The sequence below is a fragment of the Pinus tabuliformis genome, chromosome 4_2 (genome assembly GCF_031772625.1).
Source record: "Pinus tabuliformis cultivar Carrire ecotype Pingquan chromosome 4_2, CPIR1, whole genome shotgun sequence".
Classification (NCBI taxonomy): domain Eukaryota; kingdom Viridiplantae; phylum Streptophyta; class Pinopsida; order Pinales; family Pinaceae; genus Pinus; species Pinus tabuliformis.
The window spans coordinates 788,308,143-788,380,231 of NC_142304.1; the positions used below are offsets into that span (position 1 = coordinate 788,308,143).

Genomic DNA, 72,089 nt, shown 5'->3' on the forward strand with positions numbered 1-72,089 from the left:
TTCTGTACCAACACGATCGGGCTCCCACAGGGCGATGAACTCAGACGGATGTGACCTTTCTGCAGGAGCTCCTGAATCTGCCTCTTGATTTCATCGTTCTCCAAAATGGAGCGCCGATAAATTGGTCCATTGGGTAGCGGCACACCTGGGGTCAGATCGATGGAGTGCTTGACTTGACAGTGCAGAGGAACCCCTGCCGGGGAGGTGAAGATTTCCTCGTACTCCTCCACAATCTTGTCCATCTATAGTTGTCGTGCAGAGGGACCCCGTCTGGAGGCCGCGACCACTGTCTTCTTCTTTCCTTGAGGGCGTATCATCAGGAAAACAAATTTCCTGGTTTTGGAAATGATCTTACTGCATTGTTTTGCAGTAGTCAAAGAGATAGCGGCAGGTGGTGCTACCTATGGTATCCTGAACAGCACGGGGCCTTGATTCATACACAGCATGTCGCTTCCACAAGTATGGTTGTCCTAGTAATACATCACAAACTTCAAGGGGAGCAATGTCACACAATACCTCATCCGTGAAGAGCTTGATGTTGTATGGAAGGCGACACTGCTGGCTCACGCGAAGATCTCGACCTTGGTGAAGCCACCCAATGGTGTATGGTTGTGGATGTGCTGTGGTCGGTAAGCCCAACCGCTTCACGACCTCTACCGAAATGAGGTTCTTTTGACTCCCGCTATCAACAATGAACTGTATCGGGGAGCCCTTTACCCACATCTGGGAGTGGAAGAGACGCTCCTCCTCCTCTGGATCTTCGGGTTCATTTTTCTGGACCTTTGCGGTAGCCACAGTGGCGTTGGGATCTGCATCGATGATCTGCTTCCCTTTTTCATACCCCTTATCGGGTTCTGACTCAGAGTCGGAACATGCATCTGATTCTGAAACCTTTAGCTCAGCCACCAGTGACTGCTTGGCCCGACACTCACTTGTGTTGCGAGTGGAGCTTTTATGGAACTCGCACCATTTTCCAGTGTCCTTTGTCGGCTTCACGACACTGTTCTTTGCTTGCAGCTTCGGCTGGTTGTCTTGGGTTGTCCCGCCTTGGCTTTGTCCTTTGTTCTGTGGTTTGGGGGCACCTTTCCCCTACTTTGGATTCGCAGATCCAAAGTCTCGCTTCTTTTGTTTAAACTTCTATTCGACCTTGACGGCATATCGGTATGCTGCGCCGAGCGAAGGGATGTTCAGGAATTGTATTTCTTCCTGGATGTACTTGTGCAGGCAGCCACGGTATTTGAGTATCAAATGTTGCTCCGAATCCTTGATACCCAACTTTGTGCGAAGGGTATGGAAAAGATTGGTGAACTCGGCACGTCTTGGTCCCTTCCCTGCCGCAGCGTGGTCCACTTTATGTATTCATCCTCATAGCTTCCAACAGGATAGTGCTGCTCCTTGATGGCATCCCGGAATGAATCCCAGGTGGCTGCGGCTGAAAATAGTGAGCCAGTACTTTCATCCTTCTGCTCGCAGTAGGTTTCCCACCAGTCCTTGACGTGGGGGGCTGCTTTGAGAAGAGCAAAGACAATATTTTCCCGACTCGAAAATTCATGAACAGAAAAATAACCCTCTAGCAGATTTAACCATTTATCTACGGCATCTGCGTCTATCTGACCCTCGAATATGGGGATTTCAAAATTAACTTGTACCTTAAAGGGTGTGGCGTTTCCAGAGTAGCTGCTGGAAGCCGATGCGCCGCTTCTGGGTAGCCGCTGAAGGATCTGGGCAAAGCTGTCCATCATCGCATTCCGTTGTCGCTCGAGGGCTTCCTCGAGAAAGATTTTGATGGGATCTCCTGCCCCCTCGTCTTTCTTCTCGCCCGCCATGGGAGGCCGTCGGGATTTGCGAGGTTGGTCTTGCAAAGGTTCAACCAGTTCAAGCCCTAACTCCTTATATCCCGACCTTGTTGGGGACATGCAAACAAAAATAGAGAAAAAGTAGACCGCTCTGATACCACTGATCCGGATTTAAACAGGAATGCAACGATTTACAGAGATAACCATATACAAAAAGATGCAGCGGAAATAATGCTTCATTTCATTAATGGAAAATACTGAAATATGCTTACAACCAGAAATGGAAATAAACCAGCTAGGGCGATGGTAGCTTATCTCTGAGAAGAGATGTGATGGCTACATGCCTCTGAACTGTATTACAATGAGGCTCGAAGACCTATTTATTGTTGAGAAACAATGTAAAACCCTTAACATTCCAAAACCTAACCCTAGGAGATGAAACGCCAAACTGTGGGCCCCGTTTGGGGTAAATTGGTACATCAACTCCCCGGGGTCGTAACTTTGGCATATGATCTCCGTTTGATGCATACAATAACTCGTTAGAAAGATCTATCCGAGTACTATCATTGTTGGAACGGGCAATATCGGTGGACCCATGTTGCCCCCGGATTCCCCAAAAAACGTCGTTTAGGGCCTCAAAACGGCTCCGGAAGTTCAGGACCCGAAAAACTGCTAAAAATAGTAAGCTATGCTACAATTAAGGAAACTGAAAATGCTGAGAAAGACAATGGTGGGGGTCCAGGTGGACTTGGCAGGTGGCCACCAATATCCACCTGGATCATTATTTGTGTGACCAAACCAATCACATGTGTGAAGAATGAGTCAATATTATTTGACTCCTTCATGCATAGATTCTCAAAATCTCTCTTCAGCAACTGTAGTTTTGCTATCTTCACTTTCTCCATGCCTTGATAGGCTGTCTTGAGAGTTTTCCATGCTTCTTTGGATGTCTTGGCTGCTGCTATCCTTGGAAACACACTCTCATGCATTGCTTGATATAAGAAGAGGAGGGCTTTAGAATCCTTCTTCTTATTGCTCTTCAATAGATCTTTCCTGGCCTGAGTTAACCTATTAAACTCATTTTCATCTGCTGGTTCTTCAAAACCATCTTCAACAAATTCCCATAAATCTTGAGAAGCAAACAGGGCTCTCATGGTTATTGCCCAATAGTCATAGTTTTTCCTATTAAATTGTGGGATCTGGGTATTACAGATACCCATGCTAGTGCTGGTGTTGGAGCCAGCCATTATTGCACTCTAAAATATGCTTCAAAATACTTGAATGTGTATTTAAAAATCATTGACTGTCTTCAACAACAACACAAAAAACTAGCTTGTGAAATACGTTGGATTTTTTGACTGGGTCTTCACTTTGCTGGAGATGCTGCCGCAGCAAAAAAAAATCCTTCCTTCAGCTTCTTTGACACCTTCAAAGAGCCTGGACAAGCTCTGATACCATGTTGGAAATTTCCGGTAATTTCAAACAAAAACTGAACAGAGAATGATGCTCTGTTTTTACACAGGATCTTAACACAGGGAAGCTAAATTTGATTTCTGAAGAACAAAGTTTCACACACTCATAAAAACATTGTATTCATTAATAAAACAATCTGTTACAAAAGGATCTTCCTCTTATCAGAGGGATTCACCAAAAAATTCTAGTTCCATATAAAAAAAATTGGTCTGTCTCCTTGCAAAATTTACTCTGTCTCAGCAAAAAAAACTCAACACACTGTTGTGTAAAGATTACATATATTTATGCTGCATCTCCCATTACATTTTTTCAACAAAATAACATTACATTTGCTACTGCATTTTTACACTTTACATTCGCACTGTTGTGCGTAAGATTTTTCCTTTTGCACTGCTGCAAGTTTCACATTGCATTACAATGAACAACAAAAACTACATACACACTGCTACGTGCTTACTTACATTGCCATAAAAAAATACAAAATAGAAACATAATACTACATATGCTATGCTCCCGTGAACAATAATAAAGAACATTAAAATTAAAAGTCTTTTACCTATATTCTACGAACCGGAGTAAATACCATTAATTACTTCACTGAAACAAACGGCGGTCAAACCCAAAACTTCACGTCAACTCCATGGTGTTGCAGGCCTGTACGCAGCTTGGTTTCAATCGACGGACATCAACCAACCTTTCAATCGGACAACTGCAATCAATATCGCGCGGCCTCTTCACACTGAACTTTATGCTCCGATGAAAACCATTTTAACAAAACTGCCAGCCACGTGTCGGCTGGCGTACTGTATCCCTTCCCCTCCGGAGAATACCACTTGCTCAGCAAAAGCAGTGCGATAAAACTGGTGGTTTTGTGAATTAAATGTGCAGGTGAACTTATAATTTCAACAAAATTTTCTTAATTCATTATGGATTACAAAAACCCTGAATTCAGTGATTCTTGTTATTAATTCCATTAAGTTTGACCACCTTGAAGTTCTATTAAATCTAAAACAAATTATATGTTTATTTCTAACCTTTCAAACAACCTTACAACATTTATGAAAAATTATCCTCAAGAGTAAAATAATTTTGTATAGATTCTGTTAATTTTCTTTTAAATTTCAGCGAAACCAAAAAATTTCACCCATTATCGTACATCATTTAAAATAAATCTTACATACTCAAAACTGTGGGTTTAATACTTTGAAATTAGATGCTCCATACTTTTGGTTGTTGGATTTTAATAGTTTGAAACTAAGTACTCACTTTTGATTTGTATTTGACACGGGAAACATCCAAATTTTCTAGGGAGGAAGAATGGCAAAGCAAATCAGTGAATGAACGGTTAACAATGCACACTGACCACGTTGCATGTAAAGTTATTGACGTCATTGTTAGGATTATAAATGGCAAAAGGAGACAAAGAACAAATAATTCACACATAAAACACGAGTTGTTGCTCTTCTATTGATACACACAAAACATGATGCTTACAATGAACCCGGTGAAGGGTATTGAACCTTTTCCAATTAGCTGTTTGCCTAAAATATCTTGACATGCAATCACACTCAAATTCATCTATCACTTAACTCGACTTGACTCAACACTCAAACACTCAACCACTCAATCAATCAGTTAACTGGCTCTCTAGTTTAGCCAACTCCTCATGCAAGAGTAATTATCTTATTTTAAACACTCCCCCTTAATTACAACTGCTAAACTAAAACATGATTCATGACAACTCAAACATGCATGTTGGTCTATGTCTCAGCTAGGCTTACAACACCCAAGTTTCTTCTATGAACCTCAAACACATCTTGTGCTAATCACTTAGTAAATATATCAGCCAATTGATCAATAGATGTACAAGGCTTCAAGTGAACTTATCCATTGCTCACAAGTTCTCTAATAAAGTGATATCTATTAAACAAAGTCTTTCGGTAGAAATCACATGAGAGAATTTTTTGGCCGACGCATTTCGAACCAACAAGTGTGGTTCATCATCAAGACCAGATGAAGAGGCAGACCATGGCAAAAGCTCTCTATTTAAGCCTTTTCCATGGTCTGCCTCTTCATCTGGTCCTGATGATGATTTCTACCAAAAGACTTTGTTTAATTCATTATGGATCACAAAAGCTTGAATACAGAAAATGATATCTAGTATAAATATGCTTTCTCTTTTGATGAAACACCCTATGCTTGGATAGTGCAATCATTGAGGTGTTGTCACAGTATATTGTTGTTGATCCTTGTTGTTTCTGATTGAGTCCATCAAATACTCTTCTTAACCAGACTGCTTGACATGTTGCTAATGTTGCTGCTACATATTTTGCTTCTGCTGACAAAAGTGTCACAATGGGATGCTTCTTAGATGCCCATGAAATCACACCTGAACCAAGGTGGAACACATAACCAGAAGTGCTCTTCCTATCATCCAAACTGCTTGCAAAATCACTATCTGTGTATCCAATCAAATCTGTCTTTTCTGTTCTTGCATACATTATGCCACAATCTCTAGTTCTTGTTATGTATCTTAGAATTCTTTTTCCTGCACTCCAATGTGTGTCTTTTGGTGTCTCCATAAATCTCGAAATCAAACTCACTCCTTGCATGATATCCGGTTTGTAGCTGTGAAATACACGAGGTTTCCAACCAATATTTTGAATAGAGTTGGATTAACATTTGATCCTTCATCATCCTTGCTTAACTTTGTACTTGTTGCAACTAGTGTAGGGAAAGGTTTGCAATTTTCCATCCTGAATCTTTTCAACAAATCTTTGGCATATTTATTTTGACAAATAAAAATTCCTTTTTCAGATTTCTCAACTTCTATGCCAAGAAAATATTTCATGAGACCAAGATTTGTCATCTCAAATTCTTTCATCATTACTACTTTAAATTCATAATCTCAAAGAAATGGCAGAAGGAGACAAAGAACAAATAATTCACACATAAAACACAAGTTGCTGCTCTTCTATTGATCACACAACACATGATGCTTACAATGAACCCGGTGAAGGGTATTGAACCTTTTCCAACTAGATACTTGCCTAAAATATCTTGACATGTAACCACATGCAATCACACTCAAGGTCATCTACCACTTAACTCGACTTGAGTCAACACTCGAACAATCAACCACTCAATCACTCAGTTAACTGACTCTCTATGTTTAGCCAACTCTCATGCAAGAGTAATTATCTTATTTTAACACTCCCCCTTAATTATGGCTGCTAAACTAAAAAATGACTCATGACAACTCAAACATGCTTGCTGGTCTATCTCTCAACTAGGCTTACAACACCCAATTTTATTCTATGAAAGTCAAACACATGTTGTGCTAATCACTTAGTAAATATATTAGCCAATTGATCACTAGATTTACAAGGCTTCAAGTGAACTTATCAATTGCTCACAAGTTATCTAATAAAGTGATATCTAGTATAAATATGCTTGCTCTTTTGATGAAACACACTATGTTTGAATAGTGCAATCGTTGAGCTGTTGTCACAGTATATTTTTGTTGATCCTTGTTGTTTCTGCTTGAGTCCATCAAATACTCTTCTTAACCACACTGCTTGACATGTTGCTGATGTTGCTGCTACATATTCTGCTTCTGCTGATGAAAGTGTCACAATGGGATGCTTCTTAGATGCCCATGAAATCACACCTGAACCAAGGTGGAACACATAACCCGAAGTGCTCTTTCTATCATCCAAACTGCCTGCAAAATCACTGCCTATGTATACAATCAAATTTGTCTTTTCTGTGTTTGGATACATTATGCCACAATCTCTAGTTCCTGTTATGTATCTCAGAATTATTTTTCCTACACTCCAATGTGTGTCTTTTGATGTCTCCATAAATCTCAAAATCAAACTCACTCCTTGCATGATATCCAGTCTCGTAGATGTGAGATACATGAGGCTGCCAACCAATCTTTTGAATAGAGTTGGATTGATATCTGATCCTTCATCATCCTTGCTTAACTTTGTACTTGTTGCAACTAGTGTAGGGACAGATTTGCAATTTTCCATCCTGAATCTTTTCAACAAGTCTTTGGCATATTTATTTTGACAAATAAAAATTCCTTTTTCAGATTGCTCAACTTCTATGCCAAGAAAATATTTCATGAGACAAAGATCTGTCATCTCAAATTCTTTCATCATTGCTGCTTTAAATTCATCTATCTCAAAGAAATGGCAGAAGGAGATAAAGAACAAATAATTCACACATAAAACACGAGTTTTTTCTCTTCTATTGATCACACAAAACATGATGCTTACAATGAACCCGGTGAAGGGTATTGAACCTTTTCCAACTATATACTTGCCTAAAATATATTGACATGCAACCACATGCAATCACACTCAAAGTCATCTATCACTTAACTCGACTTGATTCAACACTCAAACACTCAACCACTCAATCACTCAGTTAACTGACTCTCCATGTTTAGCCAACTCCTCATGCAGGAATAATTTTCTTATTTTAACAATCCCCCTTAATTACGACTGCTAAAATAAAACATGACTCATGACAACTCAAGCATGCCTGTTGGTTTATGTCTCAGCTAGGCTTACAACACCCAAGTTTCTTCTATGAACCTCAAACACATCTTGTGTTAATCACTTAGTAAATATAGCAGTCAATTGATCACTAGATTTATAAGGTTTCATGTGAACTTCTCCATTGCTCACAAGTTCTCTAATAAAGTGATATCTAGTATCAATATGCTTGCTCTTTTGATGAAACACACTATTCTTGGATAGTGCAATCGCTGAGGTGTTGTCACAGTATATTGTTGTTGATCCTTGTTGTTTCTTCTTGAGTCCATCAAATACTCTTCTTAACCACACTGCTTGACATGTTGTTGATGTTGCTGTTACATATTCTGCTTCTGCTGACGAAGGTGTCACAATGGGCTGCTTGTTAGATGCCCATAAAACCACACCTGAACCAAGGTGGAAGACATAACCAGAAGTGCTCTTCCTATCATCCAAACTGCTTGCATAATCACTATCGGTGTATCTAATCAAATCTATATTTTCTGTGATTGCATACATTATGCCACAATCTCTAGTTCCTACTACGTATCTAAAAAAAAATTTCCTGCACTCCAATGTGTCTTTTGGTGTCTCCATAAATCTCGAAATCAAACTCACTCCTTGCATGATATGTGGTTTTGTAGTTGTGATATACATAAGGCTGCCAACCAATCTTTTGAATAGAGTTGGATTGACATCTGATCATTCATCATCCTTGCTTAACTTTGGACCTATTGAAACTGGTGTAGGGATAGGTTTGCAATTTTCCATCCTGAATATTTTCAACAAATCTTTGGCATATTTATTTTGACAAATAAAAATTCCTTTTTCAGATTGCTCAACTTCTATGCCAAGAAAATATTTCATGAGACCAAGATCTATCATGTCAAATTCTTTCATCATTGCTGCTTTAAATTCATCTATCTCAAAATCACCTATAAAAAACATGTCATCAACATATAAGAAAACAATCAAAATCTGTCCATGCTCATTTACCTTTGTGTACAAGGTAGGTTCAATGTTGCTTCTGCAAAATCCATTCTTAATCATGTAGCTGTCAATTCTGCTATGCCAAGCTCTAGGTGCTTGCTTCAGTCCATAGAGCCCTTTTTTCAACCTGTAAACTTTCTCTTCATTACTTTCAACTTCATATCCTAGAGGCTGCTGCACATAAATTTCTTCTTCTAGAATTCCATTCAAGAAGGTTGATTTCACATCCATCTGGTATACTTTCCACTTGTTCTGAGCTGTTGTGGCTAGAACTGCTCTTACAATATCCAATCTGGGTACAAGAGCAAACGTTTCTCCAAAGTCTATTCCCAGTTGCTGCGAGAATCCTTTTGCTACAAGTCTTGCATTAAATATATCAATTTCACCTTTCTCATTCAACTTCGTCTTGTACGCCCACTTCACACCAATGAGATTTTTGTCCTTTGGTAAATCAACCAAATCCCATGTATCATTCTTTTCAATAGCTTCAATTTCTTCATCCATGGCTTGCACCGAATTTTCATCTCTGATTGCTTCTTCAAACGAAGAAGGTTGGAATGACAACAATGCAAACTTTGAACTAACATCCAAATCATCATAAATATCTTTCAGACTTCTCACCTTTCTCTTACCATTGCTTGATTCATCACCTGATTGATTGCATTGAGAATCTTCATCTGTTGATCTGCTTGAATATCCATGATGCTCTGAAAATCTTGGAGTCCTTGTTGGTGTGTCTCTGTTTGGTGTCTTCACTTGTGATTCTTATTGCTCCTTTTCTACTATATCACCTCCTTCCATCAGTGGCACTTGTGCATCAAATGTTTTGTCTACAGTTCCATTCCATGACTCTTGTTCCTTGAACACAACATCTCTGCTAATTATGGTCTTCTTTGTGACAGGGTTATACAATTTGTAAGCTTTTGATTGCTCAATATAACCAGTGAATATGCATTTTTCACTTTTACCATCCAATTTGCCTCTTCGCTCCTTAGGAACATGTGCATAAGCTACACATCCAAATACTATGAGATGAGATACACTGCAAGACATACCTAACCATGCTTTTTCTGGTAATCTATTCATCACACTCTTTGTAGGAGATCTGTTGATCACATAAATATCACGTGCAACTCCTTCTACCCAATACTCATCAGACAAGTTTTTTCCTTTCAACATGCTTCTTACCATATTCATAATTGTCCTATTCTTTCTCTCTACTACACCATTCTGCTGTGGCGTGTACTTGGTTGTAAACTGTTTTCTGATTCCATGTTGTTTGCAGTAATCATGGAATGCCTTTGAATCATATTCTCCACCATGATCTGACCTCAATACCTTGATTTTTTGATCACTTTGTTTCTTTGCTAAGGCTTTGAATTCCTTGAACTTTGCAAAAGTTTCAGACTTTTGCTTCAAGAAGTAAACCCAAGTCTTTCTGCTGTAGTCATCAATGAAAGTGAGGAAGTAACAACTTCCACCAATCAACTGTGTCCTCATAGGTCCACACAAGTCAGTATGCACTAGCTCAAGAGGTTTCTTTGCTGTGTATGCAACTCCCTTTGGAAAAATTTCACGATGTTGCTTTCCCAAGATGCAACACTCACAAGTACTAGCAGGTTCTTTGATGGGAGGTAATCCTTTGACCATCTGTTTCTGCTGCAACAAGCTTAAACGAGAAAAGTGCAAGTGTCCAAATCGAAAGTGCCATAACCAATAATCATCAGAACATGTAACTATAAAAGAACTCACCTGACCATTGTAATTCAAAATTAGAGGAAAGAGTCTGTTCCTTGTCATTTGCACCTTTTCTATCAACTGCCTGCTTGGGGGCTTGTCATATATAACACATTCTTGACCTTGAAAGTTAACTTTGTATCCTTTCTATGTCAATTGACCAACACTTAACAAATTATGTTTAAGACTAGGAACATGATATATCTTTGAGATTGTCTTTGCCTCCCCCTGCTTTGTCAGAATGTTGACCACTCCTTTGTCATCTACTTCCATAGTCTTGTCAGTCCCCAACTTTACCTTTGTTTTCACAGATTGATCGAAATTTGTAACCAAATCCTTGTTGCCTGTCATGTGGTTACTGCAACCACTGTCTAACAACCACACACTAGTATAAGGTTCATGCATGGTATGGAAAGCTAAGAACATGGAGTTAGAACTCTCTGTAGTGACATTAGCTCTCTGGTTCCCTTGATCAACTATCTTCTTCCTACAATCACGAGCATAGTGACCAAATTTATTGCAATAATAACATCTCACCTTTGATTTGTCAACTCTTTGATTATAGTTGAAGCTTCTATAGTTGCTTCCACTTTCATGTTCATGCTCTTCTCTGCCATCTCTCTGACCACCATATCTTCCACTTCGTCCTCTGCCTCTCGGTCTACTTCTACCTCGACCTCTGTCTCTTGAAATAGAAACCTGACTTTTGAAAGTGCCTCTAAAGTGGAATCCTTATTTCTGTCTATCCTTGCCTCATGTGATAGAAGTGATCCCATCATCTCATTAACTGTTAATGACGCCAAATCCTTGGCTTCTTCTATGGCTGCTACCATAACATCAAATTTGGTAGACAAAGATCTGAGGACCTTCTCAACCATTTTTTGATCTTCAATGTCTTCACCATAAATCCTTAACTGATTTACGACTATTATGACCTGATTCATGAAAGAATCGATGTCCTCTATCTCCTTCATATGGAGACTTTCAAAATCTCTCCTAGTATTCTGCAACTTAACAATAATGACTTTGACTATACCTGTATAGTTTGTCGCCAAAGTATCCCATGATACTTTTGCTGAAGATGTGATCATAATCTTCTGGAACACTGGTCTGTCCACTACCTTTTGGATAGGTTGTAACGCTTGTGCATTGTTCTTCTTGTCTTTCTTCCATTGTTCCCTCTCTGTATTACTGAGGTTTTGTTCTTCTGCTACATTCTTAGGTCCTCAAAACCCAAACTCGACATAATCCCAAACATCATGTGCCTACAACATGGTCTCCATCTTAATGGCCCACACATCATAATCTTTCCCAGTAAACGGTGGGAACTAGGCTTGGAAATTTGAGAAAGCCATCTCTCTCTAAAAAAAAATTCTCTTCAAAAAAGCCTTAAATTTTCTCCTTTAATAAGCTTTGCAAAGCTTCTTTTTCAAAACAAAATATCTTCTCTTCAAAAATTTCCTTTTTAAAATAAAACCCTTTATTATTTTTTAATATAAAAAATATTTTATATAAAAAATATTTATATAAAAAAAATCTTTATAATCACTCTTTCAAAAAATCGTATGATAAAACCACGTGAGAAAATCGTACCCACTTTGCTTTATGCGTGTAGAAAAAATCACATGACTTTTAAAGCCTATGTTACTATGCCTTTCGACTTTCAAACACATTGACTCGGTATTGAGTTGCGGAAAACACTAATTGCTCTGCTAAATGGCCGCTTGCTGGTTGACTACTCAATTTCCTGATGGGTGCTCACGGCAGCTGCAACTGCTTCTTCAAGAAAACTGCTCTGCCAAACGCAGTGCCAACTCAAGATTACAGCTCAACGACGGTGAAAAAATACTTTCAACTTCCTCACACTGCTCTGCAAGCTGTGACTACAGGCTCTCTTACTCCTTCGACGTTAATTAACTGCCGCGTTATTCCTCTAACGCTTCCAATCACAGATGGAATCCGCGTGCATTGAAAACGACATAAGGTAATCATTGTGTTGACATGGCAAATGTTCGCTATGCCAACAGGGGGACTAACCCGATCGCAAGCCCCAATTAGACCTGCTTTCATTTGGAATCGCTAGCTCCGATGGGTTTTAAGGGACCGTGTATACCGTTTGAATATGTCAAAGGATTGCTTCCAGGAGGAAGACTTCAATTAAATCAACAAAATAAAACAACTAACCTCCATGCATTAAATCCTATCTATACTACTTCTAGCTATTCTAATCTAATCCTAGCTACTCTAATCTATCCTGCAGGAGCATGATACAGAGGTTTAAACATCAGACACATCTTCAACAAGAGCGTGACAAAGAAGGTTAAACATCATGTGTAGATTCAAGTCCAAATGAATCAATCACTGAATTCAACGCTGGACAAGACTGTATTAAAGCTAAATTGCAATCCAATCACTCATATGGGAATCCGCATTCTTCTATGGAATTAAAAATACAACTGATGTTTAATTTAGTTTCAAATTAGAGACCATCCACAAGTTAACCAAGAAACTTAATCACATTCAATTTAACAAGACTAATGGTGGACTGTAAGTCATCAATATACATAAATATAAATGACATTTACATTCATGCTAATAACAACACTCTGATCCAAAACAATACAATGAGTCTGAAACCAAAGGCTCCTTCTTCTCTTAAAAAATAGTCCTCCTCATTCACAATAAAGCAACACTGTTCTATTCGAAAATCCCTGGCCATCTCCTCTCTTCGGAGGTAATATTTATGCTAAAATCCCCTCGCTCTCAGCCTTCCCCGCCTCTTCGCCTTCGCTATGCCGATCAAAAGAAACAGGTGAGAACAGTCGATGTTATTGCTAACATGTAAAGGGTGTTTCTGGACATTAGGGCGCTTCATTTCCTGGGCACTGAATGGTTATTGATTAGAGGGGATGATTGTTTCGTCATCTCTTCGTGATGTGATCTGGAGCAGTTTTGCCTCTTGGGAATACATGGGCTACACCTGGCATATGAATGCCACGCCATAGAACCTGATCTTCAAATACACATATCCATGGGGAAAGCTCTTCGGATCGGCGCATGCATCTTTTATTTGGGGTCAGACTTGAAGCTTATGCATCCATCCTGAGGTTTCACTTGGCTTCTATCGGTCCTCACCTGTAGCGATGACCAACATCAGTTACACATGTATAGATATGCTGTAAAATGCTTAAAAAACATAAATTTCGCATCTATGAGATATTTATAACATAAAGAGTGACAATCACGAGAGAATCGGCCCCTAGTCGTAGCTTCATGCATGAACTAAGTCTCGCCAGCCAAACTCGGTTTACACTGAAAAACTGTCGCAAAACACAGTCGAAATCAAATTGTGTACTTGAAGATTTATAAGCTCAGCTTTGTAATCATCGGCGGGTCGGGGAAGTCATGGTGCGTTATATATGAAACCTTGGACCGGGCCAACTGCGATATGTGAAATGCTCTGGACCCGATATATATTATATGATGTGTTTAATGGGATCAGCGGGTCCAGCGCATCGCTGCGCACCTTATGTTCAAGCCATGGGATCCCGTCGATTGTGATATTCAATTCGTCTAGACCTGATACATATATCAGTTGTGTTTAATAAAGTGGTGGGTCCGCTATATCACATTGCGTATTGTATATGACCCCAAGCTCTGCCAATATGCGATATGCGATAGGTCCCAGACCCGAAATGAATATGTTTTGATTAATAACCCCATCAGGTCTGGAAGACGTAGAGTGCTTTATGTAAAGGCCTCATACCTAGGTCGATTGTGATATGCAATTATAGCTTAGGACCCATAAATATATGTATTGCGAAGGGTTTCCTTCGTAAAAAGCTTGTAACGTGACGATGATGGGATGAAGGGTTTTGTGTATTAAGTGCATAAACGCCCGTATAGGGGGTGGGGTGATTATGCGTACGAGCATAGAAGTACCACAAATACATATGGAGATTGAAAAGTCGGATGAAGGGAATGAATAAAAGGCCAAGCTTGGTCAGGAATGAAATATGCAACAGAGATTTATCAAAGGGGCCTTGACCATTTATAATTAAAGATTTGACTTGGCAATGATTTAAAGTCTTTGGGATAAAATGGATCATTCGGAGAGGTGGAAGATCAATCTTCTAGGGGGCACCCATGAGAAATTTCTATCAAGGCAAGTTTTAATAGGGTGGTAGTTGTGGCCACAAAAAATGGCGAACCGTTGGGTGAACCAGTTATCCCCATTTCCAAATAACCTTTGGATCAATAGAACATCAGGATGTTAAAATAAACTTGAAATGCAAACTATATAGATGGACAAGCATGGGTTCCACTTAAACATTACTGTTTCAGAAGGGATAGAGGCAAATAGCTTCTACTTACTGATATGATTTTGACAGGCATTCTCCAATGGCAGTATTATGAGGTTTATTGACCTTCCTCTACCTGTTTCCCACTTTCAAAAATCCCTTTGGGGCCGTCACTGGTCCGTCCATACCTGTTTAGGTTTGTACCTCAGCTCTTTATTGCTCATCAAGCTTGCTGTAGACATGTTTATCTCGCACTTTATATGAGAATTTAAATGCTATATTTTCATTGATTAAATGGGGCACAGTCATGGATCATGCCATATTTTTAAACCGCTTAAGCAAGGTTGGGGCTTGCTGTGTCAACCGATACTCTAAGCCCAGTAACAGTCTTTACTCTAACCAGCTTCCCAAACAACCTATCCTTCCAAATTGGCACAATGACTTGAGATTTCATTTCTTTTTAGATAAGTCCTTCTAGTTTCAAGCACAAGGACTAGAGCACAATTAGATTTTCCACAGGGTATGAGACAATGAGCTTAGCCCATGAAAGGAGGTTTACTTGTGAGTTACAGGTATTGGATCATTTAGTGAGGTGGATGGGACCAATGGAGAATGATTGTAAACCTTACAAGTGAGTATAGGCTAGGTCTGAGTGGGATTTATTTAAAATGCAGCGTTCCTCCATGCTAGTCCAGCTGTAGTTACACATTTTTTGTTTTATAAAGATGCCCCTACATGCTCCAGATATGTAAGTTATCAACAGATCTCACATAGTTCCCAACAGATGCCAATGAGAGGTTTTAGTTTGCATTCCACTGCTGATTTTCAAGTGCTCATTGGCTGATAGAAGGTTTGTTTGATTTGCAAGGAATGATGGGTTCAGGAATAACATAATGATTAGCAAGCTAATGAGGTAGGGAAAGGCCGGGAGTAGCGAATGAAGGCCAATATGAAAGGTAGAACGAGACCGGATGACTACAATCAACTGTCTGAATAGGAATGTGATTAAAAATAGCAAGAAAATATACATGGCAGAAAACAAAGGAAAGGACAAAAATACAACTAAACTAACAACAAAATGAAATTAACTCTAACCTACTCAGGAGGCAACCACCAATGTGGTGGCTACTGGAAGTATCTCTTCAAATGCTGGCCATTAATGGGGAGGTTTTCAGTCTCCCCCTATAATGTTTTCAACCTGTAAGTCCCTTGACCAATCTTCTCAACGACTTGGAATGGGCCCAGCCATAGGTGTTGGAATTTTGTGTGTTTACCCTTTGGTTCACTTAGCTTGTCCCATTTCATAACTAGTTCCCCCACTTGGAAATCTTTATCTCCCGCTAGATGATGATCAAACCATCTTTTTACAATCATTTGGTGATTTTGAATTTAATTCTGGCTCTATCCCTTAATTCCTCCAGCTTCATCAATTGATCAATCCTTTCTTGAAGCAGGGCTGAAAGGGTTCCTCTTGAAGCTTGGGAGAGCTGCAGAGATGGAAGGGCAACGTTTGGGGGCAAGATGGCTTCCTAGCCATAGACTAGGAAATATGGAGTTTCCCAAGGTCACTTTAGGCGTGACCTTGTCAGCCCAAAGGGCATTTGTCAAGGTGTTATGCTAGTTCCTCCGGTTATCAGTGACTGTCTTGCGGATTATGTGGATAAGGTTCTTATTGGAAGATTCTGCAACTACGTTTCCCTAGGGATAATAGTTTGCTGCATGATTTATGTGGATTGAATTATCAATGGAAAACTCAGTCAGTCTCAGAGATGAAAAATAAGAGGCATTATCAAAGATGAGAGCATCAGGGATGCCATACCTGTTGATAATGAATTTATCAATGAATGATATTACCTCATCCTTATTCACCTCCCAGAGCAGGATGACTTCAGTCCATCGGGTGAAGTAATCAGTCGCTGTGAGTATATACTTGTGCTGCTGTGAGGAGTGTGGAGTGATCTCTCCTATGATGTGTAGGCTCCATTTCTGGAATGGTCGATAAATCATGACAGGCTTGAGGGGAATAGCGGGCTTTCTTTCTCGTCCTGCAGCGGTTTGGCATGCCTTGCATTTGCGTGCATAGGCATGTGAGTCTCTAAACATCGTGGGCCAATAATATCCATCTCTCAATATTTTTTGGGCAGTAGTCTCTCCGTCATAATGACCACCTATTGGGCCGTTGTGCATTTCTTTCAATACATGGTTTGCATCATCTTTCTCTAAGCACCTTAGTCAGATTCCATCATGATTTTTTTTGTACACGATGTTGTCGGCCAAATAAAACATATTGGATTTTAATCTAATAGCTATCCTCTGCGATGCATGCATGTGTTCAGGACATGAGCCCCACATTAGATAGAAACGTATGTCATGGTACCATGACTCAGGGTCCATAAAGGTTTCGGATGCTTCCTGCTCATACATCAACGCTTTGTTACTCCATAACAACTCCTGCGTGAGTTCCCTTTGTGTATATTGCAAGCTCAACATTCCTGATTCTTCAAATGCCTCCTTTTGGTCTGCTAAGGCTTCTTCCTCTAACCTGCAAAGTCCTTGCCCTCGAACTATCAGCGCTGGCTTTATCTCCAAGTTGAACTCTTGAAGGGGTACCCAGTTCCCTCTTCGTTTGCCTATCTCTTTCTACACGAAGAGGGTTCTTACAGCAAGATGGGGCATGATGAATTTGCTCTTGGCATTTAGTAAGTAAGGGAAGAAATTTTTAACGACCTTGAAAACTGCATAGCCCTGTTTCTCCACATCTGGGTAATTCAGTTCTGCTCCTTAGAGATTCGAACTCATGTAGGAAATATGGACTTCATTGCCATCGTCATTTTTTTGAGTGAGAATTGTGGCATATGAAAGGTTGGAAGCAAAGGTGTATAAGAAGAATCCTCTGCTGAAATCAAGGCTAACCAGCATAGGGGATTTAGCAATGGCTTCTTTGATTCATTGGAACACTTCCTTGGCTTCATTATTCCATTTATACGCAATGTCTTTCTTCATCATCAGCTGCAAGGGGCGTGTTATTTCGGCAAAGCCTGAAACGAACTTTCTAACGAAATTAATCCTCTCGAAAAAGGATTGCATAGCTTTTTTGTTAGCAGGGGGCTGTATTCTCATGATGGTTTGTATTCTTTCAGGATCAATCACAATTCCGTCTTTAGAAAGAATGTGACCCAGTAGTTTCCCCTCTGTGGCTGGAAAGATGCTCTTCTTGGGATTCAAAGAGATTCCATACCTTCAACATCTTTTGAAAATCTGCCTCAGGTGATAAATGTGATCCTTCCTATGATATGAGTACACAGTGATGTCGTCCATATACACCACTACCGACCTGTTCATCAGCCCTCAGAAGGCTATGTCCATAGCTCTCTAGAATGTGGCACCGGCATTAATGAGCCCAAAAGGAATTTTCCAGTATGCGTAGGTGCCCCACTTGGTGTTGAAGGTTGTCTTAAGCTGATCCCCATGAGATACCAACACTTGATTATATCTTGAAAACCCATCTAATAGGGACAACATTTCACACCCAGAAACGCACTGAAGGATGTGTTCCATAGAAGGGACAGGATAGTTATCCTTTTGAGATGCTCTATTCAGGTTTCTGAAATCAATGCATAGCCTGATGTCCCCATTTTTCTTTCTCACTGGCATAAGATTGGCTACCCAGCGGGTGTGTCTGACCAGGAATATGATTTTAGCATCCATCATCTTGTTCAGTTCTTTCTTCACCGATGGTTCTAGGCTTGGATGCATCTTACACAAATTTTGTTGGTAGGGCTTGGCCTCCTTTTCCAAAGGAATCACATGCTGCATAACACTGGTGTCGAAGGTCTTTAAGTCTTCATATGTCCAAGCAAAGACATCCTTGTATTCTTTAAATAGTTTGACAAATACAGCCTTTTCTTGCAGAGAGCACCCTAGGCCTAGATTGACATTTTTTGGGTCTTTTTCGGTCCCAAGATTGACCATTTCATACTTCATGGATGAGCTGTGTGCTTCGCAGTTAGTAGGTTTCTTGAATTTATCACGCAAGTCATACAAGTGCTCCATCCTGACCACTGATTTTGGAATCACATTCGACTACTTCTTTTCCTCATCTTCCCTTTCATTCATAAGCTTGTCGTGCTCCCTTTCATCAATGACCACACTTTTGAATGTCTTTTTGCAGTGTAGGAACTCAAGGATTTTCTCATCATCTTCGAAAACCTGCCAATTTGAGATGTTATCAGGCACGAACAGTCTGAAAATCAGTTCGACAGAACATTTATTTTTCTTCAATCTAAAATGAGGCAAAAGTTTAGCAGCCATATTAGCCATCAGATCAACATCTTGGTTTTGGCCTCGAGGTATGTATGTAATATTAAAGGAATCAAACTTATCAATTAAATCCTATACCTCATGCTGGTACCTCACTAGGTGTGGAGAATTGCAATGTATCCTTTTCCTCACTTGATCGACGATTATCTGTGAGTCACCAAAAACCTTAATATTTTTCACATTCATACCAATGGCTTTCTTCAAGCCTTGCAGCAGGCCCTTGTATTCTGCTGTGTTTTTGGTGCATGCGAACTCCAACCGGCTGGCCATTAGATGTTGGTTCCCTTGCGGGTCAATGAGAATACTTCCAACACCTGCACCTTCAAGGCAGTTAGAACCATCAAAATAGAGTGTCCAGAATATTACATCTAATGTTACATCAACTAAACTACTATCTAAGAAATTGGTCCTATCATCTACTATAATAGAGGATAGCTCATCAGTTGGTTTATGGGAGGGAATTTCAAACTGTGCGTGTGTCAAATTTTCTTCAACGGTTTCTACATGAAACTCCCCAAAACAGGTTTTCGTAATAGAAACATTGAAACTGTGGTTCCCAAGGATGGAGTGGGAAAACATTACAGGTTCATTCGGACCATTTAGTTCCATTACCACATACTTCATATATCATTCACTATCGACTCTCAACATATCACCCTTTCCCTTCTGAGGTAACAAGAGGTGGGACCAATGAGTTGAGAAGTATCTGTTCAATTTTCCTGACCAGTCCCTGCTAAGCAGCATTCCATAGGCTTCAGGTATATCGACTACCACTATATCAATGACCTATGTATACTGTGGTTTAGCAGGCATCCGAATCAACACATCCTTCAATTCTCCAAGTACTGTCACATTAGTCCTATCTAATTGCATGATTCAAGTTCCATTTTTTTCAGGTATGGCCTGAAGTCTTTTGGCAACAACATAAGGCATGACAGTGGATGAGGCAATGGAATCTACCAGGCAATTGTGGACGTTCATGTTGAGAATTTCAAATGTAATGAGGAATGGTGGAGTCCTAAATTTGGATTTCCTCCCTATCATGGTTGCGCTGACATCTTGGGGTTTTCAGTTCAGTTTAGATAGTGTGGCCTCCATAGCTAATGACATTTAGGCTGCACTAGTGGTATTGACAGGTTTGGACATTGGCTTCTTAGTTTGGGAGCTTGAGGTGGTGGGGTTCTTGTAGTTCCGCTCACTCATAGCTTTCAACAGCAAATCTCTTTGCTGCATTAATTTCAACAAGTCAAACTATGTGATATTGGCCCTGGACTCCTTGAGATCATCGACAATATTGTAATCGATGTTATAAACAGGATAAGGGAAAGTAAACATACCTATTTTTCCATTTTTAAGTGGGAGTTTACCATGTTGAGTAGCCTTCATTGCAGTGGGAGGTGCGTTTTCTTTCTCTGGGTGACTTGCAATAGGGGTATTCTTGGATTGACCGCCAGGCCCACTTTTCTGAACAGGAACTCTAGGAGCGGATGTTTTCACAGGGTGAACATCTTGCTTTGTTTGGTCTGAGGGCTTTATCACACCTGGAAGTGGCCCTTTACTGCGCGTGTGGATTTCATTGGCGTTAATTTCTGCAGTGTCATCTCCCTTGTCATCATTCTCATCGCTATGGAAATCCCACAGCACATTAATTTGGTTTTCCTCATCTAAGTGTTCTTCTACTTGGTATTCCTATTCATCTCCTTGCTCTGGTTCGAGCTCTAGTATAGGTTATTCTTTGTTGAGTAGCGATCCAATCAGAGCCAATTCTTCTGTGTTTATATCCCCTTTGTTAGGTGGAGCGAGCAATGTAAGCTGACCATGAACACCTTCTATTTTCTTTTGGTAGAAAGGTTTGAAGGGTTTTCTGTTGCTTTGATATCCTCCCTTACCATTAGTACTCTCCCCATGATTCCTTCTCATATCGATAACTATGTTCGTAAGTTTCTTAATGATATGGTGCAACCCTTCCACATCCGTGGTGTCCTTGTCTTTAGTCTCAGCCCCTTTGTTATCATTTCCATTATTCTTCTTGGATGTGTGAGGGGCTTTCTTTTCTCCGGTTGTAGGGTGGCATGCTGTGAGGCTAATCATTTCATTTTCAACTTTCACCGCTTCATCTATAGCATCTTGTAAGGTCTGCACATTACTCCTTTTAACACACATCGTTGTAGGGACAGGGGGAGCAGAAACATAGAATTCCATGAGCACTTCCTCAGTAGGTCTAGCTATGGCTAGGATTTTGTTGAACAAGGTGTTGAATCGGATATTAAAATCCTTAACCTTCTCCTTGGTTTCCATTTTCAGATGGGATAGTTCTAAAACTAAGGCAGCAGGTGTTTTTTCATCACCAAATTTGTCTAAAAAGGCCTGGTGAAAAGCATCCCAAGAGGTGATTGACCTCATTCTCAAGCTGAAATACCACGTGGAGGCTACACCAGTCAAAGTAAAAGAGAATAGGCGGCACACTACATCTTCATCGGCGACCCCCAACCTACGCAAGGCTAGGAAGAAAGAGCGAATATGGTTATCAGCTGTATCTCCCCGCTCAACGTCGAAATTGGGTAACACTCTTTCTGTATTTTTGGGTAAGGCATGCTACTACCCGAGTACAACTACAACATCTTGTGCAAGCCAGGGAGGAAGTGCTCCTGGAGGAGGTTGAGGTTGATTCCCGCCCGGAGGAGGAGGTGGAGGTTGATTTCCACCTGGAGGAGGGACATTGGCCATATTATGGACAGGGAAGTTTTGGTTGGAGGCTTCTCCATTAGGATTCTCAAAATCAAGCGAGGAGTTACCTTTAGAAGGGGAATCCTCAAGAATTTCTTCCCAAGGGGTGTTAATACTGTGCAAGGATTCTAGCACAATATCTTCAAGAGAAGTAGTTGCAGATGTATCTTCGTTCAGGGTGAAAATCCTTGGCTTTCTCTTAGTTGTCGAAGGTAAAGAGTGAAATATGGGAAGCTGAGAGAGGGAGCGAGCGTAAGCCCGAGTAAGTGCTCTGACTGGTTGTTCCTGAGTGACAGGATACTCCCACAGTCTCTCTTCCTTGGGTGACCCGAGAATAGGACTTAGAGGGGTCTCTGTTTCTTCAGAATGAGGCTCTTTCAAATGTGTAGCAGGATCTCTCTGAACTTTATGATCCATACATTAATCCTTTTGAATCCATGCGTGGCAGTTATAGATGAAATCTTGAAAAGCTGGAGACGATTGTTCAGGCCCTCCTTCTAGCACCAATTTGTTGACATGGCAAATGTTTGCTATGCCAATAGGGGAAACTAACACAATCGCAAGCCCCAATTAGACCTTCTTTCATTTGGAATGGCTAGCTCTGACGGGTTTTAAGGGATCCCTTATACCATTTGAATATGTCAAAAGATTTCTTCCGGGAGGAAGACTTGAATTAAATCAACAAAATAAAACAACTAACCTCTATGCATTAAATCCTATCTATACTACTTATAGCTATTCTAATCTAATTCTAGCTACTCTAATCTATCCCGCAAGAGCATGATACAGAGGTTTAAACATCAGACACATGTTCAGTAGGAGCGTGATAGAGAAGGTTAAACATCATGTGTAGATTCAAGTCCAAATGAATCAATCACTGAATTCACAGCTGGACAAGACTGTATTAAAGCTAAATTGCAATCCAATCACTCATATGGGAATCCACATTCTTCTATGGAATTAAAACAACAACTGATGTTTAATTTAGTTTGAAATCAGAGACCATCCACAAGTTAACCAAGAAATCGAATCACACTTGATTTAACAAGACTGATGGTGGACTGTAAGTCATCAATATACATAAATATAAATCACATTTACATCATGCCAATAAAAACACTCTAATCCAAAAAAATACAATGACTCTGAAACCACAGGCTCCTTCTTCTCTTAAAAAACAGTCCTCCTCATTCACAATAAAGCAACACTGTTCTATTCGAAAATCCCTGGCCATCTCCTCTCTTCGGAGGTAATATTTATTCTAAGAGCCCCTCGCTCTTAGTCTTCCACACCTCTTTGCCTTCCTTATGCCGATCAAAATAAATAGGTGAGAACAGTCGGTGTTATTGCTGACACGTAAAGGGCGTTTCTGGACATTAGGGCGCTTCATTTCCTAGGCACTGAATGGTTATTGATTAAATGGGATGACTGTTTCGTCATCTCTTCATGATGTGAAATGGAGCAGTTTCGCCTCATGGGAATACATGGGCTACACCTGGCATATGAACGCCACACCATAGAACTTGATCTTCAAATACACATATCCATGGGGCAAGCTCTTCGAATCGGTGGATGCGTCTTTTATTTGGGGTCAGACTTGAAGCTTATGGATCCATCCTAAGGTTTCGCTTGCCTTCTATTGGTCCTCACCTGTAGTGACGACCAACATTAGTTACACATGTATAGATATGATGAAAAGTGCTTAAAAAACATAAATTTCGCATCTATTAGATATTTATAACATAAAGAGTGACAATCATGAGAGAATCGACCCCTAGTCTTAGCTTTATGCATGAACTAAGTCTCGCCAGCCAAACTCGGTTTACACTGAAAAACTGTCGCAAAACACAGTCAAAATCAAATTGCGGACATGAAGAATTATAATCTTAGCTTTGTAATCATCGGCGGGTCTGGGCCAATTGTGATATGTGAAATGCTCCGGACCCAATATTTATTATATGATGTGTTTAATTGGATCGGCGAGTCCGGCACATCGCTGCGCACCTTATGTTCAAGCCTTTGGAACCTGCTGATTGCGATATGAAATTTGTTCGGACCCGATACATATATCAGCTGTGTTTAATAAAGCGGCGGGTTTGCTATATCACATTGTGTTTTGTATATGACCCCAAGCTCTGCTGATATGCGATATGCGATATGTCTCGAACCCGAAATGAATATGTTTTGATTAATAACTCTGTCGGGTCCAGAGGATAGGAGAGTTCTTTATGTAAAGGCCTCATACCCAGGCCAATTGCGATATGCGATTATAGCTTAGGACCCGGAAATATATGTCTTGCGAAGGGTTTCCTTTGTAAAAAGCTTGTAACGTGACGATGATGCGATGAAGGGTTTTGTGTATTAAGTGCACAATCGCCCGTATTGCGGGTGGGGTGATTATGCATGCGAGCATAGAATTACCACAAATGTATATGGAGATTGAAAAGTTCGATGCAAGGAATGAATAAAAGGCTAAGTTGGGTCAAGAAAGAAATATGCAACAAAGATTTATCAAAGGGGCCTTGACCATTTATAATTAAAGATTTGACTTGGCAACGAGTAAAAGTCTCTGGGATAAAATGGATCATTCAGAGAGGTGGAAGATCAAACTTCTAGCGGGGACCCATGAGAAATTGCTATCAAAGCAAGCTTTAATAGGGTGGTAGTTGTGGCCACAACACATTGTTAACAAGAAAATATGAATTTATCTCCTCTCACACAGACTACTGCAAATCTGTTCTCGATATCTCTTTGTAACATCCCTCTCATACTAATTTGTTGGAAAGGCAGAGGAGACAAAGGACAAATAATTCACACATAAAACAGGAGATGCTACTCTTCTATTGATCACACAAAACATGATGCTTACAATGAACCCGGTGAAGGGTATTTAACCTTTTCCAACTAGCTACTTTCCTAAAATATCTTGACATCCAACCACATGCAATCACACTAAAAGTCGTCTATCACTTAACTCGACTTCACTCAACACTCAATCACTCAGTTAAATGAAACTCTATGTTTAGCCAACTCCTCATGCAGGAGTAATTATCTTATTTTAACAGAAATTAGATGCTCCATACTTTTTTTTGTTGGATTTTAATAGTTTGAAACTAATTAATGAGTTTTGATTTGTATTTGACATGGGAAACATATTTTCTAGGGAGGAAGAATGGCAAAGAAAATCAGTGAATGAACAGTTAACAATGCACACTGACCACATTGCACGAGAAGCTATTTGCATCATTTCACACCGACCACATTGTACATGAAGCTATTGACGTCATTGTTGAGGATTTGAAATGACAGAAGACTCACAGTAAGACTAAAGTGGACCAACATTGTCATTTTCTTTTTCTCTTTTGATTTTTGTGAAAACTATATATATATATATATATATTTTTTTATATTTGTTTATTGAGCTAGCGGAGAGGTTTATTTTAGCGATGTGTAAGTATGTTTGTTTCTCTTAAAATAAAAAATAAAATATTTTTTAAATATAAATGTAATATTGGCTATAATCACTACAACAAAACCAGCGATTAGCATCCCTTTTTACTTCTTTTTTTGCATCTAGAGCCCATTTTTGGTGCTATTTGCATCCATTTATCAAATATGGTGCAAAACTTGACACAAAATTTGCATCAAGTTTTGCACCAAATCTTACACCAAGTTTAGCACCAGGTATTGCAATAGGTTTTGCACCACGTTTTGCACCAAATTTTATGCCAAGTTTTGTGTCATCCTTTACACCAGGTTTTGTTCCAGGTTTTGCATCAAGTTTGGCACCTAATTTTGTTTGACATACTTTTGCATCCTCATTTGCATCTTTTTGCACCTACACTTGCATCAACTTTTGCATCGACTTTTGCATCCTTTTTTGCATCCTTTTTTAAATCATTCTTTGCATCCATTTTTTCATCCATTTGTGCATCCCTTTTGTGCCAAGTTTTACATCATGTTTTGTGTCTAGTTTTGCATAAAATTTTGCATCTACTTTTGTTGCATCCACTTTTCCCTCTTGTTTGGCATCCATATTTACATCCTCTTTTGCATCTATTATTGTACCCACTATTGCATCTAATATTTTTGTGCCACAATTAGCACCTAGTTTGGCACCTCCTTTTGCACCCACTGTTGATTATAATTTTGCATCCACGTTTGCATCCTCATTTGCGTCTAGGTTTTCATCAACTACTACATCTATTTTTGCATCCCTTTTTGTATCCAATTTTGGACCGGGATTTGCATCGGGTTTTGTGTCTCGTTTTGCATCTACTTTTGCATCGACTTCTATTGCATCCACTTTTGCACACAATTTTGCATCCACTGTTGCACCCATTTTAAATTTCACTTTTTGCATCCCTTTTTACATCTTCATTTACATCATACTTTGATTCTTTTTTTGCATCTATCATTACATCCACTTTTGTTATGCCACAATTTGCACCATGTTTTGCACTCACTGTTGTATCCACGTTTGCTTCCAATTTTGCATCCATGTTCACATCCTCTTTTGCATCAAATATTGCATCTATTTTTGCATCCACTTTTATGTCAGGTTTATGCATTGGGTTTTGCATCTCGTTTTGTATCTACTTTTGCATCTACTTACATTATATCCATTTTTTGCATCCAATTTTGTTTTGCCTGTTGCATCAATGTTTGCTTCCACTTTTACATCCATTTTTGCATCTTATTTTGCATATTTTTTGTCTATTGTTACATCCACTTTTGTTGCACCATATCTTGCGCCTACCATTGCAACCACATTTGCTTCCACGTTTGCATCCCCTATTGCATCCACTTTTGTTTCATCCATTTTTGCATATACTTTTGTTTCCGTTGTTGCATCCAAATTTGTTTCACCACAATTTGTGCCAAGTTTTACACCTACCATTGGACCCATGTTTGCTTCCACTTTTGCCTTCATGTTTGCATCCAAGTTTGCATTGACAACTGCATCTACTTTTGCATCCACTTTTGTGTCAGGTTTTTCATGTTGTTGTGCATCTACTTATGTTGTATCCACTGTTCATCCAATTTTACTTCTATTATTGCCCCCATTTCTATGTTTGCTTTTGCATCCCTTTTCCAACACTCATCATATTTTCTGCATTGATGATATTCCTTATGGCATTGACAATTATGAACAATTGATGACAATGTCAATAATATTGACAATGATGAAAATGAAGATGATGGCGATGACATGAATTGTGATTATGATGATAAACACGATAGTGGTTACAATGCCAATGATGATGATGGCAATGATTATGATGATGACGATGCTAATGACGTTGGCGAATCTTCCCAATTTTAGATGTTGTCATTGTCATAATCATAAGCATTATCTTTGGTGTCATGATCATCATTTTCATCTAGGTCATCATCAAAAACAATAATGGCATGAATGATGATGATGCATGATTACAACAATGTCGATAGAAATTACATTAATGATGATGATGGGGATGATAAAAATGACAATGACGATGATAATGGTGGTGATGATGATGATCATCGATCATCTGTCAAAAATAGAGTTGTTATTTCTCTTACGTATATCAATGTGTCCTAAACAACCCTTTTCTAGCACTGATCACATTTTTTGGGTTGATGATATTTCTTACAACATCTACAATTATGAACAATTGCAAACAATGTCCATAATGATGATGATGATGGCATGAATGGTGATTATGATGATAATGTAATGATGGCAATAACAATGACAAGGATGATGGTGATGATGATGACAATGATTATGATAATGAGAATGACCTTACAATCTTATGGATTCGTGAACAATTACTAGTTTCAATACCATCTTCTGGATAAGTATTACTATCATACTTTTTAAATTTTCTGTCTCTCTTGAGGTATCTTACTATAATGGTGTTGTCAACACTAGAAAGATATCTTGTTGTAATGGTGGTTCTAATGTTAGCACTAGCAAAGTTTAGTAGGGAGGATGCTACTACAAGAGGAATTCCTTCTAAGTGACTATGGCATTCAAAATGAGGCTTTATGGGCTGCTTGTTAACACATGTTCTCATGCTCATATAAAATTAATGTGAAAAGTTGCTTTAATTGGTTCCCATGCATAATTGATATTGATAATGGGGTGGTGTAAAATTGTAATGGGCATATCCGTTAGTTAGTTATGATGGGTCAACAACATTGAAACCATCCAAGTGACATTTCACCTTGGAACAATCGTCGCTCGTGCGAAAACACGAAGTTTATGTAATGAAAGTTGTGATTGTAGTGGAATTAAAACCATCGAGAAATATCAAAGAAGACGCTGCCTACCAGTTTTGAAAGACACCCAAGGCATTGAACAACTATTTGCGTTAGGATGTAGTGATGGAATCGAAGGAAATTTGGCAGCCCTAAGTTGCCATTACTATTGCCAATCACACATTCAATAGTAACCATAAAAGGTAGCCACATATAAACAGAACCTCGAGGTGTTGACAGTCAGAATCTATTGTAATAGCTTTGACGTATATATAGTTTTGTGTTTAGATGAGAATGAAGTGGGCTTCATCCAGGGTTCGGCTCAATCCTCGTCCATTCCATGCAGTGGTGTTTAATTCGCCAAGCAAGAGAATATTACGTGAGTGTTCAAAGTTAAATCAACAGAAATCAAGGACGTGCGATTGTCAAATTATTGCTCCTCCCTTATGATTGAGCGCTTGATGCGATGGTCATTATCCTTGGGTGATACTTTTATTCCCCATTTTCTATTGAAAAAGTAGCGTTTTTCTGTTCGATTATGATAGGATTGGATGAACGCCGGTTTGGGTGGATGTAGACCCATGTTTTTTTGTGGTGATCTTCAAATGTCTTGAGGATAAGAAAAAAATCCTTGACCAAGGTCCATGGTTTTGGGGATGAGTTGGTCTTCTAGTGAAGCCATGGTTTCCCAACTTCAATCCTCTCACTATGTTGCCGATGACTACTCTAGTATGGGTAAGATTCCCAGTTTTCCCATTCACTTTACCCATCTAGATCTCTTAGAAAAAGTGGGCAATTTCTTAACACAGGGTTCAAAATTATTACAACAATATACTCATTAATCACTAAATATGTCATTTGTAGGAATTGCAGTTAGGTGGGGAGGATAACACTCCTATCCATTTTTAAAGCTACACCCAATTAATAAGTTCTCCATGTGCCACAATAAATGCAATTTTTATGACTATAGTGACACATCCCTCGAGATTTCCTTCCACACCAACACTTTTATCCATGAACTAAAGAGTGACTATTTCATTATTATATTATACATACATGTTAATATAAGCATTAAAATTTGTATTCCTTTGTAAAAAATGCTAGTCCAAGAGATACATTTGATCACCTTGTCTTGTATCCAATATCCAATGTTGACCCCTATATCCTTAGATCTAGAGTGAAGGTTTCATTTCTAATGTTGTGTTTGAGCTTAAATTCTAATTAAATATTTGGGTTAGCCAAGGTCATTACTTAACTTAATGGCTTTGCAATATACAATGTATCATATTTTTTTTAAGTTCAATTGGTGAGATATGTCTGGGGGATTGAACTTTCGATCACTTGGATACACAAGGGCTTGCCAACATGCTTTTTTCCAATTGTGCTACTACCCTAAGAAAATATACAATGTATCATATTAACATCCACTTAAACCAAATTGACTTTTGGGACACATGTCTCTTTGATGATGAAGGGAATCCAATTATGTGATGTCAAACACATTCCCTCACAAACACTCACAAAGACCCTACACTTTTTAGGGTTCGAACCTAGGTTGTCTGTTATGAAACCAACTCACAAAAAGATAGAAAGGATAGATCAACAACTTAGAAATCAGCGTCTTCGAGGGGGCAACCTCCTTTACATTACACAAAAGAACAATTATTGGATGATACAAATGACAAAGCCTCATTTCTATATATAGGAGTCTAAGGGGTCACAATATAATCAAAGTCAACATAACAATAATAATATAAGGGCACAAAAATAACAATAGTGGGCTTCTATGGGGCACAATAATAACAATATGGGGACAATAAGGGCACAACAATAACAGTAAGGGCCACAATGACACTAGTAATGGGGGAATCACTAGTGTTATAGGGACCTAACATTGTCTATATGGAAACACTGTATAGTTTTGAATTTATTTATTGTAGATTTGTACATAGATGGATATTCCTTTCTTTGCATTTATCTTTTAGACTTCTTGCTTTCACCAATTGATTTAGAGCTTATGGAGTCTCAAGTAGCACCAATCCACTTGCTTCTATTGGATTGAATAACATGATTTCTCTTTTGAAATCCATAATATCTCATTCACATGCTTCCTATTTCTCCCATAAGACTTTAGCACAAACTCCATGATCATGTTTGTGTCCCTCTTAATAACGCACTCCTTGGAAGGGGCCATAAAACCTTTTATTAGGACTAAACTTGGATGTCTCTTCTTTCTTGCCCTTTGATTCTTCATTCAATCATACCACCCATCAACTTGTTATTTTTCCATTTTTCTTATAATGACCTTTGTTGTTGGGAAGGTGCCTTTCAAGTATTTTGTCTTTGCATATAGATACACATAAAGTATCATTATTTTAATCTAATGGACGTGGTTGTTAAAATCACCAATATTTAATTAAATATGCATTGTTATACCTTTGCTCAAGTCAACTTCAATTCAAATTCTAACACATGTGTGTATACCCTTCCTTGCTTAGTTTGTATATTGTTGTAAGTCCCCAATATATTTATGTTGGCTTTTGAAAGATCATCTCATCCCAAAATAAGTAGGGGGGATTCAATATTCAAATCCGGCAGAGTGGGGTTGAAGAAATGGATATTGAAGATGGATTCAATTATAGAAACTATCTTTTGATTGCCCCAAAAAGAAAGTCCCTCCTTTGAGACCTTGCCACAACTTCCATAGTTGTGAAATTTTACAATAATAGAACCTCTAGAGTAGAGGTTTACCATATGGCCGTCGATGACATCAGTACAACAGGTCAAAATATGTTGTTAAGGAACAAGTTGTACATAATGAGGAAATCAAAGGATTAGGATGTGGCATCCTTCCTCATGACAATCTCTCAACTAAGAGGCCATCTGTAAGGACTTGGGGAACCAATCATTGATTATGAAGTAGCCATCTGTATACTAAATGCATTGCCACCATAATGGAGCAACTTTGCAACAAGCATCTACTCCAAGAAGGATTCAACTCCCTTTGATAAGTTGTGGGTGCAATGCATATTGGAAGAATCAAGGATCAAGGTCAAGGATGATATTGGATCAGATGGGCAATCTCAAGCCTTTCTAGCCCGAGTTAAGAAGTTGAAGAAGGGAAAGTTTGGCAAGGCCAAGAAGAAAGACATATCCAAAGCGCAATGTTTTGGATGTAACGAATTTGGACACTCTAGGAGGGACTTTCCAAACTAGCATAACAATAAGATAAAGGAAAGGAATGAAGCTCATGTGGCCGAAGCAATGGGAGAACCTGAGAAGAAGGCAAAGAAGGAAGAAGTGAAGGATCTTTACTACTAAAGAAGGTTCACTGACTGTCCGGCTCTCTGTGAAGTTTAATATTTATTTTAGGATAATATGTTTTGTTTAACATCTTAGAAAGAAGCATATGATAGTAGCATGTATAGAATTTACATGATTAAGTTTCTTTGTAGAGATCATCTAGATAGATGGATAGATAAACCATTTTGCATATTGACCATCCAAGCATTATCTAACATTATATTAGAAGATATCATCCTGCTTAGTTGAATCATCATGATTCAGGAAAGACCATCGTTTTTTGAAGGTCTTTGGAAAAATCATCATGGCAAGGTTAAGTAGACATTCCATGTAATGTGGAACCAATACTAGTAAAGGGATGAAAGAATGCAATGGTCAGGATGTAGGCTCTTTGCGAGATATATGAATATCTAAATGATTGGATGAAAGCATAGGAATGCATGTTGGATCTAAAACTCTAGATAAGATTCTTGTGTATAGAATCTTGTGAAAGAAAGTTGGTCATAAAATATGCTTATGTATATGGATATATGATGCTTGAAAGGAATATGATTTGGCTTACTTAAGGATGTGTAAATAATTTAAGACTTTCTCTAAAATATATGTATAACGATGATTAACATCTAGTCTAGTCCCTAGAAGAAAAATTGTAACTTGGTAATAAAGTTCGATCCTTCGGCACTTTGATGCATGAAGGAAGATTCATATGGAGATGGATCATGAGGATGTTGATGGAATGAGAAGGTCATCATAACGAGGCAAGTCTAATTTTCATTATTGTTGGTTATTTGGTTAACATATTATTTTGCTACCTGGAAGAATGTCGCAGGAATATATGATGGCAGTTGAGGCAAGTGCAATTGTATGGATGAAGAATATTGAGGGAAGCTCAATATTTGGTACTGGAAAGCTGTAAGTTCAAGAAATGTTAATTTGGAAAGGGATGGTAGAAGTATGATAAGATAACCTGAAGGTTAAAGAATATCACATTTATAAGGAAGCCATGATCAAGCTTCAAGTTTGGGAAAGCTCAATGCAATGCCTTCATGTTGAATATGAAAGTGATAAGCAAGAAAGGTACCCTGAAACTTGTCACAAGATTGAAGAGAGAAGGTGGCTCCATGATATCTTGAAAGAAAGAAAGCTCGATGATGTAGAGGAAAGAGGGAGCCAGAAAACTATGAAGAACTGGTAGCTAATACTCTTATGAAGGCAAATTGTAAGGCTTGTGATGATGACTTCTCAAATAAAAGGGAAGTCTAGATCTCCTCTATTTTTTAGAGGGGGTTATTCTCAAGATTAAAGGAGAATAGGGATGTTGTCTTTGGTTGAGAGGGAGTGATGTGGGACATCACTTGTACATTATCCTCTTCAAGTGATGAAGAGAGAATGGCAGAGAATTGGATAAGAATTTGCGGTTTCCTTGATGATATTACATTCAAGAAAGGAAAGGGACCAACACTGTTTGAGGATGTGATAAGTATCCAAGTGAAAGTGGTCGAAGAGGACTGATATTCTTTGAGGACTCAAGATTCGAGATCCAAGATAAGAATAGTCCTAATAGGACATATCTTATAGACATCCAGATGGGGTATGTGCCTTGTAGAGGTAGTGCGGTATCACACATAAAGCCTCCCAACATAATGCTCTTGATTAAAGAAGAGATTGTCTAGTTAGGCCTAAGAGACAATGCTGGTCATGATGATGATGCTTACAATATGGCTTATCAATCCGACTCTTTTTGTGATAACTCTTCAATTTGAGATATGATGTTGTACTGAGTGTACAATTATGAATACCTCCCTAGTTAAGAGGGATTATTGAAAATGTAACTAGTTTCGGTCTTCATAATTGTTGTACTCATTTCAATATGTATCCTATGTAACAAACAAGAAAAGAAAAGAAAATATATTATTATTAAAGCATGGGTTTCATGCTCATTATTGATTGTGTTTTAGGTAAAGCATGTTCTTCATGCTTATAGGGTTTGTTAGGTCTTAGGATTTACTGTCTCGAGTCAAAGGAGTCAACATCATGTTTATAAGACCCTTATGGGCAAAAATATATTTGTAAAAATAATTATTTTTGAGTTTAGAAAATCCTGGAAGCTCCTAAAGTACAAGTCGACCCTAGGAAAATCAAGTCGGCCTAAAGGAGAGAATTCGACCCCTTGAGAAGGATATAAAAGGAAGCAATTCAACCTCATTTGGAAAAACTCACTCAACAAGTTCAATCTACAAGAAAGAGTTCGATCTATAGCTGGGAAGAGCAGGAAAAGAAGAGTGAAGGCCAAGAAAGCACAAGAAGGACATAAATATTTTGTTTTGGGCTCTATCTCTCTCACACGTGCGAAATTCTAGGGTTTTTGGGCTGCAGGAAGAAGTGAAGTTACAGGTCTGAGTTGTAGGAAGATGAAGTGCAACATCTTGTAACTAGAAGGAAGGATACTTGATCTAGAACTCATAAGGAGTTGTCTTGCTATTAGGAAGGTCCCAAGAGGAGGCTGCTCTAGGGTTTCCTTGGAAGCTTTAAGGTCGAAATTGCAGGGTCGAAGTTGCAGGTTGGGTAGCAGTATTGAAGCTGGCAGGTCAAAGTTGCAGTGTCTAACATTTTGGTGTAGAATCAAGGAAGGATTTAAGGAAGGGATGACTTGGTACTAGGAGAAGGATTGGTCTAGGGTTTGGGTCTTTGTATATCATTTGAAGCATATTTTAAGAAGAAAGCCAATATATGTGTCTATTGTTGTTATTATTGTTCTTGACATTGTTTGATGAATAGATCTAACTAAAGAACACAAAGAAGATAAATAAGATTCACAAGCAAATATCAAGTTAAAGGAAAATAAGTACAATAAGCTGCCATTATCGATTTTCTAACAATTTCATCCTGGACTTCTCGTGGGAAGGCGGGGGGGGGAGTAGTTGCATTGAAGAGGTAAACAACAATTAGGGCTTGCAACTGAGCACAGGGTTTGCCAAAAGGGCCTTAACCATCAGAGCCACGTCTCGACCACATCCATTGTTGAGGCACGGTGATAATGAGGCGAGTGAACCTAATTGGTGAAGTCTCGAAAGACAAAAGGATTTTAGGGGATTGAAAACCAAAGTGAGGCCAATGGAAAATGTACAAAATGAAGGATTTTAGGGATAAAGGTGGAAGGTAAACCAAAGGCTAAAGGAGTTGCAAACGAATGGTAAAACCAAGACACAATGTGAGGAAGATTGTCGTAGGCAGGAGGAGGACAAGGCTACCTCACCCCTAGATAACACGTTGAACCTTCCCCAAAGAATCCTAAACCAAGCAAACCAAAGTAATATAAATGTAGCTGACCCAGTGGAAAAAATTAAGAGCAAAGACAATAATAGTATACTTGTTGGAGTTGAGCTCCCATAAACCTAGAAGAGTTTAAGTGCAGGTACTCCCACCAGTGGGTATGCGGGCCACATGCAACCTTGCCAATACTTGGAAAATGTAGATAGTCTAGCTCATGAAATGGAGTGAAGGATGGAAGGCCAAACCAACATGGAAGAACAACTTGGACCTTCCACGTTGCTTAAGGAACTACTATAGAAGCCGCAGAGGAAATATCCCATAGATAACCTGACAACACGACATTGACACCAAATATCATCAATTTGACCCCAACAATTGTAGGAAATTGAGGAAGTTTCAAAGATTTCCAAATTAAAACAGTGCATTATCATTAAATGTGGGCGACACTATCCCTCTCTTTAATGTTTGGGGTGACAACGGAATAACAAATCCGCTCAGTAACCTAACACACATCTCAACACCCCATCAAATTTTTATTTATTTTTATATAATTTATTATTATATTTAAATTTTTAATCCCCTATCCTTATCACTAATGTAAGTAATTCATAAGAGAGTATCAATAATCATATTAATCCATAAGAGATAAGATATCCCTGCAAGAGCTTAAGATTACCGCCTCGCTTGCCCGGATGGTCACATAAAGAGTGGCCCTGTCCCCACAAACCAAAAAACTCCTCAAAAACAACATAATTTCCCCACCCCACACTAACGTCTTTCAAGGGAAATGGCAAAAGTTGAAAAGCTACTTAAGGCGGTGCAAATATTTTGAAATAAAGAGAAGAGTATCCCCACCTTTGAATGCCTATAATACTAGATCAGTGAGTGCTGCGATCCGATGTAGTGTAGGGTTTAGTGGTTCTGCATGAGGGTTCAGGAAGATTCAAGGGGTTTATCTCGGGATTTAAGCCTCCGACCGGATCAGTAGAGAGACTGTAAAATTGAGGTGCAATGGCTGTGTCTTCTTCACCTTCGACAGATTTCTCTTTCGAAGCCCAAGAATTAAGTTCGCTGTTATTGAATGCTTCCTCATCATCGTCTGATATTTTGAATTCATGCCGGGTCGTGGAATCCTTCATCGATAGGCACAGCTGGGATCAGACCAGGCATTTTTACATAACATGCTTCCCCGTTCTGCTCCGCAAGATCTTCGGCTTCGAGGAGGTCTTACAGCCGTCCGGCATTGGCGGATGGATCGCGCAGACCTCTGAGCATTCCGCGAATGCGGTCGTAAATCTTCTCTCGCCGTCTGGAGCTTTGTTTTCGTCAATCTTTGCCGCAGACGAGGAAAATGTGGTTCGCTATGTGTTTCCATCCGAGCGCCTTCCGGCGTGGATTCGTCACATGCTTCAGTCGGAGAGGGGTTTGTATATCTTATCTGAAGTCTGCCCTGCTTTATTTAAAGACCGATTGAAGGAGGACGGCCATGGAGGAGGATTCAGGTGCAGTTGAATGCATTTGAGTATTTTATGTTTTGGTTTGCTTATTACGCTGTATGCAAAGATAATGATATTATGCATCGTTCGGATTCGGATGAAATGAAATTGGGGTTTAAGAAGGCTTCCCGGTCTCGTTTCGAGAAATGGGCGTCTTCTCTGCATAGTTTGCACGGTAGCCATGACAATGGAAGGCCTGTGAAGTTCAATTCTAGCCCTTATTTGCATCTTCTAAATTTGTATCTACACAAATTTGTTCCTATATCTGATTTTTGTGCTCCTAGTGTGTCTGTACATCATTTTTTCGAGGAGAATCCATCGATATTTTCTCGCGCCGAGTTTGTTGTTCATACCTTTGTACAGTTTTGGTTAGTGAATGACGATTTTTCGCCCTTACCTTCACGGGTTTGCCAGTCTTTTGGTATTTTGTTACCTGTTAATAATCGATATCATAGGTATGGTCTCCCCAGTGTAGAAATCACAGAGGCTGTGAAAATACTGGTCAATTATGTAAGCAGTACTTTGTGTTGTCCTCAAGAAGAGTTGAATTCTGGATGGAGAGCTGCATCACAAATGGATACCTTGAGATTGAGGTCATTTTCCTTGCCACGGAGTAGTTTGGTTGTGCCTGCTACATGGTCCCTTCTGTTACAGAGGCCTTTGTACAAGTTTATATTACGAGCTTTCAGTTATTGGCCAGTAGGTGCTTGTCTGAAGAAGGCTACACACATTATTGATCTATGGTTGGATTATTTACAGCCTTGGAATATTGGTGAAGAAGGCGAAATGATGCCCGCTCTCGAAGAGGATCATTATTTGGAGGCAGAGAATAAGATGCTTAGGGATAGGGATCAACGATTGTCTCCACTTTCAGGTAGCTTGCTTCAAAAGCAAAAGACTGGTACTGATTCTGTGGGATCATTAGTAAAAAGAAGCACGAAAGAAAGTTGTTATGGATATAATGATCATTGGCAAAACTATGTTCTGGCTAATTATCCTTTTTATAGCTCTCTTGTTGTTCAGTTTCTTGTATTTGCCCACAAGTTCGTGCACATCAATACCAAGGCAGTTCTTCAGATGACTCACAAGGTGCATTGCTCTTTCCTTTATTCTATTATGTCTTATTGATAATAGCAAGGAATAGATGAATAAACTTTGACACTTCAAGCAAGACCCCATGTTTATTTAAAGCAAGATCCAATGGTGGATTAAAGGTACTTATTTCAAGGTAGGATCAACAATTAGGATTATTATACCTAGGTTTTGTATCTAGAAAATTCAGACATGAGGAATTTACTTTTGGAAGTGTGAAAATCAATTAGTTGGAACTTCCTCTTGCATGGGAATAATCACATAGCAGGAAAGGAGAAAAAGTGTTGTCCAGATCCGAATGTAGATTGCTGCCTTTTAAATATTGAATTTGCCTTGCTGTCAGTGCTATATTAACAGAAAAATTCAACATTAACAACAAATGATCCATTCCTGATAGATTAAGTTATGAGCAGTCTTCATGCATGTAAATGTAGGCTTGAATTTGATATAATTGTTTATTAGTTTAACAGACAAAAAATGTCCTTGGTTTATTTTATAGGCGTTTAAACTATCTTTCTTATTTTGCACTCAAATGCTTTGTATGTGAAAATTACGTCGTGTTATTGAAACTTAATTTGGTTGTTAATTCAACAAACAAATAATTGTCTGTGGTTTAAATTAGAGACATTTAGATTAGCGTCTATTTTTTGGATCTCAAATGCTTTGTGTCTGAAAAATACCTATCCAACTTATTATTTTATGTTGACAAATTCATTGTAGTTTAAATAGTTGTAGACAAGATTTCCAATCAAATAGCTAAGCACACCATCTATTTACAGTCTTTTGTGGAGGGTCATTTCCATAAATTATCATGTCTATTGCTCGAGAAACAATGGGTAAATTCAGCCTGATGTCATTGCACTGAAGTTACTTCTATTTGATAATTCAGCGAGCAATTTATATGCTTCATGTTTTGGACGAGTTCTGCAAAGAAGGATTGAGTTTTGCATTTTACATCTGATAGGTACTTCGCTAACTTTGTATAATGGGCATAGATATTGAATGGATATGGACAAACTTGTGATCCCAACCCAAACCTGGTTTGACTATGCAATTTTGAAGAAAATGTTTTTTGGTATATTCTTATGCACTGTCAAGGGTTCTCAACACAAATTGGGAGTGATCATGTTTGCTGTCTTTATAGTATAATTGGGCTAGGAGGCTCATTTTACAGCCCAGTGTGAACGTGATGTGTAAGTATGTCCGTGCTCAACTTGGACTCTAGAGTTGACATGTGTCCCTCTTAAAATAAAAATAAAATATTCTCTAAATAGAAAAGTAATGTTGGCTATAATAAAAAAGAAAAAAAGAATATGCTATACATGTTTAATTAGTTATCCATTTGACCTATAATATAATTTCATGTAAAGTAATTAGAAGTAAAAAAAATTATGCGAGTAAGATGTTTAAACCTTATACTTTTCAAAAAATAAGTTAACACTTTATATAAATAAATTACTTGAAGATCTATATTAATAACTTGTGTGAATATCAACTTATGTGAATCCGTGCTTAAGATGGATCCATGCTGGTAAATCATAATGCTTTTCTGACCAAAAAATGTCCTGAATGTGTGTAGTAAGACTTGAAGATCTATATCAATAACTTATGTGAATATCAACTTATGTGAATCCGTGCTTAAGATGGATCCATGCTGGTAAATCATAATGATTTTCTGACCAAAAAATGTCCTGAATGTGTGTAGTAAGTCTGTTGCTTTCAAAGAAAATTGAAGTCCTAAGTTTCTCAAATCTTTCCCTATAACTGTCTGGATAATGTTGATATGCCAATAGTCGGCATTCGTAATCCATTCTCAAGTCACATAAGAAGTGAGTGCAACTCAATGTTACTTAGGTGGATCATGGTTGGGTGGGTAGTGGTCTTGCCTGAAACCTTGCGTCTCCTGCCAAGTTTGATGATTTTTTTTTAATGTCTTATTGAAAATGTTCCTGGATTTCAATATTTCACTGTTTTAGCTTGATCTTCTAACAAGTTCACTTCTTTGATAACGGTAGCAGTTGGTGGTTATTATTTCTAATTTGTTTCTTTTATCCAGATAGAAACAATACTTGAAATCCAATTTACATTCGTGCATTTTCGTTGTATATTCATGATCACTTTAATTTTCAACAGGTTTGGTATTTGGCTGAGATTTATGTCAGTTTATACTGGAGTTCATAGTACATGTATAATTTTGTTTGTTAATGTATTTTCTGACAAGTATATCAAATGGGATTCAAAAGGGTGGACTGTGGTTATTCACAGTTGAATTTCCATGCGTATTTCATTGTATCATTAGAACTGAGATATGTAATGGCAATAACATCTTTTTCTGAACGTGTCCTTTGCAGTGTTACCTCTATTCTTTGCTTTTCCAGAAAACCGGTTTTATAATTTGTTAAAGTCTGTTGTATTCTAATGTAATATTTTGTTTTCATCTGTAGGTATTAAGTGTTTTGGTATCTTCAAAAGAGCTACTGTGTCTTATTCGAAGCATAGATTCGACATACAATGATGTGAAGTCGGGAAGTGCGCCATGCTGTTTTGACAGTTTGCATAAGGTTGTGCCTGCCATCCGAGAGCAGCTACAGGTCTTCCCTCTATGACCTATACAGTGTTCTGACGTAGGCTACCTTATCCAATGCACCATTTTTAAAAAGGTTTTGTTTGGAAAATGCCTCATTATATTAAGATGTTTCTTTGTGACTACTACAGGACTGGGAGGGTGATTTATCAAATTTTGAGAAAGGCAGTGAAATTACTCACTCTCCTTCGCAAAAAGAAACACCGATGTTGCAACTTTTCAGCACCAGTGATAGTGGAGGCCATCAAATGCTAAAGGTAAGTTTTGTGAATAGTTTCTCTTTATCTCTTTCTTTTTGCAAGACTCATTTGGTTGATGGATAGGTTTATAATTTATTCTGCCCGTACATCAAAATTGGAACCTTACAAAGATAATTCCTTACAAACATTAATTCAACAAAATTTTTATTTATGCCATTATAAGGAGGTAACTGCATCAGTAATTGTTTATATTAATTTTCCCAGAGAAAGATGTTCCCTTAACTTGCCCACATATTAACTGTTCCAAGTGAGGAAGTTGGTACATTGTCAGAGTGATGGAATCCCCCTTTCTCCCTCCTTTCCCTGTATTTTTTTTCTGGGTGAGGAATGGAATTGACTTCTAGTTGAAATACCAGCTGGTAACTGGACAGAACTACTTGGGAATAGATCCTGTAACCTCCCTGGGTATTATGCCTTCTGTAGAAAGGGTTGGGCAAACTGAGCTATACTATTGTGCTAAGTGTTCATTACATATGTACAAACATGAAATCAATCACTATCTTTATTGGGATTTTCTATAACTAAAATGGAAATGAATTCTATAAATCTTCCATACAAAAGGTTAGAATGACTTTAAAGCTCAGGTAGCTGGACATTATTTTATTCAAGAGGAGAGCTGTGTTGGAGTAGATTATTCCTCAATTTTTTGACCACACTGCAGAGCTCATCTTCAGGGTATAATTGAAGTTTGATTAAATTTGGGCTTGATAAGAACATACTTTTGAAGTTTGATTAAATTTGGGCTTGATAAGAACATACTTTTAAAAAATTGATTTCTGATTAATCTTAGCTGGATAATAACCTAGTTGTGATTTAATTTTGCTAGTTGGAAAATAATCTGCCATGGTCTGGATCTTCAACTTGTCCTGATGATGAACCACACTTGTTGGTTTGGAACGCGTCGACAAATGATTTATGATGTGATTTATGCCGAAAAATCTTCTCAATAATTGAGTTTCTAAACTTTATAGATGATTTTTATTTTTTATTTTTGGGAGGGGGTGGGGAGGTAATTTAAAGGCCTTTTATTAATTGTTGATGATCACATATGATCCAACCTTTTGTATGCCTCTGGTCTGCCACTAGGGAAACCGGACCATTGGCAATACAGGAGGTCTGCTGTCCAAAAATATACATTTTAAAAAAATATACTGAGTTCTAAAAAAGCCTATAGTGCCTTGGCTTAACAGCCACAAAATATAACACATAATCCTACTATAATAGTAACGATAGAAAGCATAAATTTTCATGAGGAGACTAGGAGGTGGAAACCTCCACATCTATGGGTGCTTGATCACCTAGACTGTCTAGATGAGTTGGGCCTTTGCCATGCAGTAAGACTGCTTTTATCCTTGTCAAATGCTTGTCCATGGCTTTAAATTCCAACTGCGTCATGTTCATGATCATCAGAATTTTGTTTTTAGTGTCATTTTTGGAAAGGAGTACCCTTCCCTGCAGCTGTCTAGTTGTAATGGGACTGGTACATCTACTCTTGATAGATGACCTTTCAGCAATGAAGCAGTGATACCTCTCAAATTTCCATTGCCATTTTCCCACCCTCAAATGCTAGTTCCAACTCACACGGCAATTGATGAGCTTTCGGGGTTATGTATGCCCTGAGGAGGCCCTGCTGCAGATAGAATCCACCTCAGAAGTGCGTGCCCCGGCCAACTGAGGAGTAAGGACTTGACGAGAGGAAGAAAATAAAGAGACCTGAGTAGGAGCTGATCCCAAGAGGAGGGTAGCCCAAGATGGTTTGGTCCCTCTCTCACACCACACCTCGACAAAGCCTCACACCACCATAAACAAAACCAGAAAAACCATAAAGCAGCAAGGAATAACAGAGGATGCCCTGGATTCAGCATAATCAGATAGAAATTGCCATTCATGAATAACATTTACCATCATGAAACAACACAATGTGCCTTTGCAAAGCTTCCCAAATCTGAACTGAGACCTTGCAAAGATTGCTTTTCTCATGCGAGGAGTTTGGTGGAGAGTAAAAGCATCATCTGAGATAATGAAGGGACGTACAACTGTGTACACATTCTCATGAAGTGGTGCGGTGGGCACATCTACCTTGCTGGGGTTAGATGAAGTTAATTTGATGTAAATCATCAAAGAGGAAACATGACATCAATGACTAGTTAAATGTGTTGTTTAGAAATTAGACAAGGTTAGAGAAGGTTATATTGAAATTTCACATTGGGTTGGCCTATACTTCTACCCCTTTTTTGGTTTCTTCTCTTTTTTCAGCTTTTATTTGTTTACGCAGAGGAGAATTTGCATGTTTGCAAAATGATGCTTTCAGAAACATCTTCATCCATCTGACAAATCTATAATTTCTCCATAAGTATACAAAAATGGTGAGGAGTGCAGAGTTCCTAAACTACTGGTCTGTCTGATCTTCTACTGTTAAAACTTAAAGTTAGCTCTAAGAGTCTAAACAAAACAATTTGATAGTTAATTTTGTATGAATTGAAACTTCTGTGTCTACCTTAGATAAAATTTTACTTTGAAGCACATCGTTGTAGATTATACAACCTTTAGGCATACATATTTTCTTGATTATCTCTTCTATTTTTTGCCTCACACCAGATACTTCTAATTGATTTATTCCAAAGTGTGTTTCCATCAATAGTATCAATAGATTTTTGTATAGGGGACCTTGCTAAAAAGATCTTGCATTCTGTCCCTCGTACCTTATTTAAGAAATGCCACCCATTTCCAATGGAGTAGAGGCCACTTGTTTTCATTTTTATCTCTCCAAAGGATGTTTCTAATGATGCTCTCTAGGTATTGTATAATTGTAGCAGGGGCCATTAGAATGTTTCTTTGATAGAGGGATATCTGATAGGATTGGCCAGTGTCCAGTCTCTTGCCGTATGTTTCAAACTTGACAGGTAAATAGGATAGGCCAATGGGATTGCTAACTTCATCAGTGTTGATGAGGTAGGGATGTAAAGATTGCCCTATCTCTTCTATTTAAGAAAAGCCCCATCTCTTGTCCGTCATGCCCATGGGGGAAGTTCAGTTTAGGTTTCAGCTTATTGTATAATACCAGTGTCCAGTCACTTGCCTTATGCTTTAAACTTGACAGATAAATAGGATGGGCCAATGGGATTGCTAACTTCGTCAGTGTTGATATAAGGTAGAGGCGTGAAGGTTTCCCCTGATAGAGGATATTACAAGTAGAGGAAGGTTCTCAACATGGCATTACTAAGTGATTGCATCCATCTAGAATTTGAAGAATTATATATTTTTGCTTGTCTCTGCATTAGATATGTCTACTAAATGCTTCCAGTTAATGGGGCATTGATTTGAGCATTCAATATATTTTTATTCTTTATCAAAGTATTCTTTTGTTGTATTTGTATTTTTCAATTTATGCCTTACGGCGTTTCCTTTGCAACATCTGGTGCAAATGCTAGTATATCTTACCTCATTTTATGGTTAACATTGTATAACAAAAACATGCGTTGTGTTATGTAATTAATACTAACATGTAATATTGATTTTTTTTGTCAGAATGCTATAGGTAATGATTGCCAAGACGATGATCCAAATTATGTTCAACATATATCAGGAGATGATGAGGATGAGGATGAGGATGATGGTGGTGAAGGAGGAGATGATGATGATAGTTGCGGTGTTGGTGATGATGTGGATCAGAGTAATGAGGATGGTCAAGATGATCATGAGGATGATCTTGGTGGTGGTAGCTAGGCATGCACATGCATTGTTTTTTATGAAGAAATTATTGTGTAGAATGACATTGTTATGTTTAGATGGGTGTTGTGAATTTACCCTATATCAATGAGACATTTTGATTTTGTAATCATACGATGAGTTTGATTTATGTATGTTGTTAATTTATCGTAGAATAACGATATTCATGAAATATTTTGATTTGTTAATCATATTTGAATTTTACTTGTTTTGATTAAAAATAATACTGATTTTATTAGTATTATGTTGCTATTTTATACATGTTTTGAAAATTGTTAATGACACATTGTTATTTTTTTGGATGGATGTTGTCAATTTCTCTTAAATTTCTTTACAAATGATTTTGAATTGTGATATCTGCTTTAATGATATTTAGAAACTATCATATATTTCACTATGAATCTATAAAGGGGGTCATATATGTAAAGAAAAATATACTCTATATAAGAAGTCAAATGCGGATGTAACCATGGATGCAAAATTGAAAGTAAAATTGGATGTTAAACTAGGAATTAATACAAAATGCAAACAATTGACATACAAAGTGTTTTAAATTAGAAGTGAAAAATTGTGCAATAGTTGACACAAAGAAGCGAACAAAACATGGCATACAAAAGGATATCAAATTGGGCAATAACAAGGACACATAAATGGGCACCAAATTAGATGCAAAAAAAGACAACAACTAGATGTAAAATAAGATGCAAATTTGAGCGTTAAAAAGAAGCAAAAAACGTTACAAATTAATATGCCAAATGATGATGCAAATAATGGTGTAAATTTGGGATGCAAACTTGGGTGCAAAAAAGGAAAAAAAAAAGATGTAAGAAAGACATAAAACAAGATGCAAAATGGGGCTGAAAAAAGGGGAAACCAAAGATGCCATATTGGATGTAAAAAATGATTCCTAATCACATGCAAATTTAGGCTCGAACTCAGACACAAAATTATATGCAAATGTGGACACAAAATGAGGCAAAAAAAGATGCAAATTTGGATGGTGAAAACGATGTAAAACTAGACACCAAAAAAATGCAGAATTGGATGAAAAAGTCGGTGTAAATAATGGTGCAACATTGGACACAAGTAGACACAAAAAATGGTGCAAAAAGGGGCATAAAATAGCTTAAAATTGGATGCAAAACTTGGTGCAAAAACAAATACAAAAGTAGACGTAAAAAATGGCTCTAAATTGAATGTACCATTAGACACAAAATAAGATGCAAAGGTGGACACAACACATGACTCAACATAAGATGCAAATATAAATGCAAATTTGGATGCTCAAAATGATGTAACATTAGATGCAAGAGATGGTGTTAAAAATGATGCAAAATTGGATGAAACAAATGACGCAAAATATGGTGCAAAATGAGATGGGAAAAATGGAGACAAATCAAACGTAAATGTGGATGTAAAAAATGGTCCAAAAAAAGTTGCAAAAATGGGCACAAAAATGGATGCAAAATTTGGTGCTAAATCAAATTCAACACATGGTGCAAAGATAGGCACCAAAGCTGGTGCAAAAATAGAAGCAAAAACTAGTGTAAGACTAGATACAAAACCTGGCGTAAGACTAGATGCAAAAACTGACACAAAATGGATGCATAAAAAGACGTTAAATTGGATTCAAAATACAGTGTAAACTTGATGCAAATGATGGTGCAAAAATGGAAGCAAAGAATGACACAAAATAGGAAGCAAAAGAGAATGAAAAATAGATGCAAAAAATGACACAAAACTAGAAGCAAAACCTGTCATAAAATAAGATGCAAATCTTGGTTCAAAATTTGACGCAAAAAATGATGCATAGTTTGGTGTAAAAAATGATGCAAAATCTAGCGTGAAAAATGATGCAAAATCAGGTGCAAAAAAGGACGCTTTAAAAATTGTACAATAGAGCCAGATTTAGCGCCAGGTTGCTCATCACAATTACAAAAAAAATGCACTAAAATCTGGCGCTAAATCTGGCGCAAATCGCTAGTTTTGTTGTAGTGAATATAAAAGAAAACAAAATATACATCTTGAGTGGGCCTAATGGTTAAGAACATGTGTTTCCTCCTAAAAGGTCAGAGGTTCAAAACTAGAGAGGGGTATAGTATGTTTTGTATTTTATTTATTTTATATATGTGTTTTAATAATTTTTATGTAGAACTAATATAGATTCATTTTAAATATAAATCTGACATGAGATGAGAGATCAAATTTTTTTAGAGTGCAAAATAAAATGTACTAATTTTCATTGTTTAAATTGCATTTTTCAATGCTAAATAGAGTATATATAGGACCAAATAAACATTTTAACCATAAAAACTTGTCTTTTCCATTACATATACATAATTTCTTAAAATTATATATAATATATATGTAATTGACATTAACATATTTTACATAACATACATTTAAACATTTTATCACGAAAATTAAAAAGCTTTTTTATTATTAATATATTTTTAAGTATATGTCAATACTAATTCCTATTAAAATATTTTATTGATAATCCACATTGAATATTTTTTGATATACCACATTAAAATATTTTATTATAATATTTTTTTTCCATATATAGATATATGTGAAGTTGATATCGACATAAATTAGTTAATATAGATCTTCAAATAGTTTATTTAAATATTTTGTTGAAATAGATTTGAAAAGTATAAGATTTAAACATCTTACTTGCACATTTTTTTTACTTCTAATTACTTTACAACATATTCATTTTTTTTATTATAGCCGATATTATTTTTCTATTTATAACATAATTTTTATTTTTTATTTTTATTTTAAAGGGGTCAGATGGAGAGACATTCTTATACATCCCCTCATACTGGGTTGTAGAATGAGCCTCTCAGCTTAATGAGTCAATTAAACCTCTCACTAGAATTGTGGATATTGTCATTAGGAGAATTCAATTTTCTAAAGATGAATTTCACCTTCAAATTTTTGTTTATAGAAGGTTTGAACAAAAATCCTAGTAGGATTAAATATTACGCCAACTAACTAACATATACTAAAAATGTAGTTTGTTTATATTAAAGCCAAACACTTTGCATATTAAAGATTTTTATGGTATGATAAAGTGGAGATGTAGATGTGGTAGTCTACCAATTCATTGATTCAAGGAAAAGGGCACCAATTCTTGAGAGGGTCCTTGTTTAGATTTATGTTGTTGATGGACATTCTCCGAGTATTAATTTTGGAGCCACATTGTTAGGTACTTAGAATTATGACTCCATCCAATCGACTATTGGAATTGTGTATTCACTTTATTTAACTCTAATATGGACAATTTATATAGTTCTATATTTGGTAAAGGACTCTATGTTATTAATTATATCTTATGGTCCTCTTCCCTCTTCGACAAAATTCTTTTTTATATTATAAGGCCTCCCTATATGCATGCAAAATATTTTCTAATGAGTTATTTTGTTTTTCCATACATGCTTTGAAGGATCCCTAATTCACATTCATTGATTTGACATCTTTTTAGTAATCTACTAAGAAAAGAAGTACATGCTTCTTAGTTGATATGATAAATCACATAGCTTGTGTGGACTAGTGGTGAATATTTACCATCCTTGGTTTGATGTTTGATTTTCCCTTCTTAAGAATATATCCTCTATAAAATGCATACAAAGGCTACTAAACACTACATTATATACATCCAGAGAAACTACATCAACTTTTATTTCATCTATTAAATTTGCACTAATAGAAAATGTAAGATAACATTGTCTGTTAAATTTTAAATGCACATCCTTATGCACCTAAATAAAATGGTTTGGATCGATGAGGGTGACCATGTATTTCTAAACTAAGCTTACTTACTATGTCCCCTACAATAAGCTTTTCCTATAACATAGAAGTGAACATATCATCTACTTTGTTCTTCTTGATATGAATACTAATATTGAATAACTTTATCATCTCCTTCTACTCTTTATGATGAAGGCTACTCATGTTCATCTCTCTTTGCATTATTGTATAGACTTGTTTTTTTCCATGTAAAAGATGTTTTCTATCTCCATTTTTGTTCCCACTACGAGATCATTCTTCTTATACTATTCCTTATTACAAAATATAGGATTTAAATATGGATCTAATTTCCATTTGTGTGTGTGTATGTGACCGTCAATGTTGTAATGATCACAATGGTTATTAGGGTCCTTATAGCATGCGTAGTAACAACAATATTCTTATTTTTCCTTCTCCTTTCTTCTTCTTTTTTCCTTTATTAGAAGCTCCATATCAGTATGATTACTTCAAACCTTTTTAGATGCCCTTTCTTCTTGTTAGATTCCATGTATTAGGATTGTGCATATGCCTCACCTATGGTCTTGGGATTAAATAACATAACTTTCTTTCTCGTGTGACTATGAAGACTAGTGGGTTACTCGATGACCAAAGTTGGGTCTTAGGAATTTATTCCCAACTGAATGGATTGATTTTAGAATTATGTAATGTAATTTTGTATATTTTATACTCATCTTTGCTAAAAATATTCTTGTTTAATCGTATGATCATCAAACCCAATAGGATAAAATTAGACTTTAGGAGGCCTTTAAACACCTTCCAATTTGTTACTAATGGGTCTCCCACTAGCTTAAGTTTCTTTGTGTGCTCTCTCACTAAGGTTGCACATGTCTAATAGACCCAATCTAACACAATATTTTTTTGCTCATGTTGTACATTATGGACATTGAAATATATTTATAATTGTTGCAACCGATGATTCAATTTAAGTGAAACTACCTTGCATTTAAGAGATTGAACTCAACCTTTGCTTCTATTTTAAAAAGATGATGAGAATATTAGTTACTAGAGTTCTTATTTTCAAGCTTCAATTATTTCTTTTATTTCCTTGCATTTCATTACATTATGGTTTCTCATTATATTTAGAGTTCTCAAGAAAGGAGCCAATATTTTTTAAAGAATAGACATGAGTAAGTACATACTCCTAGACATGTCCTCTACCTAATATTACAATATCATGAAAATTATTTCTCCTTAATCGGTGGATCCTTTTGGATGTTTCTCTTCCATTCTACTAATTTCCACTACTTCTTAGTCTTTTTTGTGTCAATATTAGGATTCACAAGGTATGAATCTCACAAACACTTATATTTTTTAAATAGTTAAGCATATAATGTTCCCATACCACCAAACGTTTGAATAAAATTTGGTACCAATATGATCTGTAAACCTTTTTTTCTTATATATGTGTTATAGCTCCAAATCTCACTCTTATGGTTTGTGATGCTGCACTCATGGCCTAGGGCAACCCCTCCTTCCAGACCTGGTCCTAAAATTTAAAAAACAGTGTTTTATTCCCTATACGCGACATTGCCCTGAGTTAAACGCGTGTACACGCGGGTCTGTGTATACCCAACCCGCGTGTATGTATTAAAACACTTAAAAAAATAATAATTCCTCATTTTCGGGCGGAGATCGCGGTTTTTACCTGCTGATCACCTGTTAGTGCCCGTGGCCCAACTGTTCCCAACCAACTCCTAACTAAAAAACTACTTTGGAGATGGTATAAAAAGACATCAAAGGGAAGGCCTAAGGGAGAGAAAAGAAGAGCAAGATTATTATGCTGAGATTTTCTCCATAGACCAGGTCTGAAGTCCTTGGTGCTTTCTGCACTTCCCCCATTTTGCATAGGAAACCCTTGTTTCCATGTGTATTGGTGATCATTTATCCTTTATGTCATCATTGAGTAAGACTTGGAAGGAGCTCTTGTTGGAGGCTTGAGGCTGGAACGAATCCGGGAGGAAGCTTTGCTTGGAGCCTGCTGAAGGTGTTTCAGGTGATATCTTTCCGTTATATGTACTTTATTTGCCTTTATATAAAAGAAACACGTCTTGGTTCCCGAAACAATCTTTCTTTATGCTTATGAGATTCTTGTCTTGAATTCTTATCCAAGTAGTTACTTAAAGATTTTTATAACTAACTTTATAGCATGAAGATGGTTTATATATAAGTATTGGTCCATGTACTGTTGTGTTCTTTGATTTGTTTGTTTTACAGGTCAAAGGAAGAAGAAGGGAACTCCAAGAAGGGTTTGTACCCTAAAGGCCTTCTCGAGCGTAGGACCTTAGGTACGTACCCTTAACGTTAGAATTTGCTTAAAGTAAAGATAATGGCTGTGTGTGTGTTTCTTTGAATAAGCAATTTTCAGTCTGGTAGAGTCTTAGCCCAAAGGACCCTAGGGGTACTTTCCCTTCCACCAGAATTGGCGACTCCACTGGGGACAACACTCTTGTTGTTCCTAGTTTGGGTAGTCTTCAAGCCAATCAAGGCTCAGCCCCTCTGTTTGTTGGCTCTGACTGTCTGATCTGTTCTTGAACTCTAAGCTTTTCCAGTTTTTTCAGTCTGTGTTTTTTATTTTTCTTGAAAGACTTCATATACGCTGTTTTGCTGGATTACAGAAGCATATATACGCAAGTTGTACTAAGTGAACCCGCGTATACGCAGGTTTCCTCAGTTACAGTCGCATGTACATGCACTCTGAAAATCACTGCAGGCGCGTATACCATATAATTTTCAAGATTTATAAATTTTCTTTTTGCTGAATGTTTGTCTGGTGGTTTGGGTCAGTTTCAAGCAGTCATTTTCCAGTAACAGTCCTCTGTTTAACAGGGGGCATCTTGTTCTGAACTCTCTCTAGTTATAAGGAGTATTAGTCTTGTTTTCGTTGATTGCAAGCGTCATTGATTTTTGACACACAAGATTTCTGGTTAAGAATCTTGACTGCTCTGTTTTGGCAGAGTAGGAAGATTGGATTTCAAGCTTTGTGTTCATTTTTGTTTTGATGACCCTTTCGTTTGCTTAACGAAACCATTTTTGTGACCATTTGCTCCTTCGTTTCGGGAAAGTTGTTTGTTACCATTTTCTTGAAACTTGTCTTTTGATCTTTTGGAGTTTCATTGCTGCTTCTGATTGTCAAAAGCGATTTCAAACACATTTATTTTTGTTGAGTTTTCATCATTTGAAAGGTGTCAATTCACAAAAGTGTTTGGTTGCCTATTTATCAATCATTGGTGTCAGTATTTTTGAGAGCTTTCCTTTGAAAAAGACTTGTTGGTTTGATTGAAAGAAAATCTTTTGAAAGTTTTGAGTTTCGCTTTCTTAAACTTGCTTTTCATTTGATTTCCTTTTGTGCGAAGTGAAAGTGCTTTGTTTTTATCTTAAAACTTGTTTTTATTGTTTGGACGAAATGATTGGTAACACATCATCTTCTATCTAAGCATTTTAGTGGCAAGACAAAATTTGGTAAAGCAACAACTTTCCTTCTTTGTTTTTAGAAGTAGTCTTTAAATCTTGCATCCACATATAGTTCTTGCATTAGGATAGATTTCCATCTCTTTTTAGGCATATTTAGTTTTGTTAGTTTTTGTGAGTGTGGAGTCTGAAAAGAAAAAGAAAATTTGTTTATATTAGAAGTACCTCTGAACCTCATAGAAATTGCTCTTCATCGAAAACAAAAAGTGCATGTGCATGTAGCTAAGTTTTATTAATTTCTTTTGCGTCCATAAAAACACCACAAGTTTCATCTCCATTACCTTGTGACTTAAAGAACAGCCTAATAAAATCAAGCGCTAAATTAAAATCCACTAGAACTTTTTTGTTTTAGTCAGTTACACCAACAAGTTTAGGATTTTAGGGCCTTGGATTAGGCAAGTGGAGAGTTAACTCTCCAAGGCCACATAAGACGTCAAACATAAGAGTCTGATTAACAAGAGTAAATCCAATAGCGTTAGGAAGACCAGGAAAGCTCCGGATCTGGGAGTTAAGCACGAGGGTCTGTGAAGACAGGGAAGAGAGATACCCCCTCTCCTACTTGTCCGAACTTACCTCACGACTATTCCGCCTGGCTTCTGCGACGAGATGGTATCCATAGTTGCCTCTCCTAGGGATCTGCATAGGTGGCTGCGGAGGGGAATCCCGTGGCACCTGAGGTCGACGTTGTATCACTCTCGACAGTACTACTGGAGGGCACCCTTGCGAAGCTTTGGGGCTTGCACCGGCGCAGGCTATTGTTAGGAGGTCAGCGTAACTTCCTCTGATACCTTCGCTGATAGGACTGGGCCCTCATCATCCTAGACTATCTTCGGAAGGTCCCTTGATTCACTTTCTCGTATTTTGGTGTCCGGTCCTAATCACCCGGAGCGGAAATACTTGGAAGTTGTTTGACTGGCTGTATCTTTAGGGACTTTATAGTGTGTGCTCTGTGCTCCTAGTCGGCTTAGCTTTTAATTTTTTGAGTCTTTAGTTAGATCATAACAAAAAATTCAAAGTGGCTGACCGATCTCCAAGACGGTCTCGAAGACTTCGTGGTCTCTCGCCACTAAGTTTAGAGCCTTCTCCTAGAAGGCGCAGAGGCAGTACTACCGGTGGGGTCCGTCCCACGCCGGTTGACACATCGGGGATTGATCCTCCTCTCGGGGACATTAGCGGCCAAGCAAGGCCTGGTACTTCTGAGCAAGAGAGGGATACTCCAGTCCTTTCTCGAGTTCGCTTTCAAGCGGAGAATAACGTAGAGGTAGAAGAACTTTCAGAATCATTAGTGGTTCCAAATTCTCCTCTACCGTTTAGTCATCCAAACGTATTGCAATACGTTGGGACTCCGTCACATAGACCAGCAAGTCCAGGTTACGCTACGCGCTTACCATTCATGACCACTACTGGAAGCATGGCTTCTACGAGTGCTGCGACTATGCAAACCCCTACATCGGTGCAAGGGGGAGGAACCATTTCCATCCCCTCCACTTCCTTGTTTGGATCTTTTGCGAGCACATCTCTACTTGGGTCTACCTCCATTCCGTCCACGAGTGGAAATACCCAAACCAATGCTTTTAGTACTGGACTCTTCTCTTTTGGCACCGAATCACAGGGTATTCCATCGGTTCCATTTAGTGCGGCTATGTCCATGATGGGCGGATCGGCCTCATTCCAGGGTTTTCCTTTCGGAAGTGGTCATATACCACATTCCAACCCGACGGTAGGATCCATGCCTTTTTCTTCTATAGGACAAAGCAGCAATCCTTTCCAAGGTTGGAATAACCCTGGGGTTAGTAGTGCAGGAACTGGGAATCCATTTATCGGCCAACAAGGGAATAGGCCATACACCACGGTTAGTTCGTTTCAAAGTATTCCTCCCCTTGCTTCGGCTTGGAACCCATATCAGGGGTTATCAACTCCTTACCATTCTTTAGGAGGAAACTTTGCGGGCTATGGAGGTTATACGGCAGGAGTTGGTCAAACTCCGAATTTTTCTGGACCACAAGGCTTGCCTTTTGGTTCAGTCGGTTCTACTGGTCACTTCGGGCAGCCTGGTGCCTCCCAAATCCAAGGACAATCTTTCAGAACTTTGGGAGTTCTGCCCAGTCTGGGTGGAATCCCCTAGGTCCTCCTAGGCTTCCGTTTCTGGCAACGTTAAACTTGCCAGATCTCACAAAGTTAACAAACGACCCAATCAGGTATAATCTGGCCTGGCCTCCGATCCCAACCAAACTCCCTTCAGACATTCCAAAATTCGAAGGGAAGAGTGGTGAAGATCTGGGCGATCATGTAACCACATTCCATTTGTGGTGCTCATCCAACTCCCTCATCGAGGATTCGATTAGGTTGAGACTCTTCCAACGCACCTTGATTGGTAATGCGGCTAAATGGTACATAGAGTTACCAGGGGGCAGCTTTACATCGTTCGCTGACTTAGCCAATATCTTCTTAAATCACTTTCAGTTTCCTGTCCGCTATGATGCCGGAACTGAACTTCTGGCCACCTTTCGTCAAGATAAGGCAACCCACATTTCTGATCACATTCAGGAATGGAGACGAAGCAAGAGGCTTATTAAAGCTGAAATCCCTCCGGAGTACCGTCTAGAGTGGTTTTTGAAGTCTTTGCAACCTGAGATCTCCAAGGATGTCTCCATGCCTGGGGTCTATTTTGAGGAGCAAGCCATTTTCAGGGCCCAGCAGTTAGAACTGATTTATTCTCAGTCTGGGATCCTCCAAAAGTACTTGCCAGATGCTCCTGGATCTAAGGTTGATTTAGCTAAGCCGAAGCCAGGTCCGCACGCGGACGGTATCATTGGGTCTGTAGACACATCTACAGTGAACTTGTTGAATCAATTGCAGCAGTTGTCTTTGCAAACTGCTTCTAACAACCAAGTCACATTGTCTAATCCTCCAGCTTCCCAAACTTCTTCAATTAATGCCGTCCAATCCGATAACCCCAAAGGAAATCAAAATTCCAATGGGAAAAAGAAAGGACGTGGTAAGAAAAAGAACTCAGATGGGAAGCCCGATGCAAATAAATCTGGCAACAACGCTGGTGGTGGTAAAGGTGAGTCGAGAAAGAAAGTTAAGTTTCCTTGCAAGTTATGCAGTGGGGACCATCTAACTCATCTCTGCCCTAGAATTGAAGACGCTCAGCGCTTGTTAGGAGAGCAAGGGACTTCGAGTTCGCAAGCTGTGTTAACTAACCCGTTTCCCCAAGGGCAGCAACTTCTTGCTGGCGCAAATTCGAATCCTGGGACCTCCTGAGGGGGCAACCAGGAAGGGGAAAAAGCATCAAATGTTTTTATGATGGGTTCAAATGTCCATGTGACTACTCGGTCACGTGATTATGCTGAATCCGAAACATCTAAGGATAAAACTGTTCCCGGAGCTAGTGACCTTCATATTGAGCGGCCCCCTGTTGAGACTATACCTAGGATACTGAAAGGTTCCACCAAACGCGCGACGATTAACCCTAATGCTAGGGCCGCCCAAAATTACTCCATTGTGGAGGATTTGGCTCAAAGCCCATGTGCTATGTCCGCTTTGGAAGTTCTCCAGTCGTGTCCGTCTCAGAGAAGTGCTTTACTCTCCGCCATTGGAGCAGTCGATCCAGCTAACTCTTTAGTGCTCTCTTTTGACATGTCAAATGTCAAAAAGAGACTCCCTCATCATATGGATTTTCAGATAAAGTCTACATACCGAAAAATCAATATTTTTCGCACTGTTATAGATGAAGGAGCTTCCACATGTGTCATGTCCATGTCATGTTGGAAGGCTGTTGGTTCACCTTTGGCTGTTCCTTCACCAACCGTCTTAACTGCATTTGATGGCCATTCTCACAAGCCGCATGGGATTGTCCCGGCCTTTCCTATATGTGTTGGAGGGAAGGTCGTTAATATCGAAGTTGAAGTCGTAGATGCTAACCTAGACTATAATCTCCTATTAGGAAGGAACTGGGTATACGAGATGGAAGCCGTCGTGTCGACTCTATTTCGTGTCATTTTCTTTCCTCATGAGGGCAAGATCGTTAAGGTTGATCAATTGGACTATTCCCCAATCGATCCTCAAGCAAGCTCCGACTCTACTGTTCCTTTGGTGGATAACCCTCGCCCGCCGACTGAGAATTTAGGAGTAGGGATGTATTCCTCATTGATGGGTACGTTTGATCTTCCCTCTCCTTTTGCAAGAATCAATGCTATTTCATCATCCAAGGAGTCTCCTCGAGAAGAGTTCTTCCGAACTCATTATTTTTCTGACCCTTGGACCTTGCCTTCACCTACGACCACATTAGTTGAAGGACAAGTTAATGGAATGGCGTTTCCTATATCTGCAGCTGAGCTTAGATATCAGTCTATCGTAAACTCTGCAGATAACCATTCTACTCCTTTTTCCGAAGAAGAGTTAGATGGTCATGTGCCCCGGGTTGGAGCTTTGATTCTACCTCTGCCTTGGACTGCTTAGATTCGGTTCTACCTTCTGAAGAGGCAATCCTCGAAGTAATGATGGGTATAGATCGACCTTGGGAAGACTTACACCATCATTCATATTTTCTTCCTCCATTGCGAGAAGTAGAATCTAGATTCTCCGAGCTCGTTGGTAGTGATGTTTGTACGGTGTCGAACCCTTTGGCTCCAACACACGTACGTGCCGAAGGTAATACGTCGGTAATTTCAAAAACGATACCTATAAACATCTCTAAGGATCCTAACATCATCGAGAATATCTTCATCGGAATTGAGTGTTCCCCTAAAGAAATTCAAATTTACACCGACCTATTCAAGGAATATCGCGATGTGTTTGCTTGGTCTTATGAGGAAATGCCTGGCATTGATCCTTCTATAGTCCAACATGAGATCAAGACGTACGAAAATGCAAAACCGATTTGTCAAAGGCTTCGGCCGGTTAACCCTAGGAAAGCAACGACTATCAAAGCTGAGGTTGAGAAGCTGCTAAGGGTGGGTTTTATATACCCTGCTCATCTTACGGATTGGGTTTCTAACCCAGTCCCTGTGGACAAAAAGTAAGGAACAATCCGAGTATGCATTGATTTTAGGGACTTAAACAAGGCTTGTCCGAAAGACAATTACCCCACGCCATTCATTGATCAGATTATCGACGAGTGTGCGGGTAATGAAATTTTTTCCTTCATGGATGGTTTTTCGGGTTATAATCAAATCTCTATCTGTCCTGAAGACCAACATAAGACAGCCTTCATATGTCCCTGGGGTACCTTTGCATATCGAAAGATGCCTTTTGGTCTTAAAAATGTTGGAGCCACTTTTCAGCGGGCCATGTCATACGCTTTCCACGACATCAAACATGTCATCGAGGCATACTTAGATGATCTCGTTGCTCGCTCTCGAAAGAGAACTGATCATCCTAGTCATCTTCGATTAGTCTTTGAGCGATGTCGTTTCTATAAAATCCGGTTGAATCCTAATAAATGTGTTTTCGCGATTACATCCGGTCGGCTGTTAGGATTTATTGTGTCCAATGAAGGGATTCGGGTTGATCCCTTCAAGGTTGAGGCAATAGTTCAGTTGCCTCCCCCGTCCTCAATTCGTCAACTTCAAAGTCTTCAAGGGAAGGCTAATTTCTTAAGACGGTTTATAGCAAACTATGCCGAGATCACTAAAGGGTTCATGTGTTTGCTATGAAAAGGAGTTCCATTTGTTTGGGACGACTTTGCGCAGCGGTCGTTTGATGCTTTGAAAAAGGCATTAGTCTCTGCCCCACTTTTGAGTCCACCGGATTATGGTAGAGACTTCCTTTTATATCTCGCTGCAGCAGAATCTACCATTGGTATGGTTCTAGTTCAGGAGGACGATGCTCTTGTCGAGCACGTGATTTATTATTTGAGCCAAGGCTTATTAGGTCCTGAACTCCACTATTCTCCGGTTAAGAAATTGGCCTTGGCAACTGTCCATGCTATCTAGAGGCTCCGTCATTATATTTTGCTACGCAAAACTTTTGTCTTAGCAGCGGTCAATCCATTTCAATTTGTCCTCAGTAGGCGAGTGATTGGGGGCAAATATAATAGATGGATAGTCATTTTACAAGAATTCGATCTCGAATTCTTGTCCGCCAAGTCTAAGAAATCTATGGTCTTCGCGGAGCTAATTTCTGAGCTTCCTTGTGGAGAGGATATTGTTTATGAGGAAAGTTTACCCGACGAACATATATTCCTCATCTCTTCACAAGACCCTTGGTATGGAGATATCATTGTTTATCTCCAGACTTTGAAGTTTCCCTATACTTTCTCCAAGGATGAACGTCGCAAGTTACGTCACCTGACAAAAAACGATGTTATCATTGGTGACACATTATACCGTCGAGGGGTTGATTCAATTCTTCGACGTTGTTTAACCTTAGAGGAAGCAGAGTCTGTTCTTAATGACTGCCACAGTGGAGCTTGTGGTGGTCATCTATCAGGGCTTGCTACAGCCCAGCGCATCTTACGTGCCGGCTACTTTTGGCCTTCACTCTTTAAGGACTGTGTGGAAGCGGTCAAACGCTGCCACCCGTGTCAAATTTTTACTCGCAAGATGCGCGCGCATCCAGCTCCCCTTTTTCCCGTTGTCACCGTCGGTCCCTTCACTAAGTGGGGTATTTATTTTACGACTTGTAATCCGCCTTCAGCGGCGAATCACAAGTATATTATAGTGGCTGTAGACTACTTCACGAAGTGGGCTGAGGCCATGCCTACTTATAAGAACGACAGTGACATGGCAGCTTTGTTTCTTTTCAATCAGGTTATCTCAAGATTCGGTATCCCAAGGGAGATTGTCACTGACCATGGCAGTCATTTCCAAAATCAGCTAATGTCCGAATTGGCCCTTAAATTAGGATTCCATCAGGAGCATTCGTCCCCTTATTATCCTCAGGCCAATGGACAGGGCGAGGAAGTCAATAAAACTCTTAAGACGATACTCCAACGGACAATCGATAAAAATCGGTCCAATTGGCACATTATGTTGTATTCGACTCTTTGGGCATACCGAACCTCCGTCAAAACGGCTACTGGTTTTACTCCTTTTCAGTTGGTTTACGGGATGGAATCTATCTTTCCAGTTGAATGTGAAATCCCATCTCTAAAGTTGGCTGTTGAGCTTCTTCCTGAGACTTCAAGTCTCGAGGAGCGCCTAGTTCACTTGGAACATCTCGATGAGCAGCGTCGAGATGCCGCCACGATGAATGAGGCCCATAAGAAAAGGGTCAAAACACAGTATGATAAGTCTGTCCATCCTCGTGTCTTTTCTGAAGGTGACCTTGTCTTGGTCTATGACCAAGATAAGGATGCCTTGGGGGTAGGCAAATTTAAGCCTATGTGGTACGGTCCTTTCATTATCAAACGAGTTTTAGAAAAAGGATTGTATGAGTTAATTGATTTCGAAGGAAACAAGCTGGCGGAGCCCCGAAATGGGCTCTACCTAAAGAAGTACTTTGCTTAGTTCAGGCTGGGCGATGACTTCTTTGTATTTTATGTATATATTTATACATATATTGTCGAGCGTTTTCTGATATCAGTGCTTTTTGGTCTGCTGTGGCAGGTGCTGATGGACGATTTGGTCTATTTTGGGTTCACCGATGGTGCTAGTCGGCACACTCGGAATCTTGCTTCCGCAGCTTGGGTACTTTATTACCCAACTGGTCAGTTGATGATATCGAGAGGCGTGTGTATTGGTCCTGCTTCAAACAATATGGCCGAGTATACAGCTGTTATCAATCTATTATCCGAGGCAATCTCTTATGGGATCGACTCGTTGGTAGTATATCTTGATTCTCAATTGATAGTGTCTCAGTTAAACAACATTTATCGGGTTAGAGATCCATTATTATATCGCCAATATTTAAGGGTGAGGTTGTTGCAAAGATCATTTATTTACATTAATTATTTTCACATTCCAAGATCTCAAAATTGGTTAGCTGATTCTATCGCTAATCAAGCATTAGACTGGCATATCAATCATTCATCATCATAAAATCATGCATCAAAAAGTCAAACTGTATATATATATATATATATATATATCACAAAGCGTCTCGAGTGTACATATGTGTGTCCAAAAATATACAAAATTGGGACTCAAATGCCCATAATCATGTCAGGCATATCTAATGCCTCGGCTCTGGATGAGCAGCTAAATAAGTAGCTATAGCATGGGCCACGCGCCGAAAGATGCGAACCCAGTCACGTGGCATCCCAACCACATGACGCTGCATATCTGGAGGAAGGTCCTCTATCTCGGCCATCGGTACTTGGCAGCTCAGTCTCGCCAAGTGTCGCTCGACGTTGTTTAAGGTCCGGTCTGCATCCGCAGCTGCCTCTTCGGCTCCTCGGCCACGCCATCCATGCCGCGGGAATCCATCTGGTCGTACGGGCCCAATGTTTGGAACATGATCATCATATTAGTCATTTGAATCTCATCAAAAAATATTTTTCAAAGTTCATCATTATATTTGAAAAATCCAAAAAAAATCATAAAAATAAAAAATCTTACCAATCTCGCCCCATGCTGCATCTGGTGGTAACACTAGATCAGGATCTCCTCAGAAATCCAGTCCGGCATAGGGGTAATCATCCACGGCGATGATTTGCTGCTCCCACCAGGTAAAGAAATCATCGTCGAATGCATTCCTAGGGACTTCTCCACCCCCCAGACGTTTCATCAAGTCAGCCCACCGGCCCATGCGTGGATCACGTGGACTACTGATGGAAACTGATACCCTGGGGCGGAGTGCGGGGACCTTCTCGAAGAAGAAAGTGCACAAGATGGTTCCGAACCCAAAGTTCTTGGTCTGTCCCCTCCTGATAGAAGTGAGTTGTTCCTTCATGTTGGCAAGGAGAGGAGTACACCAGTCAAACACTGTAGTGAGACAGTCCACTGCCACGCTCATGTTTACCTGTGACACCTGATGTAGTGAAGACGATCCGTTCACTCGACCTATGGTGAACAAGATTATCCTAAGTGACAAACTCGCCACATGTGGTATAGAGATCTGGCTCCCGACCTTCCGATGACCCGGGCAATAAATCTGTACATAGTCATCTACACTGAGGCCATTCCGTGTCCTGCCCCAGGAATGTACTACCTCTCCCCTTCGGGAAAGGCCCGTGATAAAATATATATCTTCCACTTCTACCCTGAGTGGCATCTGATCAATGATGAATGCTTCCTCATCCACATCCCAATAATCAATGAGTCTCTCGAGCAAACGCGTGTTGGCTTTCATATTTGGCAATTTGAAGAATTTTAGCAACCCGCATCCCCGTAGGGCATCTAATGCCTCATCATTGTTCATAACTTCACTATCCACAGCTGAGTGCTCTCTTTCACGCCATGTGAGAGTCATCCTGGAAGAAAAAATCATTTTCATCCGTTAGTTTTGTGTATAAAATTAGTTTGCTGCACACACGCGGGTTCCTTTGTATACAGTCGCGTGTAGGGCCGTCGTATACGCGAGTTCTATATAGCCAACCCACGTGTACGCCGCAAAGGAATTTTTTGCAAAAATCCAACGGTAAAACATCAATTAAACTTCCTAAAAACTATCACAATTAATTGCAAGATAAGTTTAGTGCTTACTTGGAAGTTTTCGGTAAGTTTGAACGGTTGAATAAGTCACAGGGAAGTTTGCTCCTTTTGCTCCACAATTTTTGCTCTCCAAGTCAAACGATGAAAATGGTAAGTCCAAAATTTCTTTTATAAGTTCTGAAAATGCAAAATTTTTTCAATTTTTTTTTTTTTTTGGTTTCATGTCACTTTTAACTTCGGAGCTTGGAATGTCGAGATTGGGTTGTTTTTCAGGACATTTTGGACATTTTTCGATGGTTCAAGACGGTTCCATGACTGCTGACCCGTCATGGCAGGTATCGTGTTCTCACTGGCATATAGGTTAGGGACACCATTTTTCCGTTGCATTATGCATACTAGCCTCCATTTGACCGATACATCTGCCATAGGGTCGACCCCATCGTGTTATGGTTCGTAAGCTATTTTCACTCGCTGATTCTTTAAATCATGACACGATGGTAGAGCCATCCTTTTACATGGGCATCCTAGTTAGCACCTCACTGACATTTGTTGCCCATGCTGCTTCATTTTGAGTAGGCTCGGGAGTCCTCTGTAGTCCCGCCATGACTTATGCGTTGAAGACTCATTCCTCTTTGCTTCTTCGCTTCGTTCTGGCCCTATACCCTAGAGGCTCCTATGAGTGTCGAGTTGTACTTTTGCATTGCATGTTGACCATTTGCACCTTTTGGCCTAGAGCCGGCTTCACTTGGACTCGTGTTTAAGCCAACTTTTGACCATGACGTCTGCAAAATCAACCTTGCATACCTTTGACTTCTGCAGCTTGGCATACCCAGATCCGTGGAAGGAACATACCTCTGAGTGTCACTGACCAGTTTTTCACCTCCCTGCATTGAGCATAGGAATGTTCCTTTCCCAGGAACTAGATCATCTGTTTCACCGACACTCGTTCTTTCCACTGTACCATAGCATTCTTTTATTCTTTTTCCGGCTTATCAGAAAAAGACAAAAAAATTAAATATTCCAAAAAAGAGCGGGAACAGGGACATTATTTCCATTTATTGTTGGCAGCTAGAGTCAGTTGTGTCGCCCTTAGACAAAGCACTCAAAACAAAGTCTCCTCCACATGGGTGGGATTTAGTTTGACTTAGGTACGCTATAACCTTGTTATCGCGTCAGTTCTCCCCCGATTGGTTATCTCTTCCAATCATATGGAGGGTTCGTTCGTGCCTCCTGCATGACGAACTTATACAGATTCATCATATGCTGCCACATAGTCATATTGAGTCGTGCTTTTGTTCAAGGGAAGTTAGCCTGAGTCGGCCTTTCTGCGGTGTCTCTTGACTCATTTTTCAGTCGGCCATCCCTGGTTGTCAGTGTCATGTCTATCATCACATCAGTTATATTGGTCCTTTACTCGTGCTGGTTTGAGAAGGTCCCCATTGACTTCTTGCTGGCGGGTCTTGTCCTTATTGACGACGACACCTTGCTCTGAGGACAGGCCTAGAGCCGCACCCTGGCCCTATTTTCATTATTGATAGGTCACCTTGTGCTCAGCATCAATCAGTATCATGGGTCTTTGACTGAGTGGTTTCCCTTGTGTTCGACGTCAGCATACATTATCACACATTGGGATTCGTGCAGTACCTTGGTTTCCATTTGACCCTATTGGTGGATACCTCGCCTCTGTGTTAGCTTTCATTATTGGTTGGTTCAAAGGGTTTCTGACGTGCACTAGCCACATCTTGTGTACGCCGGAAACGTACTTCGGTTGGGTTACTACATCTTTTTCGTCCGATTCCTTCCACATTATTGGCCTATGGGTTACACTCACGCTAGATTGATGGAGGATGCCTTAATGCCTTCCTTCTAGCGGATCTTTCCCTATCGACTCTGACTCATTGCTCTGGGGCAAAGATCTAGAGTCCATTTGGCAGTACCTTGGGGTTTGCAGTCATTAGTGGCAGATCCTTCGCTATCGACAGTGGGAAACCATCATTGTCTCCTGATCGATAGATTCTTACAGGTGTTCGACTTCAGCTCATCTATTCACACTTGTTAGATTGTACTGGGTACCTTGACGCTCATTATCATTATCGGTGAGTAGTCTCACGTTTGTTAACGGTATACATCAATGACCGGTAATCAAACGATTTCTCACATGGTCGACTTCAGATCATTTATTCCCATGGTGTAGAAATGTACCACGGCGGTCGGTGAAGACCTCAGGTTGTATCAGCATTCATTGGTTCACTTGACAGTTGCTCCTGTTACTGCTAGTTGATACCACTCCACCTTATATGTTGCAGTCAGTCATGGCGACATTCTATATGCTGGCACCTGAGTTTGCAGTGTAGTACCATCCTATTCCATCATGTTCAGTTGGTACCTTTTGGGATCAGTCTTTGATATCAGTGATCCGTTGCATCTTTCAGCATCATTGACAGTTTTATATGTGATATTCAGACATGTACTTACTCATTATGATCAGATGATCCATTATGGATCTTCCAGTCATTTATACTTGTATACTTAGTGGATCCGCTTGTACTAGATATGTGGACATGCTTTACTTTTTCCTGAGCATGGGTATGCTCGCCTCAGACAATGTTTCTTTCTGATCTCCTTTCGGTGGCTTGGCAGGTTGAATTCTGGTGCAGTCCTCCTCGGTTTTTCGACAGAGTTCCTTTCCATGTACTTACATAATATATTTCGGCCATCATGTTCCCCTTCTGACCTCATACATTAGGGGGCATCTGTTATAGCTCCAAATCTCACTCTTATGGTTTGTGATGCTGCACTCATGGCCTAGGGCAACCCCTCCTTCCAGACCTGGTCCTAAAATTTAAAAAACAGTGTTTTATTCCCTATACGCGACATTGCCCTGAGTTAAACGCGTGTACACGCGGGTCTGTGTATACCCAACCCGCGTGTATGTATTAAAACACTTAAAAAAATAATAGTTCCTCATTTTCAGGCGGAGATCGCGGGTTTTACCTGCTGATCACCTGTTAGTGCCCGTGGCCCAACTGTTCCCAACCAACTCCTAACTAAAAAACTACTTTGGAGATGGTATAAAAAGACATCAAAGGGAAGGCCTAAGGGAGAGAAAATAAGAGCAAGATTATTATGCTGAGATTTTCCCCATAGACCAGGTCTGAAGTCCTTGGTGCTTTCTGCACTTCCCCCATTTTGCATAGGAAACCCTTGTTTCCATGTGTATTGGTGATCATTTATCCTTTACGTCATCATTGAGTAAGACTTGGAAGGAGCTCTTGTTGGAGGCTTGAGGCTGGAACGAATCCGGGAGGAAGCTTTGCTTGGAGCCTGCTGAAGGTGTTTCAGGTGATATCTTTCCATTATATGTACTTTATTTGCCTTTATATAAAAGAAACACGTCTTGGTTCCCAAAACAATCTTTCTTTATGCTTATGAGATTCTTGTCTTGAATTCTTATGCAAGTAGTTACTTAAAGATTTTTATAACTAACTTTATAGCATGAAGATGGTTTATATATAAGTATTGGTCCATGTACTGTTGTGTTCTTTGATTTGTTTGTTTTACAGGTCAAAGGAAGAAGAAGGGAACTCCAAGAAGGGTTTGCACCCTAAAGGCCTTCTCGAACGTAGGACCTTAGGTACGTACCCTTAACGTTAGAATTTGCTTAAAGTAAAGATAATGACTGTGTGTGTGTTTCTTTGAATAAGCAATTTTCAGTCTGGTAGAGTCTTAGCCCAAAGGACCCTAGGGGTACTTTCCCTTCCACCAATATGTATAACTAGTGAGTTATGTAATACATAATATAATAGAAAAAACACACAATAGAAGACAATCATCTACCTTGAAAATTCGTATTAGAATGATATGTGTCATCAAGGTCAATATTATCCTCATAGCTTGAGGGAAAGCTTATGGATACTTCTTCAAATTCTACGCTTTCAAAATTTTCAAAGGATGAATCATAATGTTTGAAATTTTGATGACCTAGATCCAACCTTTCTAAAATCCATTGGGACCTCCCATTATTCTTGGAAGTATGCATGAGTATGATCTCACTCACCACTAAGATAATTACCTTATTAATTGTTGGATTGAAGAAGCACCTATGGAAACCTTCGGCCACATACCATAAACTCAACTCTAGCAAAGCATAGACTAGACTCTCACCTCAAACAAATTCACCTCCCACCTTAGACATGTCATAGTTTTGCCTCTTTCGTGAGTGGCCTTAATCACCTTCATTGTGCCAAGAGGCGATCTACATCCCACTATATGATAGATGTGTAGGAGTTAGATGTTAAATGTTAAATGTTAAATTCAATTTTTTAGATTTTATTTTTGTTTTTATTATAAAATTGTGAACAAATTTGCAGATAAAAGAAGCGCACCCGCCTGCCCCCACCACCCCAAGATACACACACACACAAACACAAACACACACACACACACACACACACACACACACACACACACACACACACACACACACACACACATAGATATACATATATTAACATCCAATATACCATTAAAATACTGATTATGTAAACACATTTGAATTTAATTGATACCATGAATTATCAATACCACATACCCAAAAACCATAACTCATTTAAAAAATATATATAAGTATTTTATTTTAAATTTTAAATGAAAACTTAATACTTACAATAAACATACTATTACAAGATTCTTAAGCATGGATATTCTCCCATATTTTATCGTGGATATTATTAACTTGTAAATATTCTTTGTTACAATACCATGGCTTATAAATACCACTTTCTCAAAAACCAAAACTTATTTCAAAATCCAAATATTTTATAAATCATTTATTTTAATTTTATTTTATAGCATTTTTAAAATTAAATCTAAAGGCAAAAATATGTGGGGAGATATTTTAGTGGTGTAAATGTTTGTGAACATTTACATGTGGGCTTCGTTAAACAAAAAATGAAAGGTTAAAAGTAATTTCCTAGAGAGATGTTTTCAACTTTATATGTAGGGATGTTGTAATGTCTTGTAAGTATTTTGAATCGGTCAAAATAAAATATAATTAAATTAAAAATTAAAAAATATACAAATTACATTTTGACTTGGCCAAATTACATTAAAATAATATGAAATATAAAATTATAAAATCAACCTACATCCATCTTAACTCTGAAATGTCCAGAGAGATCAAATCTCTTAAAATACAAACATCAATAACCTTAATCCCCTCATATTCATTATTATATCTATTTAATGACATTTCTCTCTTTTATATCATTCAAAAAATTCTAAATATTTTGGAAACATTTCCAAATTAAAATAATTAAATTTAGAATTTTTACTACAATTCTAAGTTTTATTACATATTTTTTGACATGTTTCTTATTTTCATGTTTTGTTTTAAGTGTGATATTTTCAAAATAATAATAATAATAATATCCAATTTTAAGGTCACAGCCAAGCTAGACACCAAATTGGTGTATGATACCCCCTTGTTTGTGGGACAAGGGACCCACCTCCGTGCAGCGATTTCACTGCTAAGTCTATGAAGGCATACATACTCTACCCCCCTCTAGTTTTGAACCTGTGACCTCTTAGGAGGAAACACATGCTCTTAACCATTAGGCCCACTCAAGGTGTATAATCTCATATCACTAATGAATTTTTAGTTGATCTAAAATAAAATATTAAATACATTAATAATTTAGTAATTTATATTTATTTTAAAGTGTATATAATTTAAAAATGAATTAAAATTAAAATATTAATTTATATTTAAAAATAAACTCTTTTTTAGATAGATGTTATATCAACATGGTGCGTAGAAACCTATATAATTTAATATGGGTAGATGTTGTTGAGTTGGATCATGTAACAATCCTTATTAAAGATCCATTTTTTAATTTTATTTTTAAATATATGTATGCATTTGGATCATAGATTTAATTTCTATTAATAATGTCTGCCCATTCTCAATAAACATCTTAATACATTATTGGTTTTACTGTCTCACCATGGACACATCGCTTAAGCGAATCTTATAAATTCATGTGTATTTAACTTTAGATATGTGTGTGTGGTTGAGACCTGATTAATTTATTCGGTCCTGTAATTAATCATCGAAATTGGATCCCTTTGTACCGTCCAATATTTCGATAACTGAGAATTATGACTTCCATAAATAGGTTCATGTTGATGTAATGGAGAACTCTCTATACCTCCACTAGGTGAGCTATTTCTCATTGTTTCAACTTTGAATGCATATGAGACCTGGTCTCATCCTCTTCATACACACACCCCGGTGCCCATCGGACAGTAGATATTGCGAGGGATAGTTGGAGGTAACTAATTCCACCCCTGTCCATTGTTAGTGTTATCATTCTGTTCCTTTCCACAATGACATTACTTCTCTTCTGATATGTTCTTCTCAAACCCTACATTGAATTATTTCTCTAGACACTTCTTGCTAGTTTTCTTTACGTTCTCATGGCGGGAGCATTTTTTACTCTTCCCTTCAAGTATTTGTCAGATTGTTGCATCAACACGTCTGGAGGTCTACCCTATGTGTCTCATGGAAAAATTTGTTCTGTGTGCATTTTCTCTCCATTGTTCTAGGTATGGTGTTGCCACTTCTTTCAAGCGCTTCCCTTTAACACCGTGACGCCTATGTGATTCACTCTGTTTCTTTGGCCAAGGTTTGTTTTGCATGCTTCGTTATACTTTCTGATCAAGTTCAAAATTTTTCACTCTCGTTAGAGTTTCTATGGATATTAATTGTATATAATTTCTATCTCCCCTTTTTGGTCTCATATAACCCTGTCTCTTTTGCTACAGGCACATTTCAGTTCCGATTTCTTGTTGCTTCCTTCCAAAAGTTCAGCTAATGGGTTTGGTCATTAGCCTATTGGGGTTCTTCGCATGCACTAGGTTCCTGGACACTCTTCCCTTTCTTAAGGTTGTTTAAATGTTAAGCTACAACTAAGATTTACTTGGCACCACTTTGAATATCTTTATGTTATCTATTTAAAGTACTCTTTCGAGATGGTCTCTATCCTTTTATGGATTGTATGGCAAGGACAGTTAGGCTTAAATTTTGTGAAATAAATTTTATTCAGATTCCTTTTTTCTCTACGTAAAGATATAGAGGGGTTTCCTCTACCTAGAGCTTAAGAAATACTTATCTTTGTATATTTGTGTTGAATAAATTAATTAATGTCAAAGAAGTTTTGTGAATTGCTTATGATTGTCTCCGTTAATTTCCTTGTTCTTGTATCTATGAAGAGTGGCTAGGTTTCTTGTATTATATTGTTGATGATGCTCGATCGCCAACATTCAGGGGGTATTCTCGGTATGAAATCCAAACTAGACCTCACAACATTTATTATAGGATTCCCATTCAGTATGATGGTCTAGTTTCCATTATCTTAAAGAGTTGCCTTATCTCTTACTTGTTAGCACATGAGAGTAGTTTACTTTGTCTTCAAATAGAGAGGTTCATGTGCCTGGTGAGTGCTTAGTGCCGCTTCTGTCAAGGTTCTTTCACTGCAAAAGGAGAGGGTGAGAATGAGTCTCAAGTCGAAAGGGAATAGTCCTAACTCTATTAAAGACACACAACACAACAGGACATGCCCAACTTCTAGTGGAGTAGTCCACATGGATGCGGAAGTCACAAACACAAAGTAAACATATAACACATACAACACCCAGTGGAATAGTCCACATGAGTGTGACAGTCGTTATAAGAAGTTTACGAGAATAAATATGTCGAGTGTCCGACAGAACAGTCCACACGGGTGAGACATTGTTAACAATTGATACAACAAATTTCCAATAGCATATGTACTAGAACAACCAAAATAGTTCAACAGTTTTAATATAGGTTAAAGAAACATGCATTACAAGCGTCCAAAGAATAGTCTTAAAAACGAATACAATACATGTGTGAAAACATGTTGGTCGGTTAACAGGCTTTTGAATTAATTGAAAGTTCGAAGACACATCCGTACACCATTACATCACTAACCCCAATAGCAGGGCATTGGAGCCACTGCTCACTCCTCAAAGAAAATACTAGAGACTCTCAAAGCTATGTGGGAGGAGCCAGGGTGAAAAGTCCTTTGCATGTACAAATGAGGGGTATATATAGCCAAGGGTGAAACTGACCCTTGTGACTGTTCGACTTCCCTCATGACTATTTGACTTACTTGACTCTTCGACTTGCCTCACTCTTTGACTTCATCCGTGGGTATCTTGGACTTCCATGTTACATTACATTGATTACATAGTTGTGACCCAAAGTAGCAATGTGGCCTACATGACTCATGACACAACTCGACATGACGCTGCAGGTATGCACATGCTAGATATGCTATTCGTGTCAAGATCCTCTACTATTGAGTGATGACTGCGCCCATGGTGTACCATAGCTTCAACTCCGCATGTCAAAATGCGTGAAGTCTTCAATGGTCTTAGTGTTCGCTTGATGGTTCACGCATGTGCACGTGTCTCCTTCACTTGGTACTTGGTATGCTTCATGTGTTCATCCAACCACGATAAAGTCTTCTAGCATGTGCTCCTTGTTCATCTCATTCGTCATCGCGCCATGTCTCATCCATGGACATGTTTCTGCAATCACTCATGATGAGACGATATCAAATCTAGAAATCCCCAAGTCTACCATGATACATTATCTTTTGTTTCCAGGTGCAAGTGACAAGGAGAGAGGACAAGGCTCTGAAATAGTGCAAAGCACATGTAATGCTGGGATGTGAAGCTCTGGGGAACTGTTAAGAAAAATTGTGCAGAGGTCACTGGGAGGTTGGGATGAGAAGTTCGGAACAACAGTGACATTCTACAGGATTTGGCTCAGCTGGGAGGCATAATTGTGCAATTTTTTCAGGGAGGAACTGTGGGCAGTAGGGAGGACACTGGCAGTGAAAACTTCACAAATTCTCAGGAGAGGATGGGAGCGGGTTGCGGGAGCTTCCTGGCCAAAACTATGCAGAATTGGGAGACAGATGTGCAAGACATGTCTGAGCAGTTTTTGGGCTGAGTGGGTGTCAGGAAACTGGAGGAAAGTCCAAGAAAACTACGTAGTTTTCAGGAGGAGTAGCAGGCCTACTGACAGGGAGACTATTTGACAGCATTGAGGAATTTTCGGAAGCAATGTGGTGATAAGAAGCTTATGCCTGTCCCTCTTGTCTGCACAATTTCTTCACTCAACAGAGGAAGGCATGCAGTGTAGCTCAGTGGAGGTCTGGTTGATGGAGGGTGTTTCGGTTGACAGACTTTCGAAAAAATGGCTAAGTGTGTGAGCAAGTGAACCCGTGAATACATGCCCTTGTGAACACACACTCGACATGACTCAACAACAAGATGCCTCAAACCAACAAGACAACATGTCTTAGTGTGACTGACTATGGGACTGTTTAATGGTGAAAGTGACAAGTGCGATACCTCAGATAGAACTTCGACGACCATGATAACACTTGCGCGACAATGTTTACAACATCGTACGTGAGTGCGATAGATGTTTACATAACGAACACAACTCAAACACAAACCTTCAACATCACCGAAACAAGGTCACAGACATGACATAAAAATCAACATGCCGAAGATGATAGTTGGTCAAACAAGTGAAAGAAAGCAAGACATGTAGAGGAAACACATGAAATGACCTTTTGCATTTGCACACATGCATGTTACTAAGGACAGGATGATATGACCATGACAACCAGTCCTACAAACTCAACTAAGAGGTGCACTTCGAAAGGTGTTCTTTAATTACCATACTTACCCTCAAGATGATCATGCATCCAATAGAGTTTGCATGCAATTTAGATCTTTTCCATTACTTGGTCTCTTGATCCTTCTCCCCAACACCTTGGAAGTGATCTCAGTATGTCACCTTTTCCTGTTGTCACTGAGCAATAGGTCAGCGCGTCTTCAAGGGGAAGCGATTGCTGCCAAGATGAGTCCTTGGGAGGCCCATTTTCACATTTTTTGCATGCAAGACCAACATGACAAGTTGGAAAACATTGTGTAGTTTTGAGGCACAGGACACTGCTACGGGATGGGGGTCCTAGGAGGACACCTCTGCACAGTTCTGAAGAGTAGTGCAAACTGCCTGATTACTCTACGAATTTCTAGAGAGCAGTGTTGCCTGGGGTCTCTATAGGCTACGGGGTTTCAGTAGGCATGGGAGGAATTTTGATGGTTGTAGAAGCAAAGTGCATAGTTCTGGGAAGCTGGACGAGGCTAGGTTGTTTGGGAAATGAATAAGTGTGAGACGAACGACACAGATGTAAACAGTGACGGGACTTGACTGTGATCGCACACAGACACTTAGTGACACAACGTAAACCATCCATAATGCATAAGAAATACTTTTCTTGATGCAACAACCTTCGTGACAAGAGTGTGTGAAGTGAGTGTGAAACATGTCTATGTGTTGACATCCACTCATACACACACAATTCCCTTGAAGCAAAACAACATTCCCTTGACATGACAAACAACAACCCCTATGCCCAAAGATGACACATGTTGCATAAAGATGAGAATGTGGACAACTCTTAAGATCAAGGACGGGAGCTTGAAATCATCAGCTTACCAACAAGTGACCAAGGATGATTGATCACAGGATCCAAGGTAGGCTTCAAAATTTTCATGCAAGCCAAAATTTTGGAGGGTGGTTGTCTCCAACCATTTTCATGCATGTTTGTATTATTTAATTTGGATTACAAGCTATTATATCCAGTGAAGTTTTTATTGAAATGTGGTTCTTTTCCTTTCTGTGCGGGTACTATCACTTTACTATTCCTTAATCCTTAAGTAATTGAACGAGTACTAGCAAAGAACAAAATCCTATCCTGGAATCTGTTTGAATGCTCTCGGCACAAACATTCTGTCGAAAATGAGAGGACTAGTTTTCTTCCTTGGCTCAAGCCTAGAGGAAAACTAACCTAATTCTATAATTTCTCCAAACTATTTTATATCCTTCTTGAAACCCTGTCAAGCAACAAGAGTTATGTTCAACAAACTTTAGTTTTATGGTTTCGTTCGTGGGTTTGTTTTATGAGAGTTAGCCACCGTATTAGTTTTACTTCTAGAATACATAAATTCTATTTCACAAAGTAATTGTTGTTTATTTCACATTAAAAAATATTGCATTAAGCTAATGCAAATAAATTTGTATAATCTTTTCAATACCTTCTCATTTACTCGTAGCCTTAAACTAGTAAAATAAGGAAAGAAATACTCCATCCATCTTTCACATTTAAAGAATTTACCCAAGGTGTTTTTACTAGTTTTATTCAAGACAGGAGTTAATCCAAAGAGCAGGCACCAAATTCAGTCTTGTTCAAGAAAATTGTCCATTTCCAGTTTGTCTAAA

General features: G+C 38.8%; 1 protein-coding gene across 2 annotated transcripts; it reads left to right on the forward strand.

The window, feature by feature from the left end:
• Positions 1-36,891: 36,891 nt before the first annotated feature.
• LOC149172016 (uncharacterized) lies at positions 36,892-44,000 on the forward strand. Of its 2 annotated transcripts, none has more exons than XM_089427647.1 (4): positions 36,892-37,298; positions 39,746-39,892; positions 40,017-40,142; positions 43,684-44,000. In XM_089427647.1, exons 1-4 carry the CDS (start codon positions 36,996-36,998, stop codon positions 43,963-43,965), a joined length of 858 nt encoding a protein of 285 aa, XP_089283773.1. In that variant the 5' UTR covers positions 36,892-36,995; the 3' UTR covers positions 43,966-44,000. The 2 variants fall into 2 exon arrangements, with proteins under 2 accessions (XP_089283773.1, XP_089283774.1); XM_089427648.1 differs by having other exon boundaries at positions 43,674-43,998.
• The last annotated feature ends 28,089 nt before the right edge of the window (positions 44,001-72,089 follow it).

Coding starts and splice junctions, on each gene's coding strand:
- LOC149172016 (XM_089427647.1), top strand. CDS start 36,996: ATGATGCCCGCTCTCGAAGAGGATCATTATTTGGAGGCAGAGAATAAG. Junction 37,299..39,745: donor TTCTTCAGATGACTCACAAG/GTGCATTGCTCT, acceptor TTTCATCTGTAG/GTATTAAGTGTTTTGGTATC. Junction 39,893..40,016: donor CCATCCGAGAGCAGCTACAG/GTCTTCCCTCTA, acceptor TGACTACTACAG/GACTGGGAGGGTGATTTATC.